This window comes from Gossypium raimondii, chromosome 9 (genome assembly GCF_025698545.1).
Source record: "Gossypium raimondii isolate GPD5lz chromosome 9, ASM2569854v1, whole genome shotgun sequence".
NCBI classification, from domain to species: domain Eukaryota; kingdom Viridiplantae; phylum Streptophyta; class Magnoliopsida; order Malvales; family Malvaceae; genus Gossypium; species Gossypium raimondii.
This window is the reverse complement of record NC_068573.1, coordinates 2,716,892-2,788,980: the sequence shown is the minus strand read 5'-3', so window position 1 is coordinate 2,788,980 and position 72,089 is coordinate 2,716,892. Positions and strand designations below refer to the sequence as shown.

The following is a 72,089-nucleotide window of genomic DNA, read 5'->3' as shown; positions in this document are numbered from 1 at the left end:
GGACACTTAATTAAAATTTCCAAACTTGGTTTGGCTGCTCTACCAAGTCATTTCCGAATTTGGGCTTCTTTCCCCTTTAATGGACGGTTTGGGCTCCAATGTAGAAGGCATACTTGTTCTTTTAGCATTCCACTTCCAAGCTAGGCTATAAGAATTTTGTTGAGTCCAATGCCTTAGCCTATTGTCCCATGCTGATTGATTTTAGCTCATGTGCATTTGTCATCCATACTGGCTTCGAACATGAAACAATTTAGTGCACCAAGCTGCAACAATTATAGCACAAATTATGAAAATTTCAAAATGTAGCAACATAGAGTAGAATTATATGAATTTAGCACCAAATTACTCAAAAATTATAATCTTGATTTGATTGTGCCAAAACTCTCAATATGTAAAAAAAGCACATAATTAGTTATAAAAAATACTCAGGATTTGCATAAATTCTAAGTAAAATGGTGCTCTAAAAATCTATATAATTTAGAGTTATCACTTAGAAAGACTGTGAACCACTTTATTTGCGGTCCGTTGAATCCATTAAAAGGACAAATGATGAAACTGGAATTTTAACATTAAACAATCTTGTAAAATCGAACCAAACTTGGAAGAATAAGATGCATGCAAATCCAGTGCATTTACTACTTCCAAGCAATCAAACTTGTGAATTATATAATCTTTCTGCAATGATTTGAGCCAAGACAAAGCTTCCCAAATATATATAGATTTTGTGACGTAGGACTTGGCTAAACACTGGAACTAACACATTATCTTGTAACGCGAAGTGCTGCCAAACCAATAGGCCCGGTCTCATGAAGAATGACAACGTTGGTGCTACACTTTAACCAGCCAATTGTTGGTCTTAACCACCGATACCTAGTAGTAACATGATGTGGCACACAAGAAGCTGTACAATCAGTGATCTTTTGAGCACTCCAATTCGCCAAATATCTATCAACAAAAGTAGTTACTTGTGTAGTTGTAAACTACTCATTTTTCCAGCAAAACAAGTTTCGAAAAAACAAAATGCTTGACATTACCATAAGTGCATAATATTCCTATGTCTAAACAGTAAATAAATAGTAGTATAGGGAGTAGGATCGATCCCACAGTGTAACACCTCAAACCCGACCTAGTCGTTATGGCTAGATCTCGAGATGCTACTACAAAATCCTTCAAAAACCCAGAATTCGTTGGTTTTGAAAAGATGTTGTTTACTCTTATTATGTACGAATCCAGTTTATTAGAGAACATATCTTTTTAACTGATCTAATGAAAACATTGATTTCACATATATAAATATTAAAATTGTTTGAGTTTACAGCAGAAAAACTTAGTTGAGTTCAGTTTCGAAAACATGATTGTTCGTTGTAAAATCCACATTTTAGCAAATCAACTTCGACCCACCAAAAACATTTAAATAGTTAAAATAAAAAAACAAATAAAATCCAAATGTTAAAACAATTCCAAAATTGTCTGAACAGTCCATAGAAACCAAACTGTAAAGTAATAAAAAATTAACGTAATTAACGAAAAAGTTCAACCGAGCTCTCGTCGCACTGACCCATCCTAAGTCTAAGGGTTACTTGAAAGTAAACAGACAAACCGAGAGTGAGCAACATAGTAGAATATCAACAAATATCAATTAGACGTATACATCAGAGACAGAATTCGTATAAGATCATAACATATGCAAATTTATGATCCTACCCCCAACTGCTACACACCATCTCCAACCATCCTAACACACCATATAGGGTATTTAAATACCCATCCAGCCCTACACACTGCTTAGCATCGGTATGACACTTTTCAGAATATTCGCAGCTTAGCTGCTTGATCATTAGGCGATTTTTCACCAGTTACAGAAATATGTATGGCTGTGCCACCAAATATGGAAAAGGTATATCTATCCTCACTTTCTCCATATACACAAATCCCACGCCAATGCACATACAAAAATTAACGAATAACAGAATATACATGTCATACATGCTCCTATAACAGATACGGACCAGTCTTACCTTTAATATAGTTTATGCTATGCATACATCATATATCAGTATTTTTATGCTAACACAACATCAGAAATCATATTTTAAAGCTTAATTAATGCCATATGGACCCTATAAAAGGCCTACGTTTGATCTAAACGATGCTTACAACCTTAGGGTAAAATCCAGAATTTTGGGCCAACACGGCCTACCTGGCTAGCCCGTGTGGCCCACACGATTTCACACATGCCCGTGTGGCTCACACGGTTTAGCACACGACTATGTGCTGTCGACATTTTTTTTAACTTTCACCTTTCCCTGTTTTCTCAGGTTTTCGTTACACACCTTGACTGATTTCGATGCGAATCCACAAATTTAGTATTACAACACCTAAAAGCATCGAACATTAAGCAAATCAACCCTCAATAGCATTACAATTAATTGACCAAAATCTTCCATTTCCTTAAAATACTAAACCAACCCACATCCAATTAACTCAACAACTGCAACGGTCCCAGTTTGGCATAAAACCTTTACCTAAGGACGAATAGTGCCTCCACAATCCTAAGTCGCCAACGGATGAATTGTTTCTTGAGTTTTCCCTAAACCAAACCAAACATTATCCACGATTAACTCCACCAACACACTCTAACAAAACGAGAAACAATGACAAAAATTCCCAAATGAAAAGAAAAGAATACCAATACTTACGTACAAATCAATTCGCAGTCAACACCTATTACTAACCTTTATTGGCCAAACAAGGAGAATTGAAACAACAAAGATTAAGAAAAAGAAACATCATCTTGGGGTCTCACCCACATGAACAAAGAAAGAAGGAAGAAAAAGAATAACTGAAGTAAGAAAAGGAAGGAGAGAAGGAAACAAGCGAGAGAAAAAACTTCGGTATACAACAACCGTCCAACTTTCCAGGAATTGATTTTCAAAGAAAGTCCATCCCATGCACGTGCTAGACAGTAAATTGCAAAAATATTGCTCTTTTTGTCACGCAAGAATTCAACGGTAAGCAACCCATTACCACTGAACCAGTAGGCTCATTCTGATACAGATTGACCGAAAATAACATTTAAGCCCAACGAACAGAGATAGGCCTAGGAACAAAAATAATTGAATTTTGCCAAAAAGTGTGACTTGAACCCAAGACCTCAAACACACAATTAAGACACTTAACCACTGAAATAGATACTTTCTATTGAAAAAAATTAACAAATCAGATATTCAGAATTTGTGGCATTACACACAGAGAGTGAGATATCTGAAATTGCTGTTCGATTCAACTAGGTTGTACGTCTACGTAGCTATGTGTTGGAAAATCAGGTTTGGAAAACGTAGCAGAAAATAAGTTTAGGGAAAGACTGAAGTTTTAAATTTTTTTCCAAAACAAGGACTTGGTTACGGTATCTAAAGTAATAAACACTTAATCAAAATTGTACCTTTTTTATTTGTCTTCTCCATTATTTTCAAGCTCACGTCTTCCGAGTGTGGGGTTGCTTCAAATCAGAAATTCTTTTTACAAAAATTACCAATAGGGTATTTTTATAATTTTTCTAAACTTTTGGGCCAAGTTGTAAATAAGAAAAATATCTATAGAAATTTTCTAAAATAATTTCTTAAGGAATTTTTCTCTACAACTTTCTCTTGAATTTAAGTGTGTGAAATAATGACTCAAGACTCTCTTTATATAGAGAGAGTTTAGAGAGTTCAACTATGATTAAACTTAATCACTTTAATATGAAATTTAATTTAATAGTATTAAATATTATTAAATTAATAGAATATTTATCTACAAGATAATTAGTAAATTAAATTTAATATTAAAATAAGTATTAAATTAAATTTAATATTAAATCTATTAAAATAATATTATTTATGGAATAGTTAATCTAAAATCAAATTATCTGGTAGAGTCTCAATAGAAGTGTAATTCTTCCACTGCTCAACCACCGAAGACCCATCGTTGTCGACCATTTGCCGGCCACTAGAATGTCGTCATTGCAGCCGTCGACACCAGAGCTGGTTCGATTTCTACCGATTCAGTTTGAGCCAGTGTCGAGCCGACCAATTCGATCTAGGCTTCAATTGGACCATCGACCCGGTTTGACATACCAAACTCGATTCGACCATTTTTTGGGTATTGGTATCGGTTTTGGGCTCCTAGGCCCAATTTATGATCTCAGGTCCAATTTTCAAGTTCAACTACCCATTGAGCCAATTGTCTAACTTGAAAATTAATTTCTAAAAGTATCATATTAATTTTAATTAATTTGATTAATTTAATTTTACTTGATCAAAATTAATGTTCCTAAAAATCACTTATATTTTCCAAATTACTTTTTTTAACAAAATTCTTTATTCAAATTCTCTAGTTGAACAATTCTTACGACCGCCCAGTTTAATTCCACATAGAACAAATCGACTCAATTAAAGTATTTCCAAAGATGTACAATATTCTTCTTATTCAAATGCATTCCAATAGAACTTTTGTTGAGCTAGCGGAGAGACCAATCAGACATTTACAATTACGCTCTAGTAATTGCAATTATGTCCAGAAGCATCGTTCCGATAATTCACAATTACTTAATCATGGAGTCAGTACAGAAGAAGTATCATGATTGAAAACTTCTTATCGTATAATCTTTATGAAAGCAGTTCATCCAACTGCTTTATCCAATGACCTTGTCATGTGTGTGTTACTCTTTTATGATATCCTTAATTCCTTTGAGTTAAATTCGTTCACTGAATACAACCATATTTTATCTTATCATTACCATTGTGTCTTCTTAATGATTAATATGATCACTTTCAACAAATGACATTGATAAATTTCTCGTTCGAGAAAAAGAAACTTGTGGTCATGTTCCATATTTATCAATCCACACAGTGCCAATGAAAAGATATCGTTAACTCTATAATTGAGCTATGAATTCCATTATTGCTAGTAAAGCCATGCCATACACAAGTAATGTACCCAGCATACTGGTTATCGGCTTGATCATCTTTAGAGCATAAGCCTCCACTTATATCGAAGCCATGAGTTACATATACATGGTCAGTGACTAACTCAGGGTTTAGGTAAATCATACCATGAATATCATTAGTGAATTACTTCACAAATAGATTCATAATTAATTCATCTTGGGTCCAGTCCAATGTATCCTTTTTTCAATGAATAGATCTATGTCTCTACCCGTGGATTCAACTGCTCTGATAGCCAAGACTAGCTATCTCCCCGATTAGAAATGTAGACGGCATAATAATCCTTCTAAGTAATTGAATCAAATGCTCACTTTGATTCTTTTATGAGACTACTGACTCGTTTAGATTATCTACTGAAGTAAGCTATCTTTCTCGCAATGTAAACGTTCTTACAATGCCACTTATCATTAGTTTGAACTTAGACAATCAATGAGCTAATATTTGTTTGTCACAATTTCGCTATGCATGCAAAATATGAAAGGGAGAAATATAAAAGACATAATCGGGAAATGTGAAATTAACTTTATTTATTTATTCATCGTTCAAATAAATAGGAAACAGCTACATGTTTACTACAATATGGACACATTTTCCAACACTATGTGCTCACGACATGTGACCTTATGCATAAAAATAAAAAGTATGAATTTAAATTTGATAAAAGTAAAAATAATTGAAATCTAAATAACAATAAAAGTAAACAAAAACAAAATTTAATTAAATAAAACAATATAATGAAATTTTAGCTCCAGGTTCGATTTTGCTCCGATTTCAAATCGATCCTTAAAAATAAGTCTTCTCTTTCAATCGATAAAGCAGCTATAGTATTGAAGATACCTCAGACCACCAACCCTTACCGAACGAGCAACAACGAAACACGTATCCACGATTTAGCTCTCCTATAGCCTTGCAAACTAGAAGGGCCCAACTCAAACCAACAGCCTCAACCGTGCGGGTCGTTTAGCTTGATTGCTATTTCCCTTGAAGGATCTAACCAACTACTTAATTGGGCACCCTGATGTGTTCTTCAATAGACTGAATATGACAGCCAATCGTACTGATTCTTCCAATTGTATACCTATCAACACCTAATCAACTAGCTTTTTTTTAGTTTGTGCCAATATAACTTTGTGAGATGACGGAGTTTATCTCTGATGGGGTCGAATCCACCAATATAAACCTACGCCTTAGTCTACAAATTATGCAGTATAGGGAGTAGGGTCGATCCCTCAGAGACTGATTTACTGTAAATTGTTGCTCGCTTGACCAGATTTATGTCGGGGCAACTGTCGTGCCCAAGACGTTAGGGGATAAAAATTGAAAACACGAAATTAATGAAAAATAACGTCAAAAGTAAAAGTTGAAAACAGAATAATAAAAACCGTGAAATAAATATTAAGAAAAATTAATTAGAATGAGCTCAGCTTTAGGCACGAATTTTCCTCGTCTTTGAACCGATCCTCGAAATTGGATGAACTCCTCTTTTCCAATAAGCTAGTTATAGCTACCAAGGACGCCTCAGACACCAACTTTTCCTTGTGTAAATTAGTTATGGAACGTCCAATAACTAATTCTTACCGACCGAACAACCACAAAATGTTCGTGATTTAGAACTCCGGCAGCTTTGCGTTCTAGAAGAGCCTAGCTCGAACCAATGCCCTCAACCGCGTGGGACATTTAAATCCGGTTACTACTTCCCTTGACGGAACCAAACAGCAATCTCCACTTGGCATGCCAACGTGTTCACAGAAAACTGAATAGAAACGTTCCTTTCGGAATTCCAACTGTACGTCTAACCACACTAAATCAAACGATGTCTTTTTTGACTTAGTGTTTATCTGACTTTATGAGTTGACAAAATCATACTCTTAATCCAGAGAAGTAATAAGTACTGGAGTTTTAGGAGTTAAATGGCTCGGGTTCGTAACTCACGGGTTTTGACGAGGCTAATTTCGGCCTAAAGCTAAAAATGGGTTTAGTTGGCTAAGGTTTGGGGCATGTTGGTATTTGATAAATTAAATAAGGTAGAAAGGGTGAAAAGATGGGTGATGTGATTGAGTATGGGAGGCGGAAAAAAAATATTAAAGTGGGGTGGTTGAAAAAGGGAATTTGAAAAAGGAGTTGTAAATGGTAAGTAGTGACAAGCTGGAAGTTTTAGGAATTGAAAGTTAAAGAAACTAAAGACAATAAATAAATTTGTGAAAAGTTAAAAATAAAGGTGAAATGGATGGTAGACTACTGGAACTAATAAATTGAAGGAAAACAAACTATAGAAACAACAAAGGCTACGTGAGAAAGGAGAGAATTGACAGATAAAAGCTTAATATCTTTGATTGATGAATAAATGAACAATACAAGCTCTATTTATACTAGTGGATTTACTAAATTAGGATCCAACTAGTCATAGGAAATTAAGGAAAAATATCCCATAATAAAATAAATCCCAAAATAATCTCCCACTAAGTCAAAAATTTCAGCTAATTAATCTTGGAAAAATTCTGCTTTGGCCCTCCTTTTTCGTTTCTTTCTTCAATCCAGCTCAATTGTTTCCTTTTTCTTCTATTTAGCCCCAAATTACATTCCTGCACAAAATTCAATAAATATGGCAAAATTAGTGGTGCATTCTCATAAATTAACCAATTTAGTTACATAAAATATGTAACTTTAGCATTTAATCAAATCCCCCCTACTTAGCTTATGCTAGTCCTCGAGCATTTTGTATGTTTCTGTAAAAGGAAAAATTTCCTCCAAAATAGGACTTGACCCTCATAGATTGCACAATTCAACAATTTAATCCTAGCACATTAATATCTCAAATAACCTAGCCTAATAAGTAAGTAAATATATTTCAGAATTTATGAGAGCTTGATAGGCTTACCTTTCATTTTATTATTTTTGTACTTAGGCCATTTTCGAATTTTTTGACGCGAGACATGATGACAACCCAAGCACCATGTTCCGGTTACTCAATTCGGACGTCTCTAAGCGGGTTATTTCGCCCTACTCATGATAACTTCTTAGCGGAGTGAGTGCAAAGAAATTGGGCAGCCACACGGACCTTTTTACGCGAGATGTAATGACAACCCATGCACCACGTTCCGGTTACTCAGCCCGATGCACAACCCAAAATTTTCACTCTTAACATTCGTATCAGAGGAGTATTATTATTATTTTTTTGCAGTCAAAAATTTGACATATGATAAAAGGTAAGCAGTCAAGCAAACTCATAATTCCCAAAAATTTCTTACCCACTAAGTCTAGGTTATTAAAATGTTTCATGTGTAAAAATTAAATAGCTAAACAGGTCAAACCATAAGTGTACCATCAAAAGAAAAAAATTACCTTTTACCGAAAACATGCAAAAATAGCGATGAAAGATAAGCAAATTAGAACCAATTTATGTTTCCCTCCACCCTACTTATTTTACATTGTCCCAATGTAATTTAAAGAATAAAAGTAAAGATAAGTAGGAGAAAGAGAGAAAAAGAAACTCCCCATGTATTTCAACGTCGTGGAGGGTGGTCTCGTAGGTAGAGTGGGCTTTGGCTGAAATAAAAAGAATTTTGTGGGTTGACATGTGGAATTTAATTTTGTCTTGGAATGTTTCCTGCAAAAATAAAAATGAAAATAAAATAAAATAGTAAAAATAAATAATAATAATAATAATAATAATAATAATAGGAAAATTAAAATGTTTTTCTTTTCAAATTTATTAGCTAAGCTATAAACTCAAGAAATAAATTATTAAAAACCAAGATTAAAAGATTTGGTAAAACAGTCGTGATAAATGCATCAAGTAAGTTCCCAGGAAAGAGAGGTGAGTCACAATGGACATTCTTAAGTACCAAGTCTTTCCTTAGACAAAACTAATCCTTGACATGCATTTTCATTTTCCATTTTACCAAAACTTTTATTTGTATAAAGGAAAAGAAAATTTGGGTTGCCTCCCAACAGCGCTTTGTTTAACGTCGTTAGCTCGACGACCTGTTATTCAATTTCCGGGCTCTTCGAGAATAATCTCCTCAACTGTGTGCATTTGAAAATTCTCGTAGAAGGGTTTTAGTCGTTGACCATTCACCTTAAAGCACTTCCGAGTTTCTTCGCTTTGTATTTCCACTGCACCATTCGGATATAAATTAGTGATAGTAAATGGACCTATCCATTTGGATCGAAGCTTACCAGCGAAAATTTTTAAGGTGGAGTCGTATAGGAGAATTTTTTGTCCTATTGAAAATTGCTTCCTAGTGATCATCTTATCATGGAACGCCTTCGTCTTTTCTTTATAAACTCGAGCATTTTCATATGCATCATTTCTAATTTCCTCGAGTTCCTGAATGTCCAACTTTCGAGCTCTTCCTGCGGTCTCCATCTCCATTTTACACTGCTTGACTGCCCAAAATGCTTTGTGCTCTAATTCGACCGGGAGATGGCACGGTTTACCAAAAACAAGTCGATAAGGTGACATGCCTATTGGTCCCTTGTAAGCTGTCCTATAAGCCCAAAGTGCGTCATTTAGTCCCAAGCTCCAATCCTTTCTGTTAGGTTTAACAGTCTTCTCCAATATGGACTTGATTTCTCGATTTGACACTTCAGCTTGTCCATTTGTTTGTGGATGGTAGGCAGTGGCAATTTGTTGAGTCACTCCATATTTTTCCATAAGTGCATTTACAAGTTTATTGCAGAAATGAGTTCCTCTGTCGCTGATTAATACTCGTGGGGTGCCATACCTAGAAAAGATAGAACTTTTAAGAAAGTCAACCACAGTCTTAGCATTATCATTGCGAGTAGCCTTTGCTTCTATCCACTTAGAAACGTAATCAACAGCTAAGAGTATATAGAAATTACCGAAAGAAGAAATAAAAGGACCCATAAAATCGATGCCCACACATTAAAAATTTCACAAATATGGATGGGAGTAAGGGGCATCTCATTTCGACAGCTAAGATTACCGACTTTTTGGCATCTTTCACAGGTTTTACAGAATAAGAATGCGTCACGAAATATACTTGGCCAAAATAGTTCACACTCGAGAATTTTATGTGCAGTGCATTTAGGTCCAAAGTGTCCCCCACATGTATAAGAATGACAAAAAAGTTAAGATAGACTGTACCTCTATTTTTGCTACACACCGTCGAATTACCTGGTAGAACCAATGCTTCCAAAGGTAAGGGTCGTCCCAAACGAAGTACCGTGCATCTTTTTTGATCTTATCTTTTTTAGACCATGGTAATTCCGAAGGAACAGTACCTGTAACGAGATAATTTACTATGTCTGCGTACCAAGGATGAACCGCATTTGCTGAAAATAGGTTTTCATCTGGGAAGTTGTCTTTCAATGGTGTGTCGTCTACTGGAATCGGTAATCGACTCAGATGGTCAGCTACTAAGTTTTCGCATCCCTTCTTATCTCGAATTTCAAAATCGAACTCTTGTAGGAGTAGAATCCATCTAATCAGTTGAGGTTTTGCCTCCTTCTTCCCTATCAGATATTTCAAAGCTGCATGATCAGAAAAGATAATTACTTTAGTTCCCAATAGGTAAGATCTAAATTTATCTAAAGCAAACACAACGCTAATAATTCTTTTTCAGTGGTGGTGTAGTTGCTTTGGGCAGTATCTAAGGTTTTCGAAGCGTAGTAGATCACATGAGGCTCTTTTCCTATTCTTTGTCCAAGAACAGCTCCCACACTTCGATCACTTGCATCACACATGATTTCGAACGGGAAGTTCTAATTTGGTGGTTGGACTATAGGGGCGGAGACCGATTTCTGCTTCAGTACGTCAAATGCGTCTTACTAGTCTGGTCAAATTTAAATTCTTTATCCTTCTGTAACAGACTGTAAAGCGGTTACGCGATCTTCGAGTAGTCTTTTATGAATCGTCTGTAAAATCCTGCATGCCCAAGAAACGAACGAATTTCCCTCACAGATGTGGGGTAAGGTAATGAGTTAATAATATTCATTTTTTTTTATCGACCTCAATACCTTCTGAGGAAACTATATCACCTAAAATTAGTCCTTTGTCAACCATGAAGTGGCATTTTTCATAATTTAAAACAAGATTAAATTCTAGGCATCTTTGTAATCTCTTAGCAAGATTATCGAGACATTCGTTAAAAGAGTCACCGTACACCGTGAAATCATCTATGAAGACTTCAATGATTTTCTCGACATAATCGGAGAATATGCTCACCATACATCTCTGAAAAGTGGCCGAAGCATTACAGAGTCCAAACGGCATTCGTCTATACGCAAACGTTCTAAAGGGGCACGTGAAAGTCGTTTTGTCTTAATCTTCATGCGCCACCGAAATTTGGAAAAATCCTGAATATCCATCGAGACAACAATAATGAGTCTTACCAGCTAATCGCTCGAGCATTTGATCGATGAAAGGAAGTGAAAATGGCCTTTTCGGGTAGCTGCGTTCAACTTCCTGTAATCGATGCAAACCCTCCATCCATTCTGGACTCGGGTAGGAACTAGCTCTCCTGATGAATTTTGCACCACTGTCACGCCAGTTTTCTTGGGCACGACATGAACCGAGCTAACCCAATCACTGTCAGAGATCAGGTATATCATTCCAACATCCAACATTTTCTGAATTTCCTTCTTTACTACCTCCGTCATGGGTGGATTAAGGCGCCTCTGAGCATCTCTCTTTGGTTTCGTGTTATCTTCGATGGAAATTCTATGCATACATGTGGATGGACTTAGCCCTTTTATGTCGGCTATTGTCCAACCAATAGCTTCCTTATAATCCTTCAGAACTCGAACTAGACTTTCCTCCTCGTCTTTGGTTAGTCTGTTTGTCACTATTACCGGTAAGGTGTCTTTCTCTCCCAAAAAGACATACTTGAGGTGGTCCGGTAACGCTTTAAGCTCCAAGGTTGGTGGCTGCAAAATTGAAGGCAACATTTTAATTTGGGAAGGTAATAGTTCAAATTGGTTACCTCGATTCATCAATGATATTTGCGTCTCCAAGTGTTTGACAATTTCTCGCAACGGATCTTCTACAACTGCTAACTCCTCGAGACGACTCAATACATCCATGTCAATGCTTCTGTAAAGGACAATTTCCAACTCATCAAAGTCATGATATTCAGAATAATTTTGAGTTAAACAATCTATACTATCGATACTGGAAATATTTGCCAATGAGTTAGGATGACTCATGGCTTCGTAGACATTGAATTTCACGATTTTGCCATCAAACTCCGTTGTCAATGTTCCACTCTGAACATCAATTTTTGCGCTCGCGGTACTTAGGAACGGTCTTCCAAGCAAAATGTCAGACGAATTAGTGGAGTTATCATCCTCCTTATTAATAATGTAGAAATCTGCAGGGAAAACTAATTCGTTAACTTTAACAAGGACGTCTTCAAGCAACCCTTCGGGATAGATGACTGACCTGTCTGCCAACTGGATTATTACTCCTGTCTTTTTTAAAGGACCCGCGTTAATCAACTTATAAATAGGATAAGGCATGACGTTAATGGAAGCCCCTAAATCACACATGGCTTTGTTAATGCCTACATTACCTATCTCACAGGAAATAGCAAACATACCTTGGTCTTTGTATTTCGGCGGAACTTTCTTTTATAGTACTGCGGAGACATTTTCTCCTAAATTTACTCTTTCGTTACCTATTAACCTCCTTTTTCAAGTGCACAATACTTTGAGAAATTTCGCATAACGAGGGATTTGCTTGATAGCGTCGGGCAAAGGGATATTTACCTCCACCTTCCTGAACGTTTCGAGGATTTCTTTTTCCTCATTCTCTTTCTTATCCTTTGCGAGTTTCCCTGGAAAAGGAGGTGGCATCACAATTGGTTTCTGAATTTGTGATTCTTGTTTGGTTTTTGGATCAAAGATCTGCTTTTCCCATTCTTTGTCTTGCCCATGACTTTTTTCGGGAACTGGTTCTAGAATTTTTTCGCTACGAAAGGTTATTGCATTTGCATTCTGCCGAGGATTCGGCTCCGTCTGGGAAGGTAATTTACCTTGAGATTCCAACCGATTAACCACCATTGAGAGTTTACTAACTTGATTAGTTAACTCCTGTATTGATGCGTCTGTCCTCTGTTGGTACTTCGCAACATCGACGGCAAGTCTTTCCATAACAGCTTCTAGAGATGTGCTCGGCTTGGGTGGCGGTTGCGGAGGTCTTGGTTGGTACGATGGATTATATCAGGGGTTAGCTCCGTAATTCAAGTTGGGATGATCCTTCCACCCGGGATTGTAAGTGTTGGACAAAGGATCATAGCGTCTTTGTGGAGGTCCCGAAAAACTTTCGACAGCTTCGACATGTGCCGTTGAATTTTCGTTAAGGATTGGGCACAAATCCGTCGGATGTTCAGATGTAGTACAAATTCCACGCAGCTGGGTCAGATTCTTCTTTTCTGTAAGCATAGTTTGAACAATATTAGTGAGCTTATCCAATTTATCTTCTAAGGATGAAATGTTTACCCCATTAACCCGTCTTGTGGGTTCTGAATTTGGCCGATACTGTTGAGAATTTGCTTCCATGGTGGATATCAGTTCTCTTGCCCTTTGAGGAGTCATATTGACAAGCGCCCCTCCACTAGCAACGTCAATCATTTTCATTTCCATAGGGAGCAAACCCTCGTAGAAATACTGAAGAAGTGATTGCTCGGTCAAACCGTGTTGAGGGCAACTTGCACACAGTTTTTTGTACCGCTCCCAATAGTCATAGAGCGATTCATTTTCCATTTGGCGAATTCCCACTATGTCTCTCCTAAGTTCAGCTGCTCGCGATGCTGGGAAAAATCTGTCAAGAAAAACACGAAATAAGTCATCCCACGCTGTAATAGAACCTAGGGGTAAGTAAAATAACCATTCTTTTGCTGTATCAACTAAAGAAAAAGGAAAGGCCCGAAGTTTAATTTCATCTTCGGTTACTCCTTGAGGTTTCATGCTTGAGCAAACCATGTGGAATTCTCTCAAGTGAGTGTGTGGATTTTCGTTCTTCAAGCCTCGAAAAGTGGGTAAAAGGTGGATCAAGCCTGACTTCAGCTCGAATGGGGTTTCTCCGATTGGATAGTTGATGCATAACGGTGTGTGCTCATTGGGAGCAGCGGCTAGTTGACGAATGGTTCAGTTCGCCATCCTTTTCTGTTCGCCTAGGTTGTCTTCTACTTCTTTTGTTTCAAAAAGTGGTTCGGTCTCAGGATCAACCACTTCGACTTGTTTCCCACGTTGAATTGCCTTTGCATGAATTGCTTGTTTCAATTTTTCAATGTCGGTTTCTAAGAGCCCTTGTCCTAGCTCAACTTCTGCTTTACTTGCATGTTTAAGAGCTTCTGTCTCTTTTGGCAGTGCTCGTGCTGATTTTTCGATCTCTGGGTCGTATTTGAGATCTCCAGATGAAGATCTGGTGATGAAGATGATTTAAACAATTATAAGTGTTGCCAGTCCCCGGCAACGGTGCCAAAACTGATGGGGTCGAATCCACCAATATAAACCTACGCCTTAGTTTGCAAATTATGCAGTATAGGGAGTAGGGTCGATCCCTCAGAGATTGGTTTACTGTAAATTGTTGCTCGCTTAACCAGATTTATGTCGGGGCAGCTGTCGTGCCCAAGAGGTTCCAGGGGATAAAAAATTAAAAACCTGAAATTAACAGAAAAATAACGTCAAAAGTAAAAGTTGAAAACATAATAATAAAAACCGTGAAATAAATACTAAGAAAAATTAATTAGAATGAGCTCAGCTTTAGGCACGAATTTTCCTCGTCTTTGAACCGATCCTCGAAATTAGATCAACTCCTCTTTTCCAATAAGCTAGTTATAGCTACCAAGGACGCCCCAGACACCAACTCTTCCTTGTGTAAATTAGTTATGGAACGTCCAATAACTAATTCTTACCGACTGAACAACCACAAAACGTTCGTGATTTAGAACTCCGGCAGCTTTGCGTTCTAGAAGAGCCTAGCTCGAACCAATGCCCTCAACCGTGTGGGACATTTAAATCCGGTTACTACTTCCCTTGACGGAACCAAACAGCAATCTCCACTTGGCACGCCAATGTGTTCACAGAAAACCGATTAGAAACGTTCCTTTCGAATTCCAATCAGACGTCTAACCACACTAAATCAAACGACGTCTTTTTTGACTTAGTGTTGATCTGACTTTATGAGTTGACAAAATCATACTCTTAATCCAGAGAAGTATTAAGTACTGGAGTTTTAGGAGTTAAATGGCTCAGGTTCGTAACTCACGGGTTTTGACGAGGCTAATTTCGGCCTAAAGCTGAAAATGGGTTTAGTTGGCTAAGGTTTGGGGCATGTTGGTATTTGATAAATTAAATAAGGTAGAAAGGGTGAAAAATGGGTGATGTGATTGAGTATGGGGGTGGAAAAATATATATTAAAGTGGGTGGTTGAAAAGGAAATTTGAAAAAGGAGTTGTAAATGGTAAGTAGTAACAAGGTGGAAGTTTTAGGAATTGAAAGTTAAAGAAACTAAAGACAATAAATAAATTTGTGAAAAGTTGAAAATAAAGGTGAAATGGATGGTAGACTACTGGAACTAATAAATTGAAGGAAAACAAACTAAAGAAACAACAAAGGCTACGTAAGAAAGAAGAGAATTGACAGATAAAAGCTTAATATTTTTGATTGATGAATAAATGAACAATGCAAGCTCTATTTATACTAGTGGATTTACTAAATTAGGAGCCAACTAGTCATAGGAAATTAAGGAAAAATATCCAATAATAAAATAAATCCCAAAATAATCTCGCACTAAGTCAAAAATTTCAGCTAATTAATCTTGGAAAAATTCTGCTTTGGCCCTCCTTTTTCGTTTCTTTCTTCAATCCATTAATTGTTTGTTTTTTTTCTTCTATTTAGCCCCAAATTACATTCCTGCACAAAATTCAATAAATATGGCAAAATTAGTGGTGCATTCTCATAAATTAACCAATTTAGTTACATAAAATATGTAACTTTAGCATTTAATCAATCTCCTAAATCAGAGAAATAACAAATACTTGATTGAAGGTTTTTAAGTACGATTTCGAGTCTCATGGTTTTGAAAAATGGAAAAAAAATCGACCTAAATCTAGATAAAAATAATTAATAAATTAAAAAAACAAAGAAATAAAAAGGAAAATATAAGAGAATTTTGTATTAAAAAAAACAAAAAACAACGGTGATAGATTGGGCACCGTGTGCCTCTCCTCTTTTCCCCTAAACTATAATTATATATTGGGGTGTTTGGTAAACAGAGTTTTGGGGCCTTTTTTAACTGATTTGGGCACAAATGGAGGATTGGGTAGTCAAACCCTCTAATTGTAGTGTTTGGTGAATAGAGGTTTGCAAGAGCTTGTTGAGCTAAAACCTCCAAAACAAAAAAACGTTGGGATCGAAAACTTTTTTCAACAACTAAAAAATTACTCCTTTTTCCACATGCTCTCAAACCTAATAGGGATGCTAAGATATCAGTAGCTTCTATTCTCCCATTTTCACTTCCACCTCCAAAGTCTAAAGTAAATCTCAAAAAAAAAAATCCACTATGAATCTTAAAAAATTAACATTACCATGAGAAATTTTCAATCGAGCCCATTCATCCTTGAATATTTATGTCCTCTTAATTTATTTTCATTTTACTTGTGTAAAATGATTTTTTATGCAACTTTATATTAATTGAAATATGCTACTTGACAAATTTATTCAGAGTGTGACATAATGATCACTAATTTACATACTAAGAACATGAGAATATTATCACTTAGAATATAGTCTATGAAACACCACAAATCTAGCCTAAACGTTACGGTCAAATTGTGAGGGTTACATCGCACGAGAAGACAATAATGCTTAACTTTGGTGATGGTTTGATCCTTGGAATACTCAGTGTGTTCCATTGTAACACATATAAATATTACAACTGACTTGTCACGCTTGCAATAAAGCCGCTTTTAAATTCTTAAACCGTTTGTTGATTCATAGCCCCGGTGCACGCACGCCTTTAAAATTTTAAATTTAGTGTTAGTATATTTTTTTATTTTCAATCTATTTTATTTAATAATTATAAAAAATATGCAGTCATGGAAATTAATAAAATTACAGGATATGATATTATTATTTATAATAAATCTCTTGATGATGAAGCAAATATTAAGGTCTAACAATAACATGGGATTGATGTTGATTCAATTTAATGCATTAATAGGTGATCAACTCTAAAATTTTGTGCCTCTAGTGGACTATTAAAACCATGTTTGAATGCAATTTGATAAGCTAGAAGATGTTGAGGCATGTTATAAGGCATATTCTATACGAACAGGTTTTAGTATTTGAAAACGTCATAGTTAGTTGTCTCACAATGATAAACCTTTAATTGTAGTAGATTAAACTTGTTCAAAAGAAGGTTTCGACAATGCAAAATGTGTGGATCATCCAGAAAACAAGAATTGGTTGCAAAGTAATGATGGCTTTGAAGAAAGATGAAGGCAAATGGATAGTAAGTTTTTAGATACACACAATCACAAACTTCTTACACCTAGAAGTACAAGTTTTCTTCGTGGACATCGAAAAATAATAATGGCCTAAAACAATCTTATCAATACATTGATCGAAGCCAATGTACCAATTCAAAAAATTGTATCTATTTTAAGTCAAGAATTTAGTGGTCATTACAATATTGGATGTAATTTAGATGATATAAAAAATTATCTAGGAAATCAAAGAAAGAAGCTTATTGAAAAGGGAGTGTGTAGAGGTTATACAAATACTTTAAAGAATATGAAACCTTAGTTTCATTTTTGCAATTCAAGTTGATTGTGGTCATATAGGAAATAGTTTTTGGGTGGATGCAAGATCGAGAATGACATACCAGTACTTTGGAGATGTCATTTTTTATGCTACATATCTAACAAATCAGTATGGTATGCTTTCGTACCATTCACTGGTGTCAACCATCATTAGCAATCAATAATGTTTGGATGTACTTTCTTAGTAAATAAAACTACAAAATCTTATTTATGGTTGCTAACCACTTAGCTTGAAGTGATGTTTGGTTGTACACCAACTACTATTATCACTGATGATGAAAAACCTATAGGTAAGGCAATTGCTCAAGTATTGCCTAAGACTACTCATAAGTTATGCATGTGGTATATTTTACAAAAGTTTCTAGAACATTTGAAACATATATATAAGAAATATCCTTTGTCTCATGATGAACTTGACCATTGTATTCATGATACAGTTACAATTGCAAAGTTTGACCTAGAATGGAAAGAGATTATTTGTAAGTATGTCTTGATGGAAAGTAACTGGTTGTAGGATTTATATCTTCATCGTGAGAAATGGGTAGTTGCATATTTGAGCACAACATTTTGTATCGAAATGTCAACAACATAATGGAGTAAGACTATGAACATTTATTTTTAAAGATTTTGTTCGTTCTAGCACATTAGTGAGTAATTTCATCCATCAGTATGAACAACCTTTGAATGCAAGGTATGTTAAAGAGAAAGAAAAATATTGGAAAATAAGGAACTCTGAAGCAATTCCAAGTCATGCTACAATGTTGAGGCTATAGTTGCAAATACTTACACTAGATGAAAATGGGGGTAAAAAAATAGTCAAACCAGATGAAAATGGGGGTAAAAAAATAGTGTGATAACTTTTGGGAAGGAAAATTCAGCATATGAAGTAGCTTTCACAAAATCTAACAACAAATTCATATGCTCATGCCATATGTTTGAATTTGTTGGGATTTTATGCAATCATATTTTGGCAGTGTTTGTAAAAAAGTCTTTGGTTGAGGCACTTGATCCACAATATATCTTAGAGAGATAGACAATAAATTTGAAGAAACAAGTTGTTGATGGAAATTTTGGAGATGTGATACAAGTTGATAAACAAGCTTCTGCAATTTTTATAAGAAATAGTTCGATGGCACAATCTTTAGAAATCGTTGAACATGACTCAAAATAATGTAAAAAAAATGAACATCTTTCTATGACTTTGAAAAAAAGTTTACGAAGAGATTTTATCTATGTTTGATGATAAAGATGACATAATTTCAAAGAATAGGGATTTAGATTGCACAAATCAATTGCAAGATAATCATTTTTTTCAAATATTACTCCTATTTTAAAAGATCCTTTGTATGTACCAACTAAAGAAAGACCAAAATCCTTGAAAAAACAAAAATCCAAAAGAAATTCATTTTGAAAGGAAAAAAGTGTAGTGTTTGCAAGCGACTTGAGCATACAAAACTACATATTCTATTAGCAAACGATTAAGGTATGTATGAATTTATTTTTAGTTGATATTTCAAATTTTAATAGTTTAATGAATTACATTAACTCTTTTAGGTCTTTTTTTGTTTAGAATGGAAGATATAAATTTGGCAACAATGATAGATTCTATGCCATTTACTTAAGGAGAAAATGTTTTAGAGGTAAATTGATTAAGAAATTATGTATTGATTAAACAATATTTTAAGGAATTGACTTTTATATAACAAATATTACAAAAATCTCACCCGAAAATTTTTCTCATTCCATATCTTTAATATATATCAAAAATCTAATATTCAATCATTTACAATATAAACACTCTTGAGAATACTTGATTTGTCTTAAAGAAAGCCTTTAAACTAGTAATACACTATTTTATCTCTTTTCTCATGCTATTGTGTTATATTGTAGGATCTAACAAGGAGCAACATTTGAATGCACACAACCAACACTACATTTATACTTAACTTTTAGCAAAACATTTTTGTTGACATTATTTTGTTTTTAATCAAATAAACCTTCATTTGAGATTTGTACTTTTTTATTGAATTTGAGAAAATCAATGTTATCCAATCTACCTTGAATTCAAACAATAAAATGCAACCAAATGCCCACTAAATAAATAAAACAAACTTGCTTTATGAAACTTTTATACTACAATAATAATATAATTCTATTACATTACCATGACTTGTCTAAATTAGAAGCAAAAGTACTAAGTAAATACCCATAACTGGTAAAAACCAATCATATGTAACAAAAGCCATGACCATGCAAAATGGAAGTAAATTACATTGCTAGTTCCAAATGCATATGAACTTTCAAGTCACCAATGGATCTTCTAATTCGCCTCTTTTTAGGCTTCTCATTAACCATGATGAATCATAATCAGATAATACTAAATTGTTGTGGAAACTAAAACCCAACTATTCTACTATTAATGAGGTAATGGTCGGAACATAAAGTCATCCAATATTTTGTTTGTTTGACAATCAATACTTGGAAAAACAAAGTATACGACAAATTGATACTGTGTAGTACTGTCTTAAACCATCAATATCAACAAGCATAGTCAACAAAATTTTAATGCATAAGTAACTACTTAATTCATTCTAACCCAAGATGACATGTTCTCTTCTAGATAACCAAGATCTTGAAAACTGTCATATTTGAAGGCAGCAAGATTATAGATGTTTCACTAGCATCAGCCCTAGTGTAACGCCCTAAAATTTCAATCTTGGGTATTGTGAATGTGTAACAAAAAATATATGTTTGCTTTAGTGATTATGTGTTCTGGGTGTGTTTGGGAGATCCCAAGTTCAATCCAAGACTTTGGCAAATTTTGGTATTTTTATGAATAGCTCTATCTTTGGTCAGTAAGCTTTTAAGCAAAAGTTGACAAATAATTAACAGAATGGACCTGTTGGTCTGGTGGATAAGTGGAGTGTTGGTGTAAAGGAGGTCTTGTGTTTGAATGTTGGCGTGGGCATTATTTTTGCTCGTACGTCTAGGAGAGTTTGAGATTGTAATGGCCCAAATTTGAGGTTATCGGAACAGTGGTTTCGGGACCACAAATCCGATGAGAAAAATTTTATTTTTCTTATATTTTTATGGTCTACAATTTCACAAAATGATTCGTGAAAATTTCGTTCGAAAATTTCGACGTTTGGGCACTCAATTTAGTCAAAAGGACTAAATTGTAAAAAGTGCAAAAGTTGAGTTCTACATGTTAGAGGTATCCAATTGTTATGAAACTTTAAATTGGAGGTCCTTATATGGTAATTATACCATTGGTAACTTGGTAGACAAAAATGGACATGAGATAAGTGAAATAGAAAATTTTTAAGTTAGGGGCAATTTGGTAATCTAGTAATTAAAATGAATTAAAAGGGAAAAAGATGGCAAAAAAATCATCATCTTCTTCATTAGGACGAAATCAGCAAGGGGGGAAGCCATAGTTAGGGTTTTCAAGCTTCCAAGCTCCATAGTAAGTGAACCCAAGTCCCGTTTTTAATGTTTTTACGTTTTTGGAGTCCCGGTAGCTTAATTTAGCTTATTCTAGCAATAATTTAACCTAGGGTTTATATTTGGAAAAATACCCATAGGTGAAAAGTGTTTATTTTGATGTTTTATGATAGAATATGAAGCTAGAAATTATGTTAAACAACTTTTGCTAAGCGATTTTAAGTGAAAACGAGTAAAATGACATAATCGGTAAAAATACCTAATGTTCATAAGTACATGTTAGAGTGGGAATTTGATGTTGCCATAGAAGGGAAAAATGTTCAGAATGTTATAAAACATAAGAATAAGAGATGAAGTTTAATTTCCGAGCCTTGGGTCAAAAATGTAATTATGTAAAAGTTTAGGGGCAAAATTGTAATTTTGAAAAAGTTAGAGTCAAGGGCTGTTTTGTTGAATGTGAGTATTAAATAAGTTAAATTTGCTATTTTAGATCAAGAAGAACGAAACTCGAGGTTAGACAAAGGGAAGAATAAAGTTGAAGACTAAGTTGTTGAATTGGACTATATTTGATACCGAGGTAAGTTTACGGTAAATAAATGCAATATTTCCATATTTATTATCAATGCTGTTATTTTCCAGCAACTATGAATTTATTTTATGAATTTATTTGATGATGATCTAAGCATGAAATGATAGAGAATTAAAATTAAAAAGTCCCGTTGATACATAAGGATGGTACTGGATACGAATGTCATGACATTTGGGTAAAGAGGTCCCATGTAAGACCATGTCTGGGACATGGCATTGGCACCGAGATGAGAGGTCCCATGTAAGACCATGTCTGGGACATGGCATTGGCACCGAGATGAGAGGTCCCATGTAAGACCATGTCAGGACATGGCGTTATACTGAGATGAGAGGTCCCCCGTAAGACCATGTCTGGGACATGGCATGGGCACCGACATGAGAACATCCCATGTAAGACCATGTCTGGGACATGGCTTTGGCATGTTATTATCAGAAGAGACCCGAGTATCCTTATTATTCCAATGTAGCTCAACGGGCTTGTAAACGAATCATGTTCATGAAAGTTCAGTTTAAAGCATAAATGGCAAGCTCAGGTAAGTTGTAAGACTTACGAACTTATTATACTATCAATTGATGTTCAACGATGCAGCAAGAGTTGAGTAAGTTATGTACACAAGTATTCTAAGTAAACAAGCAAGAGAACTAGTATGAGATTAACTAAAGAGTAAACTAGAGATATAGACATTTGAGTTTAATTATTTAAGTTAAATATTGTTATTTATTTGCTAGTAAACTTACTAAGCTTTATGCTTACTTCTTTTATTTCTCTTTCTCTTATAGTATTGCAAAGCTACTTCAAGGATCCTAAAGAAGTCGGAGATCGTCCACACTATCAACCACAACTGCTCGGTATTTTATATCGAAACACGTTTGAGTTATGGCATGTATAGGGATTTAGTTATTTTGTATGTTTGTGATTATGATTTTGCTAAAGAATGGTGTGTAAGTATTTGATGATGTATGGTTATTAAAATGGTTAAGTATGAAGGTATTTGTTGTTATAAGAGTCTAGGTGATAAATTATGTATGGAAATCATGAAAGGATGAAATTTTGCAAAGAAACAAAATTCAGGCAGCAACAGTGACGTGACTTTGAAAAATCACCCAAGATAGTATAAAATTAATTAGAGGGTAAATGATATATGGAATTAAAGCTTGTTGAGTCTATTTTCATGGAAAAATAACGGTGTAGCGAAAGGAATTTTATATTTTAAGATATGTGAATTTTCGTGAGACAGGGTCAGAACAGTTTTTGGCGTCCCCTGTTTTGAGTTTAGAAAATAATTAAAAATTGTACAAAAATGGTTATGAGTTATAGTTTATATGTATAGATTTCTCATTGAGTCTATTTTCTGTAGAAATAAGTAAGAACTTCATATGAAAATCCTACAGTGAGAAAACTTATTTTTAGTGACTAGAGGTCAGGGCAGTCAGGTGGTGAAACAGGGGAGACTTTAACTAATAAACTGTACTAATTGGCTGAACCAAAAATTCTAAAAATTTTATGGTGAGTAGATATATGAGTCTAGTTTCAGGGAAAATTTACAGAATTAAATTTCGAGTTCTGTAGCTCGAGTTATAATTAATTTAGTAACTGCTGCGCAATTGGACAGCTTTGCTGTAAATAGTGAAAATAATTTGCAAAAGTAATTTTTTATGCTCCGAATTAGTAAGATAAGTTAAGTAATGCCTCGTGCTCGACTCCGGAAACGGTCTCGGGTAAGGGGTGTTACAGAGATGGACTAAAAATCTGAGTTGTGGATTTAGTGGAGAGTTTGATGGAGAGAAATAAGGGATTGGGGTGGTTATCAATATTTTGTTCATCTTTTTTTTTTCTTTTCCCCAAAATCCCTCCACCCTTTTGCCATTTGTCTCTTCATTTTTGCCGAATTTTTGCTTTCTTTCACCCTTCATCTTCTTGATTTTTCTTTTCCCATACTGCCTCGTGTCGCTCCACGTTTGTCTGCGATCGTTCGGTAAGTTTTAGATAAGTGATTTGTCTCCGTTTGTTAACTTTCTTTTGAAGTGTTTTGTTTATGCCAGTTAAGGGAGGATTCAAGGGCTCGTAATCATCAATCAGAGTTTTAGTTTGTGTGGGAATTACTGTTTATTGATTGAAGGTAAGGTTTAGTTGCTTATGGGTTAAAACCTCGATACGAGTTCGATTTGGGATCATGTTATGTGAGATTAAGTTAGTGTTATTTTTTCAATTATAGGTGTATACCTGAAACGCAGAAAATGGGATTCGGCGAAAAGCCGAAAGTGCTTGCTGCACTAAAACAGTTTTGGACAATAGCAGTATGCTAAGTTTGAAAAATCACCATAAATTGTGGAAATTGAATTAGAGGATGAAAAAATATGAAATTAAATCTTATTGAGTCTAGTTTCTCATAGAAGAAATGGTGTAAGCAATAGAATTGTAAATCGTGAGATATAATAAATTTTTCGAGACGGGGTCAGAATGAATTCAGGTTCCCCTGTTTTAACTTTGGAAAATCATCAAAAATTGGAGAAAAATAATTAGGGGTTAAAACTTACATATTTAAATTATTAATGACTATATTTTGAATAGAAACAAATGGAAACATCATCCAAATTTTGTACTAAGAGATAATTAATTTTTAGCAAAGAAAGGTCGAAGCCGTTAGATAGCAGAATCGGGGTAAGTTTGAAGATTATACTGTACTTTATTGGCTGAACAAAAAATTCTGAAAATTTTATGGTAAAAAGGTATTTGAGTCTAGTTTCAAATACATCAAGAGGATCTTAATTTGGAATTCTATAGCTCAAGACATAAATAATTTAGTAACAGTGATTCAAGTAGACAGCTTTAAAGGAACATATAAGTAACTAGTGAAAACATATATGAATATTTAGCTAGCACGGGTTACATTAAAAATGGACCACGCGGCCAAGGCCAATTTGGGCCGAGTGGGCCCACACGGGCAGACCACATGGGCGTGTGAGCCCATTTTCACTGAATTGATTGCTAAGGTTGCACGGGTCGCTCAAGTTGACTGTGAACCTACTGTAGGGTCGGTAAGCATCACTTAGACCTCCAATTGTACGAACTGACTATTTGATTTATATATGTGTTGATCATGATGATAGTATGCTTGTATACTGAACTGGTTATATGTACTGATGTCCTGAGATAGCATGTCATGACTTGTATGTTGCATTGCATGGGGTTGGGTTTATTATATTTGGAGGAAGTGTATTTGAAAGGCTCTTAAGCCTAACATATTGGTAGCTCAGTTGCAAATTATTGTTTTGTGCCGCATTCAGTACTACCTGGAGTGTAGGGATGGGTGGGTTGATTTGATCCCCACATGGAGTGTAGGGTTGGACGGAGATGGCGTGTAGAGGCTAGTTAGGTAACACTTTGTTACTGAATACTGCATGACTGCTACTGTATTGAGATGGGCTAAGGCCCAAACTGTTACTGATACTGAAAAAGGGCTTAGGCCCAGGACTTCTTTAACTATGCACTGTGATTTCCTATTGTTTGTTTTCTGTGGGCTTACACACTGAGTTTTTGTAAACTCACCCCTTTTCTTTAAATGTACACAGGTAATCCCCAGATCTACACGGATCGGTGCGGCGGAGGACTCGACGGTGACCTCAGTTTTGGACTTTCATGGTTTTTAACCCATATTTACGATAATTGGTTTTATTTCTATTCTATTTTTACTGGCTAAGTTTTTGGGCTGTAATTGGACTTTTGGACTTTGGTTTTCGGTTTTAATTATCTTTACCTTATGGATTACAACTGGTAGTAGTAGAAAACCTCAGTTTTCAAAAGAAACAAATGTTTTTCCTAAACGCAGATTGTTTAATCTGTTTTAAAATCTTCCGCAAACGAATAATGTTTTGAAACTATCGATTAAATGAGCAACACAATTTTGGAACTAATAAGATATTAAGATAATGAATTCAATGGAAATGGTTTTAATGCAACGACACAGTTTTCAAACACCCTATAATGTGACATCGTTAGATCTGACCATAACGTCTGGGTCAGGTTTGGGGTGTTACACCTAGAGCCACTATTCCTATTGCAATATTTCTCACAAGGTAGAGGCTTTCCTTTAGGACTAACTAGCAGTATGTAGTGACTACATTGTAGAACATCGCCCTTATTGTTTTTAACCTCTACATCCTTTCTCTGATAACATTTTATTTCCAACAAAGGAGAACCCATCGCCCTACCTCTATTGATTGATAGGACTTGAAAATGCTCATGCAATTCATACTTTTAGCTCTTAAGTTTTCATGCTACATGTATATTTGAGTTTAAATGATTAAGAAATAGATGAAAAAACAATATGATCACCTGCGAATCATGAGATTAATGAACTAAAATAGTCACTTTGATGCTTAAAATCTTGATTGACATGAGAAGTTAGAGTTTCTAGAAGAAACCAAGTTGTTGAAGCCTTATAAGTATGAGAATTAAGCTAGTGATGATGATTGCAGAAAGGACTTCATGCCATCGTTATCATCAAAATAGAGCCTTATCTCCCCTCCAAACTCTATGTAACTTTCACTCTTTTCCTTGTCATCAAGCATTTTAGAGTTTACGACATGAAATCCGTGTTTTCCTCAACTTGAAGGAGAATCATTTTCCTCGATTTGTTTTAATTCCAATTTTATCATATTGCCATTGGAATTCCAATTGTTGTGTACAATGTCACCTTAAAAGGCAGAGCAACATCCTCCCTATATGTCTTGATCTTGATAAAATCTGACAAAAGTAAAATCAACAAAAAATAAAATGGTAAATTAGTAGGGATCGACCAAACTAATCCTTATTGTTTCAAAATTTAAGAAAGGTTTTCATTTTGCATAAATCAATTAAATGTGCTAGGAGAAAACTCTTATTATTTTCTTAATTTTTGAAATGATAAAGGTTAGCCTAGAGAAATAAAGAAAAAAAATCAAAGAGATAGCAACATATTGTCAAACATTGGGGACCAAACTCGACCAAAGAAACTAAAATAATTGACCAGATCATGCAGGAACCCAAAACAAAATGAGCATCGATAATAAAAAAAGAGGGGTAAAGTACACTAATAGTCATTCAACTTGGATTAAAATAAAAAAATAGTCACTAAACTTTACAAAAGTAACAAAACAATCACTAACATTATCAAAAAGTGACAAATCAGTCATCCACTAACATTTTCTGTTATAGGTGTAACGGGATAGATGACGTGGCCTATTAACTAGCTGACATGGCTAGTTAACTAGCCACGTCGGACATGTTTTCTTTTTGGAGGGGGAAGAGACAGGCAGATAAAAAGAAGAAAAAGGGAAGATTGAAATTTAGGGAAAGGGTTTTAGAAGAGCTTTTCAAGTTGCTTAAAACATCATCTATGGAAGCGACGGTCATATTTCATCTTCCACTTCTGTTTCCATTGAAGCACCAAAGGGTTGTATCAAGTTCTTGCTCTCTCATTATTCTTATTCTTCTTCCCCTGCAGCTATTGCCTATTGAAATTGAGATGAGGAAAGAGACGAGTTTAGCTCCTTACGACGGTGGAGGAGGAGAAAGTGTCGTTTGAGGTAGTTGGTCATTGTTGTTTTGAGAAGTGGCACGAGTAAGAAAAAGTAAAGATTTTATTTATTTAGGAAAAGGGAAAAACAATAGAGAATTGGAATGGACTGGAGCGTGGGGAATGAAAAAGATGGCAGGAAAACGGACGATGGGGATGATTTGGATATGGTTTAGAGCGAAAATTAAGGGACATGTCAAGATTAAGTAAGAAATAAATGATGGTGGCGGCAGCAGTGAAGGAGCAATGGATGGCTAAACTCTCCGTTGTTTGGATGTCAAGAAAATCAACAGAGAAACTGAAAGAGAAAACTCAAATCAATAGTGAGTATCTCTATTTTCTTCTTCTTCTTCTTCTTCTTCTTCTTCCAGTAGCTAGGGTTCTTAATTTGGGTTTCCACCATGGCTAGTTAACATCCAATTTGGCTAGTTAACATGCCACATCAGCGTCTCCATTACGTCTATAACGAAAAATGGTTGTTGGTGACTAGTTTGTTATTTTTCTAAAGTTTAGTGACTGATTTGTAACTTTTCAAAGTTTAGTGACTATTTTTTTTTATTTTAATCAAAATTGAGTGATTGTTGGTGTACTTGACTCTAAAAAAACATACAATAACCAAAATGAAAAAAAATCTCCACAAAGAAACAGAGATCACAGGATCTCACATAAGCACCAAAATAAAGTAGAAAGGAGTTACCTGGGTTAAGGAGATGAACATTAGCAAGCAAAGAGAAAACCAAAGCCAAACACAACCCTTTTTGCTCTTTAAGAAGAATTTTAAGGAATTTCAATGGAAAAGGGAAAAGTATCTATAGGGTTGGATGATAGAATAAAAAACTCATTCAAGAGAACTGAGTAATTATTTATTTATGGGTAAACTACCAAAATAGTCACTTTTGTTTGATTCAGATTATATTTTAGTCACTTATGTTTGAAATGTTATGTTTTAGTCACTTACGTTATCGTTTTGTTACGAAATGGTCATTCTACCATTAAGATATGTTATCTCCCAAACAATAGTCTGATGTGACAATTAAAATGAGTTTTAAATGCCAATATGGATGTTCAGCCAAGTAAATTAATTCATTTTTTAATTAATTTAATTAGATTAATTGAATTTTCTAAATTAATTAAAGGAAAATGTTAATTTGGTTTCCAAAATATTCAAAACCAATGCATCAGATTAATCCTTGAATTGGAAAAAGAAGAACCTTTAGTCTTATTTTTTATTTAGTTTTCATTTCCATTTTGACTGAAACACCATCCATTTTCATAGTCATCTTTGTTGAAACGAAACAGTAGAAATCAGATTGAGTGCTCCATCAAATGATTGGATTTTTTTTATTCAAAATGGAAGAACAAAGGATCGATTCAATATTTTGGACACCACCTTAACAGTCCAACAATGCCTTTGCACGAGTGCCATAGGTGGATCAAACCAATAGAAAAAATAGCAACAACTCCTTCTCCTATTCCCATAATTTGGACACTCGAAAGTATAGAGGTTGGTGCATCCATTTCTTCTTCTTCTTCTTCTTCTTCTTCTTCTTCTTCTCTGTCGTTCTACTAGTCTCTGATGGTAACAAAAAAAAAAACACAATTGTTTTTTTTGTTTAAACTGGAGAAAATTTCTATTTTCATAAAAAAATTTAATTTTTATTTACTTTTTTTGACTTCCACGTTGGCATTTAAAACTCATTTTAACTACCACGTCGGACTGCCATTTCGGAGTAACAGATCTTAACGGCAGAGTGACCATTTCATAACAAGACGATAATGTAAGTGACTAAAATATAAAATTTCAAACATGAGTGACTAAAATATAACCCGAGTCAAACAAAAGTGAGTATTTTAGTAGTTTACTTTTTATTTTAAAATAATTAAATTGAATTGAAATAAAAAAATGTGCAAGGGTGGGTGAATATTAATATTTTTAAATCTTCAAAATTGATTATTTCTCATTTGCATGAGCTTTAAGAAAAGCATAAGTTTTAATGAAAAAATAAAACTCAAGATTTATAAAAGTTAAATATTAAAATGTTAAAGATTGAAGATAAAACAAACAATTAAGAGTTTATCGACACTCAACCGACAAAGAAAAGCATATGCTTTAATGGAAAGAAAAGTTAAATATTTGAGTGTTAAAATTGAAGATAAAACAAGATGTGGATTTTGATATATAATGTTTTAAGGGTTTGTTTATTTATTTTAAAATCTAATCATTTTAATTTTGCTTCCTTAATTTTAATTACAATTTATTCAAATGTTTAACATTTTGTAACTTATAACAAAAGAAGATTCTTGGAGTAAGATTTGACTTGCCTTTTAAAATGGATGCAATAGAATAGTTGGTGTTTTGTCCACACAAGCAGGGAAAGAAAGAGGCATTCCGTTCTATAGGGTTTCTGAAAATTAAGTTGCAGAAAAACACCTGCTGGTTTAGTCCATTAAAGGTAAGTACAAAATCCAAGCTCTCTTTATTTGAAGAGAAATCTATGAAATTTCTCATAGTCATTCATCATTACCTGATTTCGAGTACTTAATTTGTTCCATTCATCTATTGAAAGTCTAGTTGGTAATCATCAAGTGATATTGGTTTGTGTTTTAGTCTTTTAAACAAGACAAGTGCAGACTGTCAAAATTACTTCTTATGGCTACTTGAGTTAATTTTGGTCATAGCTTCTCGAATGTTGATTAATTTCTCGGATGGGAGGAAGGTAAGTAGAACAAACTTGACTTGCCCTGGCCCAATTCTCCAAATCCATGACTGCTATTTATCTGGGATACAGTATCAAACATACAATTATTTTCTACTCTGCTATCTTCGTTTGTGAATGAAAAGAGGAAAATGTTTTATGTTTTAAAGAATGCAAATGAATCCTGAAAACTAACAGTAAATGGCTCTACTGATCATCAGTTGCAATATTAGCACACACCCAATATGTTATAGTGGTTAAATTAATAGTCTCGCTAATGGATTTTATTACTTAGCTTATGATCTCACTCATGGATTATAGTGGTAGCAGCAGCTACAACAAGCCTTTTTAAAAATAGGCCAAGATTTCGAATTCAGCGATTATATATATAAAAAAGTGTCAAAATATAGTCCTTATCAAATGCTTGTTATGTGAGAAGCTGTGTGAAACAACGTTACAAGAATTGCTCGAATTTTAGCAAAAAATTGTCTGCTAAAGTTTTGTATATTTCACTCAATCAAATTTGGACAATGTACAGGGGTATTTATAACAAGAAAAACTCCTAAATATGAAAAGAAATAACAAATATTAAATCTTCTAAAAGGATTAAAAAAACATAATATAAAAACATAACTTACACATAAGTTCTTCGCAACTTCATGGCTTAGCTTTAGACAACTCACATCTTTTCCATACCCCAGTTCACATTTTAGTTTGCCAAAGTAATGAGCTCGCCACTCACTATGAGTTTGCCAATCTTGGCGGGTTTGCCAATTTCTAAAAGTTCGCCAAACACTCGTCCTTGGCCTTCATGTTGCGAACACCAATTTCTTTTCCCAACTTCTCAATCTCAAGCCTTGACTTTCCAAGTGGTTTGGTCAGAATATCTACAAGTTGATTTTCTGTATTGCAGTGAACCAAGTTACTTCTTTGCTTTGTTCGACTTCTCTAACAAAATAGTACTTGATCTTGAAATGTTTCGTCTTTCCATGGAAGACTGAGTTTTTCGCAATTGCTATGGTGGACTGGTTGTTGCATAAAATTTGGGTTGCTTCAACCTGTACAAGATTCAAGTCAAGCAATAGTTTTCTCAACCAAATTGCTTGGTTGACTGCTACTGCAGCTACATACTCTATTTCAGCTATTGATTGAGCAACTATCGATTGCTTCTTTGAACTCCAAGAGAGTGCCCCGGATCCAAATGAGAAGAGATATCCAGAGGTACTTTGCATATCATCCACGGATCCAGCCCAGTCATTGTCAATGTACCCAACAAGCTTCAAGGGGTTCGCCTTTACGAACTATACACCAAAATCAATTGTTCTTTTGACATATCGTAGTACCTTTTTCGCAGCTTTCAAATGAGAGGTATCACATCAGTGCATAAATCTTGACAAGTCCACTGCGTACATAATATCAAGTCGTGTTGCTGTTGACTTATGAAAATTCCTTCCTTACCTTATCGTCTTTTCATCCCAAGGAAGTATCTCATTTCTCCAAGGTCTGACATTTCGTACATGTTCTCCATTTGTTGTTTAAACTCCTTTACTAAGGCTTCGATGCTCCCAATTACAAATAGGTTATCAACGTATAATGAAACAATTAGCGAAGTGACTTCGCCAATCTTCTTCGCATACAATGTAGGCTTACCAAGGCTTTTTTCAAGTCCCAAGCTCATGAAGTGCTCATCTATCCTCACATACCAAGCTCGTGGATCATGTTTCAGTCCATATAAGGCCTTTTTAAACCTATATATATTTTTTCTTTTCCTCTAACTGCGAACCCAGGAGGTTGTTCCACATAGATTTCTTCCTGCAAGTAGTCATTCGAAAACGCTGATTTAACATCTAGCTGATGAATTCTCCAACGCATCTGTGCTGCCAAGGCCAATAATAATTTGATCGTATCGAGCCTTACTATTGGTGTAAAGGTCTCCTAGTACTCAATTCCATGTTATTGACTAAAACCTTTTACAACCAACCTCACCTTTAGCTTGTTAAGTGAACCATCATCATTTAGTTTGGTTTTGAACACCCATTTGACACCAATGGCCTTTCTGTGTGATATTTTATCAACGAGCTCCCAAGTTTCGTTCTTGTGAATCATATTCAACTCCTCTTGCATGACTTCTTTCCAGCCTTCTATGGTTTCAGCTTCTTCAAAGCTCACAGGTTCAAGTTGAGCTACATTAACTCATTGTAGATCTCATCAATGGATCACATGCCCCTTACTAGAGCGTCGTCAAAGTCTGCTTCAGTTAGCTCATTGCCAAACTGCGCCCTCAACTTGCCATCATCATGATTTTGTGAACCCAATTTGCATATCCTTTGCTCAGCTTCAGTAGCATTCCAGTTCCATGTTCTACCTTCATCGAACACAATATCCTTACTCACCAAAACTTTATTGGAGGAAGGATCATAAATTCTATAACCCTTCCTATTGCTACTATACCTAAGGAAAATGCCTAGTTGCAATCTCCTCTCTAACTTGCTTCATTTCTTTTGTGGCATTCGAGCAAAACAAACACAGCCAAAAACTTTTAGGTGGGAAACAATGGGTTTATTTCCAAACCATGCTTCAAATGGAGTCTATTCTTCTACAGCCTTGGTTGGTAGTTTGTTCAGAAAATAGACTAATGTGTTCATTACCTCAGCCCAAAAATTCTTTGGTAACTTGCTCTCGAACAACAGACACCTCGCCTTGTCTATTATTATTCTATTCTTCCTCTCCCATACTCCATTCTATTTTGGAGTGTAAATGTTGGTGAGTTGGTGATGGATCCTAGTTGCTTCACAATAGTTTTTGAATTTATCTGAGGTGTACTCGGTCCTATTATCAAACTTGACCTTCTTCAGCTTGCAATTAGACTAGTTTTCAACTTGTACTTTAAACATCCAAAACATTTTGGCTACATCAGAATTTTGTTTCAAAAAATAAACCCAGCAATACCTATTACAATCATCAATGAACAAGAAAAACATCTACACCCATTTAATGAGGGTGTTTTCATGGGTCCGCACACATCAGAGTGAACCAACTTTAACATTTCATGAGCTTGCCAAGTCTTGTTCGCTGGGAATGGTAACCTCTCCTATTTCCCAAGTTGGTATACCTCACAGATGTCTCTATACTCCTTCATGTTGATTGTTTCTTCGACCAAACCTGCCTTGCACATTCAACTAAGGGACTTATAGTTTGCATGTCCCAGCCTTTTATGCCAAAGGTTCGCATCATCTATGAAATTGGAATAGGCTTTAGGGTTCGCCAGATTCCAGTCTAACACAAAACTTCCATTCATCAAGATTTTTATAACTTCCGTTCCTAATGAGTCAAATATAATACAACCATAATTCTTAAAAACTATATTGTAAATTTTTTTCAAGTAGTTGACCAATGCTAAGGAGATTCTAATCTATCGCAAGTACTAAAAGAACATCTGAAATTACTTCCTCATTTTAAGATTGTAACTTCTATCAATCTTCCTGAATATGCTATCATCTGAGGTCATATGGTTGGTGAATCTACTATCAATCAACCAACCTTTCGCGACTCTATTTTTTGATGTTGAACATGTGAATTACCTAAGCCTGCACGTTTTGTTGAGAGGTTCGCCCTTCGTTTTTGCATACCTTCTCTATGTGACCCAACTACTTGCATGACCAACATTTTATATATGGTCTAAACCAACAATATTTTTTAGGGTGGGTGTTTTTCTTATAGTGCGAACATGATGAATATTTCTTCTTTCCACCATCTTGTTTCGCCCTCTCGTTCTTCTCTGTTATTCCTTTCTTACCCTTATGTTTCTAGGGGGTTCGCACCATCAATATTCAGGGCTCACAATACTTCTTCTACTTGCTCCTCTCGCCTTGATGCTCTTCTTTGCTCTTGAGCATACAGGACATTTATCAATTCTAAAAGAGAGGTCATTGAGATGTCCATTGAGTCTTCAAGTGAGGTAATCTTAGATTCATACCTCTTAGAAAGTGTTGTTATGACTTTCTCAATGAGCCTGCTATCTGCAAACTCTTCCCCAAGTAACCTGATGTTATTAACTACCATCATAATCCTGTCTGCGTACTGCTTCACTGTTTTAGCCTCTTTCATCTTCAAATTCTCAAAATCTCTTATGAGATTAATGAGTTGTTATTTTTTGGTCTTATCCGAACCTTGAAACTCCTCCTTTAGCTTATCCAAAGCTTCTTTTGGGGTCTCACAAGCCATAATGCATGTGAATATGACATCTAGGACGTCATTCTATATATAGAACATCGCCTTATATCTTTTAGCTCACTCATCACCATGGTGCTTGATTTGAGCAACTATAGCATTGTCCATCAATGCTGCAAGCTCGACATCAATATTCACAAACTTCCACAAGTCATAAGCTTGCAGGTAGGTCTTCATCTTAACAACCCATATTTGATAGTTTTCACCATTGAAAATGAATGGTGAAGGTTGTAAAAAGCTTACAGAAGCCATGTATAACACAGAAAAATAACAACGTCCCTCAAGAAGGTAGCTCTGATACCAAATGTTAAAATTTCGAGAATAAAAAAGAAAGAATTGAATAGAAGAAACGTGAATTTTAGCAAAAAATTGTCTACTAAAGTTTTATATATTTCACTCAATCAAATTTGAACAATGCAACAAACGTATTTATAACAAAAAAACTCCTAAATATGAAAAGAAATAACAATTGTTTTATACTAATAAATATAAAAAATAATATGCTCATAAATACTAAATATTCTAAAAAAAACTGGAAAACATAACTTGCACGTAAGTTCTTTACAACTTCATGGTTTAGCTTTAGTCAGCTCACATCTTTTTCGTGACCCCAATTCGCATTTTAGTTCACCAAAGTAATAAGCTCGCCACTTAATGTTCATTTGAAGTAGCTCGCCGCTCATTGTGAGTTCGCCAATCTTAGAGGATTTGCCAATTTTGGCGGGTTTACCAGTTTCTAAGAGTTCACCAAACATGAAGGGTTCACCATGTGCTGTGAGTTCACCATTCTTGGAGAGTTCGCCAAGTGTGTTCACTACATGAATGATCATCTTGCAACAAGAATAAGGGAATAGTTATATTAGTAAGTGGACTTGTGAAAGAACAACAATCAATACAATGTTATAGATTACTTAGTATGATTTTTCTATATTTGTAGGTCTTTATCTTGAAAGAATATCTACACTCTTTAATCTCATACAAATATTGATTTAAGTCCTATCACACACCAATATAACAACCTCACTTTTACACCTAAGATCTAGATCTCTCTCTACTAAGTTTTCTCACTGAAAACTTAGTTTGTAAACCAAAAGACTCACTTGTTTAATTAAAAAAATGCTCTCACAATAATGGATTCCTCAAGAACAAATCAAGTCTTAAACTCTCGGAACAAAACCTATGCAAGTATCATGAAAATGTGATATTTGACTTGCTAACATACTAGATAAATTAAAATCAAATCCCTACCAAAATAGCAATAAAAACAATGTTGAGAATATCCTAATAAAGTGTGAGATAATTTAAGGTTTAATTTATTTGATCTAATCTCCTTAAAATAAAGGATCCAATTGCTTGTATTTGATTTGATACAATATTTAGGATATGTTTCTTCTTATGGATCAATCTTCAAAGATGACCCAACACATTGACAAGACAGCAGATAATAGAAAAAGATCAAGGCCTAACTATTTTGTTTTGAAATATTGCAAACTTTGAATAAAGTAAAATGTGCAGGTTGCACAATGCCAAGTGCAGTTGTAACTACTAGTAGCATTGTTCAAATAATTGCCTCAACACTTTGTGTAACGCCCTCCACTCGACCTAGTCGATCGGATTCGAGTATTGGGTGTTACGCCTGAGGACAAACATACTTAGACTCTTCTATTTGCCTATCTACTAGACGAGCAATGGCTTAATAAATTTTTCTACTTCTGTTTACTGATATACTTCGTGTATATTATCATTATTAAATATTTTTACATTGCATGTTTGCCTTTACATTCTAAATAAAATATGAATACCATCGATATCATTTCAATTTACTTCGTACATATTCAAATTTCTATAGCTTATACGTAGATGCTAGCTACGCCATATAACCCTTCATATAAACGTACACATTATCATATCTTCATGACTTGTTCATATAATCCTCTTTTGGCTTTCTTTTGGCATGGACTATAACCCCGCCATGATCTTTCCCTTTTCTGTATGCATATCAGCACGAACCACTACTTTCTAGCGTAATCTTGGCATCGTCTCTCGGCACACTCTTTACTACCAACTCTTGCATTCAGAAACAACTACCATAAGTTCACAATAACTTAGGGAGATAAACTATAAGTACCTGATCTATTTCATCGTAATAAATCTAATGCTTAACCCTTCTCTTTTCTTCTTAGCAGATACTTACCAGATTCATTCCCTACATTTCTAGGTCACGCTTACCATATTATCCTTTACTTTTTTCCTCTTAGAAACCATACCTTATTCAAAATTTGCTTGTCTTACCCATGGTCACACCCTCGTAGCATACTAAATACATTGTGTATTCTTTGGCCTATGTCTCTTTTAGCAAGATACTTTACTCTTCTCGTTTTCGCCACATTTTTTTTTTATTCTAGCCCCTTTCACCTTACTGACCATTTTCACTTTTCATTTATACAAAGTCCACTTTATCCTTAACATTCAGAACCTTTCTGACATAGTTCATTAGATACCATATCTTTACATTTCCTTCAGAGAGTCATTTACTCAAACTTCGTCTTGTTGGTATCTCATTGACAGAGTTCACCACTTCAATGTTGCCATTAAATATTTGTTCCGAGGCCACTTCACAGACTATGCCATTAAGGCATATTTCTAGCTTCAACTATCTTCCTTTGTCTTGGGAAGCTTTAGATGCTTGCTTGATCAATAGATAGCTACGAAGGTGTCCAATTAACTTAGATAGCCACAAGGGCGTCCATATAACTTTTGGAAGCCACAAAGGCACTTTCTCACATTAAATAACCATTAAGGTGTCTAAACACATAAACAAGATAGCCATAGAGGAGTCCATACAGATAGATAGCCACAAAGGCGTCCACATATAACAGCCTTTTCCACGAAGGCACATGTAATAGATACAGGCACAAGGGCTTCCGTATATAACATATTCAGCCATAAAGGCTCACATATAACAGATTCTACCACTAGGACTCACATATAATAGAGAATAGCCACATAGGTTTCCACTTATCAAAGAACATCCACAAAGGCTTTCACATTTCGGTAAATGATGCTTTCGTTGATAGGGATTTCCCTAAACTCAACGTCCCACAAAGGCTTTCACATTTTGGTAAATGATGTTTTTGACGATAGGGATTTGCCTACACTCAACATATTAAGGTTTGCCCCTCATCGCTTGGTACTCGTCCAACCGTCCTTTATCATTTTTCCCTCATGACGTCATAGTCTCAAACTAGGTCCTACATTATATGGTTCTCATATCCCCATATGATTTCATAGTCCCAAACTAGGTCTTACACTATATGGTCCTCTTGCCATGGCTAGAATTCGTGTTTACTATCCCAATAGACTCACATGCAAGCAGACTCTTTATGCAGACTCATACTTAACAGACTACTATGCACAAGTGCATTCATTTTTTCATACATGCAACTCATGTAACTTATCCATGCAAAGGCTTCATCATGCTTTCAGACGTGTTTATGTATGTACATACTCCTCAACAGAACATTCTTATCTTCTTGAATATTCTATGACAGCTCATTCCTATCTTCTTATTTTTTGTCATATCTAAGTCTTAAAATGCTCGAAAAACCTAAAAATAGCGTTTTCCCATAGTACAATGTGCAAATTCACGAAATCAACATGGCCTACCACATGGCTGTGTGGCAGCCCGTGTGTCTCACACGACCATGTTGCCAGGCCGTGTGGAAGGGGTTATTCCGTGTGGCTCTTGTACCTTATTTTAATTTTTCGGTTTTCACTCCTTGTTCTCCCAAATGCTCTCCTAAGTATAAAAATGTGAATTTAAAAGATTAGGAGTATAAAAGTCACCATTAACATTGAATAATCACCTAAAATCGCATTAAGAATGGGATTAAAACATATTACTTTTAGCACTTATCATCGACATAAGCTTCTTGTCGTAAGGTATCCTTCCTTATTTCCTATAATAGGCTTCTCCCATCCTGCATACGCCAAGCAAAGGCTTTTAGGGCGAATCCTTCCTTATCAGACATTCTTCTTAGTCGCTATGTGTTGATCTAATGTTCACCAACCTTAAGACATCATAGGCGCACTTAAATAGCTCTTATCTTTTGACTCTCTTTAACACTATTCACTTCTAGACTCGTCTTATCCGTCTTATTCCTTTGAGCAGTATTTGGCTAAAGGATTCAGCCGAGCGGGATGTTACACTTTGGCTAGAGTTATTTGACATTAAAATGCATGTTATGACTTGTAGGAGAATATGGATTTTCTCACTGCTTACTTTTCAATATCTTCTATCTCTTTCATTTCTCATGGTGCTTTGAGCATAAAACTAAGCTAGCTAATCGCTAGCTTCTTCTTCTTCTTCTTCTTCTTCTTCTTCTTCTTCATTAGTAGATCAGTGTTGCTTAATTTGTGTCAAGTTCCTTATCTCAACAAAATTTTACCCCTTGAAAAGGTATTATCAATAACTTTTTCCTTTTAACATAGCTATTATCCTACTACTTGTGTCTGAAATATAAACATATTTTTTGTTATTCAAAAAATTAGTACATTTTTATTTTAATTTTGTAAAGATTCATATAGTTTGTTTTAGCATCTATAAAAGAATTCTTTCTTTTATGGCATCTTGCATTCAAAAATTAAATTTTTATTCAGTATTATTTGTGTCTAAATTTGTAGTGTTTGCAGCTGATTTGGTCTTTCAATTCAAGGAGAATGGTCGCAAAAACTTTTGCAGATAAATTAATGCATGTTTGGACTGGATGGGAGATCCGAGTACTGGTTTTAGTCAGCCTTTTATTACAAGTAATTCTTGTTGTATTTGGTTCTCGAAGAAAGCTTACCACAAGAATATGGATCAGGATCATTGTTTGGGCAGCATACATGTCAGCAGATTGGGTTGCAACTGTTGCATTGGGCAATCTTGCCACACTGGGTGGATATTGTGGACAAAAATGTTTGAAACCAAATGATTTACTTCAATCTTTTTGGGCACCATTCCTTCTGTTGCACCTCGGCGGTCCAGATACTATAACAGCTTATGCCTTAGAAGACAATGAATTATGGCTAAGGCATCTACTTGGCCTTATTGTTGAGGTTGGAGTTGCATTCTATGTGTTCTCGAGGTCAGGGGGTGACACTACCCTCACATTTATAGCCATTCCAGTGTTCATTGCTGGCATTATAAAGTATGGGGAGAGGACTTGGGTGCTTAGGTCATCTAGTGCTAAACATTTTAGAAGTTCACTGCTCTCAGCTCCGGATGCCGGGCCTGATTATGTTGAATTTGTGGAAAATAGAGATGGCAATGATAGGGACCCTGTGGCACTAACGGTTTTACCACATGAAGATGTGAAGTCAAATGATTATCTTCATCAAGCTGGATATTTGTTCAAGAGATTCAAATATTTATTTGCGGACCTTATCCTTGGCTATTATGAGCGAACAGATTGCCACTCTATAATTAGCAACAAGTCACCAGAAGAAGCCTTCCAGTTGGTAGAAGTTGAGCTTTCATTTCTGTATGATTTGCTCTACACTAAAGCAAATTTTGTGTACTCCTGGTTTGGGATCTTGCTTCGCGTTATCAGTTTCTTGGCATCTGTTTCTGCATTGGTTACCTTCTCGATTCTTATATTTTTTAAGCAAAATGGATATTCAACAGCCGACATCACCATAACTTACATACTACTATTTGGAGCTGTTGTTTTGGAGGTTTATGCACTCGTCATCCTTACTTACTCTGATTGGACAATGTTGTTCCTCACTAGATTTGGAATGGGCCCTTCTAAACAACCAACAAATGTTAAGAGGTGGCCAAGAATCATATCCCAGTACAATATCATGGATGTTTGCCTAAGAGAGGCTATCACCCCTCGTTGGATTGGATTTCAAAAGTCTCTTGGCATATATGAAATATCCGAGAAGATGATGAATGTAACTTGGCAAGGTGTGGTTCCTGAACTGAAAGATCTGATCTTCCAACAACTAAAAGAGAAAAGTAAGAGAATCGAGGATAACCTATATGACATCAACTTATGCAAGACATTATTAACACACAGAGGTGATCATGTGCTTAAAGAAATCAAATGTGATAAGCATCTTGAGTGGAGCACAGTTGGGGTAGAATTCGACCATAGCCTTCTTCTTTGGCACATTGCTACTGAACTCTGTTACTATGATGATCTTACGAGATTCAACCACCCTAGTATCACAAAATCTAGCAAAATCAGTAAATGTTTATCAGATTACATGCTTTATCTTCTTGTCATGTGTCCAAATATGCTGCCAAAAGGCATTGGTGAGATAAGATACAGAGACACCTGTGAGGAGGCTGTTCGTTTTTTTAAACGAAAGAAAGAGGTAATTAAGAATCATATAGGTAAAGCTTGTTATGAGTTACTTCGAGTTAAAACTGAAATCTCATTGGAAGAAGTAAAAGGAGATAGATGCAAATCGGTTCTCTTCTATGGCAATAGGCTTGGAAAGCAACTGCAGGCACTTAAACCAGAAGATCAGAGTAATTGGGGATGTGATGAGAAGTGGGAGATGATTAACAAAGTGTGGGTGGAATTGCTGGCCTATGCTGCAGTCCATTGTGGGTGGAAAGAACATGCCCAACAACTCAGGAGAGGTGGCGAACTGCTCACTCATGTCTGCCTTCTTATGGCACATCTTGGCTTAAGTGATCAATACCAGATTCAAAAGCAGTTCATTCACCAGCCTAACCGACAATTCTTTGAGGCATTATTTCTCAAGGCATACAAGAAACCACGGTCCGAGTGCTTTCTGTGCTCCTTACGTTGTCTTCTTTGCATTAGTGATCGCAGTTGCTGCTGCAACAAAGACTCGTCTTAATAACAGCCTTGCCAACATGGCAACATCAAATCATTTCTTCAATATGCGAACATGGTTACTTTAGTGAAAATGAATAGTCCATGTTATGTTGCTTTGGTTCTTTATTATTATTTCCTAAGTACTGTGGATCATATCAAGTTTCCATTTTTGGGTATGCTTGTTTTGATTTGTAGTTTAAATTGTTATTAATTAAATTTTTAAATTGAAATTTTAAATAAGGGTTATTTTGATTTTTATTAAAAACAGTTCTTGGACTTTTAAGATTTAATTCGAGTTTTTAAATTCAAATCGCAGTGAGAGTTGGGAACCCTTATTTTCCCTCTACTCTACTGATAGAGTGCCAATTTGAAGAGAAAGTGAAATTTTCAACTAATCCAACTTGGCAATACAGTTTGTACCAATGAGAAACATATTGAAACAACATAGAGTTTCATAATAACACAACACTAAACGAACCCTTGCAAAAAGGAAAACATTCTACCAGATACGAGTTCTAAAAAGATTTTTTGAGAACACAAAAGATGCATATAGAATTTTTTTTTTTAATATAAAAAGTGAAGTTTTTTACCAGCTCCACCGCCCGACGTCAATGAACTCGACGCTGGAGCTCGTCGAATATTGAACTAGAAAGTAAATGAAAGTAGAGAGGAGGAAGAAAAGAAGAAAACGATTTAAAAAAAAAAAAAAGCAGGGACCATTTTTCAAAAGAAGAAAGGGAAGATTGAATTTTGGGAAAAGGGTTCTAGAAGAGCTTTTCAAGCTGTTAAAAACATCATCCATGAATGGTTATCTTTCATCTTCTGCTTCCATATCCATTGAAGCACCAAAGGTTTGTCTCAAGTTCTTGCTCTATCACTTCTCTTATTCTTCTTCCCCTGCTGCTACTGCCTATTGAAATTTAGATGAGGAAAGGGAGGAGTTTAGCTCCTTGTGGTGGCAGAGGAGGAGAAGGTGTCGTTTAAGGTGGTGAGTCATTGTCGTTTTGAAAAGTGGCATGACTAAGGAAAAGTAAAGAGTTTCTTCGTTTGGGAAGAGGGGAAAACAAGAGAGAATTGAGAGGGGATCGGAGGGCAGAGAATGAAGAAAATGGACGGCGGAGATAGTTTGGATATGGGATTAGAATAGAAATGGAGGGAAACGTCAGGATTAAGTGAGAAAGGAGTGGTGGCAGTGGCAATGGCAATGGCGGCGGCAACGAGAAAGGAGCAGTGGAGCTAAACTCTCCATTGTTTGGATGCTGAGAAAATCAACAAAGAAAATGAAAGAGAAAACTCAAATCAACTATGGGTATCTCCAATTCTTCTCTTCTGCTTCTGCTGCTTCTTCTTCCAGCAACTAGAGTTCTTAATCTGAGTTTCTACATTTGTAACAGAAAATGATTGATTTGTTATTTTTTTAAAATTTAATAATAATTATTTTATTATTTTAATTAAAATTGAGTAACTATTGATGTACTTGCTGTGAAAAAAACATACAATAATCAAAATGAAAAAACCCTCCAAAAAGAAACAAGATCACAAAATTTCACACAAACACCAAAACAAAGTAGAAAGAAATTACGTGGGTTAGGGAGATGAACATAAGCAAACAAAGAGAAAGCCAAAGCCAAAAATAACCCTTTTTGCTCTTTAAGAAGAATTTTAAGGAATTTAAATGGAGAAGGGAAAAGTATCAATAGGGTTGGACGATAGAATAAAACACTCATTCAGGAGAACTGAGTAATTATTTATTTTTGGTAAACTATCAAAATAATTATTTTTGTTTGACTTAAGTTATATTTTAGTCACTTATGTTTGAGATGTTACGTTTTAGTCACTTACGTTATCATTTTGTTGCGAAATTATCACTTTTCCGTTAAGATCGTTACCTCCCAAACGATAGTCCGACGTGGTAGTTAAAATAAGTTTTAAATGCCAACAAGGATGTCTAGTCAAGTGAATTAATTGATTTTTTAAATAAATAAATTGAATTAATTGAATTTTCTAAATTAATCAAAGGAACATGTTAATTTGGTTTCCCAAAATAATCAAAACTAATGCATCAGATTAATCTTTGAACTGGAAAAAAAAAACATTGGTCTTCTTTTTATATTTAGTTTTCGTTTCCATTTTGATTGAAAAAACCATCCATTTTTATAGTCATCTTTATTGAATCGAAATAGTAAAAATCAAATTTAGTGTTCCATCAAATGATTGGAATTTTTTATTCAAAATGAACGAACAAATGATCGATTCAATAATTTGGACACCACCTTAAGAGTCCAACAACGCCTTTGCACGAGGTACCATAGGTGGATCAAATTAGTAGAAAAAAACGGCAACAACGCCTTCTCTCATTCCCATAATTTGGACACCCGAAGAATTTTCTACCTGAATTTTCATTCGACCATAAAGCTCTCAACATAGCTGGGCAACCACAATAGCAAGCAAGTATAGCGGTTGGTGAATCTCTGTCATTATGTTATTCTCTTCTTTTTTATGATGGTAACAAAAAAAAAAAACTCAATTATTGCTTCTGTTTAAACTAGAGAAAAATTCTACTTTCATAAAAAGAAATTTTACTTTTATTTACTTGGTTAGACATTCACATTGGCATTTAAAACCTCTTTTAACTACCACGTCGGACTATCGTTTGGGAGGTAACAGATCTTAACGGCAAAGTGATAATTTCATAGCAGATCTTAGTGGCTTAAGTGACCAATACCAGAGTCAAAGACAGTTGATGGTGGATATTCTTCCCTAGGCATACAAGAAACCACGCTCCGAGTGCTTTCCGTGCCCCTTATGTTGTCTTCTTTGTATTAGTAATTGTTGAGATCTGCAACAAAGACTTGTCTTCATATCTGTGTCAAATCATTTCTTCAAAGGATAATACGTATACGCATATGAGTGAAAAGGAATAGTCCATGTGACTTTGGTTAAGAGTTGCTTTGGTTCTTTATTAGTATTTTCTAAATACTGTGGGTACGACTGTGTAGACAAACTTTAGGAAATCAAACCACATACACATAAATAAGATGCCATTCAATGGAGGAGCTTGAGTTCGTAAAATTAAAATTTAAAGAAACTTGAAGCAAGAAAATTATTTTAGGGACTGAAATTAAATTATAATTTTTACGATAGTAAAAATATAATTTCATCATTTTAATAGTCTATATCTTTATAACTTTTAAAATATTAAATTAATTTTTTATCATTTTTAAGGAGTAATTTTATTTTTATTAATTTAAAATTTTAAAAATTTTAAAAAGTCTAAATAAAAATTTTTCTATTTTAAGGGTGTTAGACTCCTGCAAGTAAAGAAAATCTCAATACGTTGAAAATTGGTGGTCCGCATCCTTGTTCATCTTTTGGCTGCTTTTGTATGAACACCAATCTTGATTATCAAAAACCTGTCGCAATTCAAAAACTATAGATATGTTATGAATGCTATTAAGTGGATGTTCGATCTTTCATCTTCTTTAACCTTTCACCTTTTATATTCTTGTAATCCCTTTTCTATTTATGTATTAGAAAATGAGGGGTCTAATCTCTCTATATATATAGTAGTATACTACTTGTAAGGATGATGGAAATAGAAGAGAAATGCAATAGAAATCTTCCTTTATTCTCATATGTTATCCTAAGGTATGTGATTTTCTATGCGTGCTTAAAAGATTTTGAGATTTCAATATTCTTAATGAAAAAAATTAAAATTATGTTTTTTTTTGTATTTAAGTATGAATTTATGTTTTACATATTCCATGGTATGCTTTTTTTATGATTTAAGACTTTGAATGAGATTGTAGTATCAACAATCTGAATATTTTTACTTAAAATATGTATATCTTTCATAACATATGTCATTGATATGATTAAAAAATAGTAACCATTTTTTTTTAAATGTATTTTATTTAGTGACCTTTACCAAATGTACTATGTTGCCTATTAGATTATTTCTAATAGAGTCACACATGATTTGTGAGTATAAACGAATTTGACTTTTATATAGACAAAGCAAAAATCATTATTTTGTCCAACATCATCTACATGAAGGATTAAAAGTGAAATATCTAATTGCGAAAGATCCTTTTGACTCTTGAATTGCATAATAATTTGAAAGAATGATTTGACTATTAGAAACGATAATTCTCTCTAAAACTTGTTATGATTGAAATATTTTATGTGCTCCTGCAAAGACAATATTATGAAAAAGACTTTAAAAGTATTTTAAAAGATTTCATGCCTTCTCTTGAAAAAGGTTTCATTCCACAAGTGAATATAATAATACATAACAATTATAAAAATTAAAATATAGAGATATATTAATAATTGTTATCATGGTGGTTACAATAGTGGTACTTCTAACCAAGAGAAAAGAATAATAAGAAAAAAAATGGTGGATAAAATATTCAAAGGTTATTGAAAATTTATGCTACCAATGTGATATGAAAATGCATCGATCACGTACATGTTGTATGTTTAAGCATCTAGTAAAACTTTATCAAAGTATCTATTAAAAATACAATATTGAAATAAATTTTGTTATCCCAAAATGATGAAATGGAGGATAATTTTTGGCAAAAGATGAAAATTTGTACTATAATGCTAAAGTGACCATGCATATAAGGATGATTAATATTTTCTTAGTTTGTGTCAAAATGTTGTTGGGATCTAATCATTGAAATTTAATTGTTTGGTTTAAGAATCATTAAAATCAATGTCTACTTGATATTTACTTGGGGATGATCTCTTTCTTTTCATTACAAAGGATGCTTATAACCACTACTTCTTATCCATGGTAACCTAAGTCGGTCTAATCAACTTCTTTTGAAATTTGATTTGATTTCTATTAAGAAGTTTAATTTATATAATTTTATATCCATAATTCTATGAATTTTAAATCTCTCCACGTATTTAGTTATTGAGATTTTTATGTGGAGATAAATGTTTTTTATTTTTATTGGTTCTCTTTTAATAGAATTGATTGGTTTAATCTTAATTTTAATTAAGATATATGATTATTGTGGAATGGGAGTAAAAGTACTTGTCATGAATTTTAGGATATTCACTCTGTCTCGATAGTTTCATAATTGAGGTGGAGATTAGAAAACGTTTATGTTTAAATCTTTATAGCTACAAAGTTACTTTAATCGACCTTATAATATTTTGCATTTTATTGTGATATGGTATATATAAAATATATATTATCTAACCATAATGATTTATTAGTAACATGAATTTATTATTTATTATATTTAATATATGTTTTACTTATACCTATTCATTTTATTTTTATATGAAGAAATAAAGTTTTTGAACATCGAAATTTTATCATTCATGTTGAAAAGAAGTACAAAAGTGTATATTATTTGAAATAAATTAAGCATTCATTAAGGTTATATAATAAAATGATTACATTCATGTATTTGTATTATATATATTCCTCGAAGGAATAATTACACTTATATGAATTACATATGAGATAGTGAAAAGAATTCATAGTGTTGGTATGACCGGTTAGACCATCCCGAGTCAATGATGATGCAAAATAATTTGATGAAAATTTACATGATTTTATTGAAGAATTAGAAATTATATTTTAATGATTATCATCAATACTAGTTATTTGGACAACATATTGAACTAACACTAGCTAAAGTTAGAGGTTGACTGCATTTTTAGATGATAACCAAATAATAAATGAGTTCATGTATCACATGTGTCTAACCTGAAGTTTGCAATATTATTTCTTGAAATAATTTGATTGTGCACAATCTTTATAATATGCAATTTGTGCTAACAACGCTGGTGTATTATATCTCAAGCTTGATTCTTCTAGTTTTAACTAGGACAATATTAAGTTGTCTATGCCTATATATGTTATACTTAATGGTCAGCAAAACTATGCATCTATTTAATTGTTTAACTATTAATATAAGAATAGCTTTACAATAAGCATGTAATTTTATTTGCATCATGCCAACATGTAATAAATATTTGTTACATGAGAATTGACTTTCATTTATAAGCCAATAGATTTGATCTAAGAATATTTGGATGTGCAATATCTCTTTTATGTTCCACCATAATGCACTAAGATGAATCATCAAGTATGAAGTTGAGAAAATTAGAATTTTCATTAGATGTTAAAAGTTGAAATGAGATATATTTATAATTTTGAAAAGTATTGTCATGTTGCAAATTTTCTTAGTATTAAGGGAGACAAGTTGGTTAAATAATTATGTCATCACTTGTTGTGATTCTCACTAATATAATATGCAAAAGTTTGAAGGATAAAATTATTTACCAGACATGTTTAGTGATGACATTTAGAGATTGTATAAACTAGCTGATACATAAACTAGCTAAAATGCTCCAAATAATTATGTCCCAAAAGAACAATGTGATAAAAATAAGTCTTGAGCATGTTAGAAGAATGGTAAACCAATTGATTCCATAAAACGAAAAATTCTTGAAAGAAAGGAGAAAGAAATGAAGGTGGTCACATGCTAAAGGAGGTGGATACTCATGAAGAGACCCAATGCATAACTTTTGATAAAACCTAGAAGAGGTTCAGGTACCTGAAATTATGAATATAATGGGATATCTCGATTAGTTATGTCATAACTAAATATGATGAAGTTGACAAAATAAAATTGTCTTCGACAATGATAATATACATAGAACAGTTCAATGTTATGGAAAAGTGAAGGTCTTGGATGAAAATATATTTGAAAGCATTGATATGGGAATAGTTCATCAAAATAAAGAGACACTTCTATTATAACTTATGAAATGTATATCTGACTTGAAGTCCAAACACCCGGAAGGTGTAAAGCCAAGGGGAGTACATGTTAGCATAATAGCGAAAAAAAAATATAAGTCATAATATATAGAATTGACTTGTAACAAAAACGTTCACAAGACACTTGGTTTTGGTTATGAAAAATGATTAATTTGTGGTGGATGCAGACACCAAATAAAGTTATTTATTTACGTCTAGTGAATTTGTATTCAACCGATATAAATTATTTGATAATATTGATGCCTGAAGCATAAAACTTGAGTTTCATGAGAAAATCATTAAATGTGAATATGATTTTGTTCGAAGTTTTCATTAGTTAATGTATTTATACATATAGGTTATTATCATCATTGTTGATATTAACGTATCAAATATCATTGGAGTTCTGAAGAATTCTCAAGAGCAATAATTATTCGATAAATAAAATTTATAATGAAAGCATATCTAAAAATTAAATTTTGTCTTGACCTAAAGATTGAGTGTTTAATAAGAACAAATGGTCATACAATAATGTTATAAAACAATTGTCCTAAAGTACAATTTCTTTATGTGTCTAAGGCACTCATTGTATTGGTAATAGTGAATGATACAATACATCATACTTTATAAAGTTGTTAGCGACATCTAAAGCATGATAATGCAATTGAATTTTATTGTTATATTAATACGCATCAACAAAATTTGTTGTATATGTTAATGGTTTATTATTGATAAATAAAATGATGTTCAAATAAGGGGAGCAGAATATAGATTGTTGTAACACCCCTCACCCGATGCGAAAAATATTCGAGAATTCAATTAGGCACTCCTTACCGCTACATTTGAGAAGTTAATTTTCAGCATTGGATTGTGTCATTTCAAATATCTTAAGTGATGCTTACATGAGCGGGAGTAAATTAGCACTACATTTTTCTTTTAAAGTTGTGGCATACAATGTATCAAAGGATTATGTACTCTTTTTTCTTTCACTAGGTTTTTGTCCCAAAGAGTTTTTTTCTAGTAAGGTTTTTAATGAGGCATATCTTTTATGCAATAAACATCCAAGAGCGAGTGTTATGAATGTTATTAAGTGGATGTTCAACCTTTCATCTTCTTCAACCTTTCACCTTTCTATTAAGTGTTATGAATGTTATTAAGTGGTTTTTTTCTAGTAAGGTTTTCATCTTCCTATTTATGTATTAGAAAATGAGAAGTTTGATATCCCTATATATATAGAAGTGTACTACTTGTAAGAATGATGGAAATAGAAGAGAAATGCAATAAAAATTGTAACACCCCTAACCCATATCTGTCATCGAATTAGGGTTAAGAGGCATTACTAATCAAAACAGAACTTAGAACAGACATTCAAGATAGTTCAATAATTTTAACGATTACATATAAATTGCTAGGTCTAATATTAAACATGTAAAATTTTAAACTTCTCTTTAAAATTACAATCCAAATAAAGCATAAGAATATAAGTAATTTTCAGTATGACTATTAATTTCATATACAATATATCAAAGTACGACTTTCCAAAACATTTATCTAGCTTTGACATGCCATAATTAAAATTTAAATGTTTAATACCGAGACAGAGATAGAGTGATGATCTTGTTGACGATCCCCGAGCTTGAAGCTTGATCTTTAAGTATATAAAAGAAAAACATAAACAAACAAAGTAAGCTTTTATAGCTTAGTAAGTCTATTGCATAATGAAATATATATATAGAAATAATATAACTTTTTAATTTAATTTCTTGAGATTGCAATTAACACATATAATTAATATTTATACATTTACCGTACTCGACCATTTTATTTATAGTCAAATATATGTACTGTCGAAATGCGTTCAATTGAATATATATATTTATACCAAACAACATTACAACCAAATGAATATAACCGAGCATGTATGTATGTTATACACATATCATATCCAATCGTATCAGATACTCATAATAAACTTATAACCAAATACAAATCTAATACATGTGACCAAATGCATTCATCGTCATCAAATAATTATAAATAGAGGTGTATACATTTCAAATGCATGTGTAGATACTTATCAAATACATATACCGAATATTTATACGTATACATTTATCGACTGCATAAATCGAAAGCATGTATGTATATTTTTACAAATGCATAGACCAAATATGTACATATTCATTAAACACACTTAGCCGAAGGTATATATGCTCATCAATTAAAGATAACCAAAATCATATAACTGTACACTTAATCACATTCTTTAAACAGATTCACTGGCACTTAGCCTGCTAGACTTAAAGCCCGATTCAGTACACCGGCACTTAGCCTGCTAGACATATAGTCTGAAATGTTTCACCGGCATTAAGCCTGCTAGACGTAAAGTCTGATATTGTTTCACCGGCATTAAGCCTGCTAGACGTAAAGTCTGAAATTATTTCACCGGCATTAAGCCTGCTAGACGTAAAGTCTGATATTGTTTCACCGGCATTAAGCCTGCTAGACGTAAAGTCTGAAATTATTTCACCTGCATTAAGCCTGCTAGACGTAAAGTCTGATATTGTTTCACCGGCATTAAACCTGATAGGCACTGAGCCTAAAATCTCAATTCACAGAAGTTATATCTCATAATTGTATATATTATCCACATAAAAATTCAACTCAATAATTTATAAACTATATCTTTAATCCACATAGGTATATAAAATTCAGACATCAAATTCAGCTCAATAACTTAATTATACATCCGAACATATATATATATATATATATATATATAATTTAATACATTAAAGCCTATTACCTAATATCATGCATTCAACACCTTATGATATTCCAAACTAATAATTTCATATCTTCAATTCCATTTAAGAATTTTTACATGAATATACATACATAATCGAACCTCCCTTATACATATATAAATTTCATACTTAAACTCATTACTGAATATATATATATATATATATATATATATATGCATATTTGCATAATTGAACCTCATATAAACTTGTATAAATGGCATACACAATTCAATACAAGGACATATACATGTATATTTGCATATTATAGATCCAATACAAAGTTTTATACCAATATAAACCTGTGTTTATTTCCAATCTTAAGTACACACACACACACATATATATATATATACCTTTTATTAAACCAATACTTTATACTTGTATATACATGTATAAATTCAAAACTTGTACATATAAAAATATAAAACTTTTATACTCCAACTAAATTTGATAACATTTATAATTGTATATCCTTATATACCTTCATACTTTAACTAAATTCAAATGACCATATAAGTATATACCTATGATTCAACATGTAACAATAATGCATATAATTCACTCATACTTTTAATTATTTCAACCAACATATTTTAAATTATAATTCATCAAAATACATCACATATACATACCTATATACTGATTTTTATGACATTAAATAGCTAATAGACTGACCTCGGACAGTGTAAAATCGAAACCGGACGATTAGTTGATGACTTTAACTTTTCCTCGATCTAACTTCGATTTCTTTGGTTCTTGATCTAAATATATTCAAAATTAGTTAAATTAAATATTATTACATTCAATTTAGTCCAAAAACACATAAATGGGAAAATTACCATTTTACCCCTAATATTTACATCTTTTGCAATTTAGTCCCTATTACATAAAACACAAAATACACAAAATTTGCCCATACTATACAAGGTCCGAATGTCCCTAGTGCTCATACAAGTCCACAAATTTCATTTATTTCACATTTTAGTCCCTCAAAATTTTAATTTCACAATTTAGCCCTAATTACTCAATTTCACCAAAAATTTAAAGACAAAACACGTTAATCTTTCACATATCTTTCATATTTCATCATCAACTATCACAAAGCTCAAGCATTCATCAATGGCATATCACAAAATCAACAGCAAATTCTAAAACTAAAGCATGGGTCTTGTAGTACACAAAGCAACGATCTCAAAAACGTAAAAATTTTCAAAAACCGAACAAAAACGAACATTTAATTAAGCAAGGATATGGCCGAACTTTAGAAAGCCATAGTTGAGCTTCTTTTTACTTAACATTCGGCTTGGAGAAGATGATAAAATCATCTTTTCTTAAGTTATTTTAACTAATATATATTTTAATTACTTAATGACTACTTTAACCTTAGTTTAATTAATTATAAAACATATAACTTAAGGGTAATTTAGACCATTGCAGCCCACTAACTATTAAATGGCCTAATTTCCATTTATAACCCTTATTTTTAAAAGACAACAACAATTGGGTGCTTTTAAATTTAACCTTTAAATTTTTATTTTACGCGATTAAGCCCTTTTTATCAAATTGTGCACTCAAACGATCAAATTTTTATACAAAATTTTTACACATAGTAATTCACATACTGCAAATATCAAAAATAATTTTAAAATATTTTTTTGACTTGAATTTGTGGTCCCGAAACCACTTTGTCTGATTAGGGTCAAGATCGGTTGTTACAAAAATCTTCCATTATTCTCATCTATTATTCTTGTGTTTTTTGCACTATTATTTTATATAAGATACTTAATTTTATTCAGGGATCATATTTTGGATTTAGGCTTTGGAAGTGGGTTTAAGTTTTTGTTTTTGGTATGCTTATTTTGGTTTATAGTTTAAATTGTTATTAATTAATTTTTGAATTGAAATTTTAAATAAGGGTTAAATCAAGTTGTTTTGTTTTAAAATTTAGGTTTTAAGTTGCAAGAATTTGTTTTTATTTTATGTTCAATTAAAATTTATTTTAAATTAATTTTATTTTAATTTAATTCTTGAAATTTTAGCATTAAATTTATTTTAAGTCTAAATTCTTTCTGTTTGAAAGCCCAAATGATTTAAAACTCGATCAAATATGCTTTTCATAAATCCATTTTTATTCAAAATTCCATTTTGTGCCTCCAAAACATTTTAAAGCCCAAATTAATTTTAAATTCAAATTTCAAAACCTAAATAATTTTTTCAGTCTCAAATTGTTTTTAATTTGAGCCTCAACTTTAAATTGCAACCTATTTTTTTGAATTTGTTTTTAAAGATCATTTTTATTAAAATTGGTTCAAGCCCAATTTGTTTTATTTTGAACCCAACTTGCAACCCAATTTTCTTTTAAGATTAAATTCGAATTTTTAAGAATTAGTTTTTTAATACTAAAAGTGAAGTTTTTTAACTGATACTATGCTCCATCGTTGGACGTCAAAGAACTTGATGGCAGAACTCGTCCAATATTGAACCAGAAAGTAAATGAAGACAGAGAGAAAAAAGAAAAGAAAAAAAATAAACAAGTAAATAAGAGAAAAATAAACAACAGCAAGATAGTGGATACCACCAAAAACCTTGACTTATTTCAATTGGCATACCATGGAGCCAACCATGAATTATTTCAATTGGCATTATAATATAAAGAAGAAGATGGTTATGATGATGATGAGAGAATAGAGGAAATTTTTGGGGGTAATATATAAGAGGGGAGATACAAAAAATGTTGCAAATGATATTTCTTATTTTATTTTGTTAGGTATATATTCAAGTATTTTCATATAACCAGAGATTATATGCTTGTGTCACGAGTCAATATTTTAGTTTTGACCACAAGTTGTCTTAGACTCGATTCTTAAGACTTTGAGTCTAAGTGAAACTTTTGTTTCTTGCTTCCAGAGGCCTTTCCAATAAGCTCAGATAAGAAAACAAGGGAGCAAAGAAAACATAAGAGGACTGGGAAAATGTGGAAGTATATTACTAGAAAAGCTAGCATGTGTACAAATGAGGGAGGGGAGTCTTCTCTTATATAGACAAACCCCTTTTGATCTGATGTCTACAATTGATTACAACGAATGATCTAGATCGTTCTTTAAAACATTCCCATCTAACTCTATTAAATGCAATACAAAGGTGGATGTTACTAGAGCTTTCAAAACCTTCTACTCAATTCTACAAGGGTTTAGTCCTTTTTTTGGACTTTCAGAGTCTTCTAGAGCCTTTGGATTCTTCTCACGCGTTCTAGAGCCTTCTAGGACATTTTGACAAACCTTTCACTTGTTTTTCTCTAATACACGTTAATTCAGACTTGATCTTATACTTTGGGTGGCATTGCTCACGGGCGAACGAAGACACTTAAGGATTCAAAATTATAGGCCTTAGGGGTTTGAGGAAATCAACATCGAGTTATGAATTTTTCATAGGCGACGAGGCATAGTTTGGAGAAGTGTGAACAAACTTATACCACACTCTCTGTAACACCCTTAACCCGTATCTGTCGCCAAAATAGGGTTATGAAATATTACCAGAGTTTACAGTATAAAAAAATAGAATTTCAAACATTTCATAACATGTCAATATTCATATCAAAAACCAATCAAAATCATTCATATTGTCCCATATATGAGCCCTCGAGGCCCAAAATATGCATTAGAAACAAGTTAGGACTAAATCAAAAACTCAGAGAATTTTTTGAAAAATATTGAAAAATTTCAAAGCTACAGGGGTCATACGGCCGTGTGGCCAAGCCGTGTGACTCACACGGTCAAGAGACATTGTAACACCCCAAACCCAGCCCAGACGTTATGGCTGGATCTAGCGATGTCACATGATAGGGTGTTTGAAAACCATGTCCTCACGTAAAACCATTTCTATTTAATTTCTAATCTTAATATCTTATTAGTTTCAAAATTGTGTTGCGCATTTAATCAATAGTTTCAAAACGTTATTCGTTTGCGGAAGCTTTTAAAACAGATTAAACAACCGTGCGTTTAGGAAAAACATTTGTTTCTTTTGAAAACCGAGGTTTCCTACTACTAGCAGTTGTAATCCATAAGGTAAAGATAATTAAAACCCAAAACCAAAGTCCGAAAGTCCAATTACAACCCAAAAACTTAGCCAGTAAAAATAGAATAAAAAAATCAATTATCGTAAATATGGCTTAAAAACCATGAAAGTCCAAAACTGTGGTCACTGCGGAGTCTTCCGCCGCACCAATTCATCTAGATCTGGGGATTACCTGTGCACATTTAAACAAAATGGGTGAGTTTATGAAAACTCAGTGTGTAATCCCACAAAAAAAAACAATAGCAAATCACAGTGCACAGTTAAAGTAGTCTTGGGCCTAAGCCCTTTTTCAGTATCAGTAACAGTTTGGGCCTTAGCCCATCTTAATACAGTATCAAATATGCAGTAGGGCCTTAGCCTATCATAGTATCAGTAGCAGTCATGCAGTATTCAGTAACAAAGTCCTACCCAACCAGCCTCTACACACCATCTCCGTCCAACCCTACACTCCATAAGGGGATCAAATCAACCCACCCATCCCTACACTCCAGGTAGTACCGAATGCGGCACAAAACAGTAATTTGCAACTGAGCTGCCAGTATGTTAGGCTTAAGAGCCTTTCAGTACACTTCCTCCAAATATAATTAACCCAACCCCATGCAATGCAACATACAAGTCATGACATGCTATCTCAGGACATCTGTACATATAACCAGTTCAGTATACAAGCATACTATCATCATGCTTAACACATCTATAAATCAAACAGTCAGTTTGTACAATTAGGGGTCTAAGTGATGCTTACTGACCCTACAGTAGGTTCATAGTCGACTTGGGCGACCCGTGCAACCTTAACAATCAATTCAATGAAAATGGGCTCACATGCCCATGTGGTCTGCCCGTGTGGGCCCAAACGCCCGTGTGGCCCACTCAGCCCAAATTGGCCTTGGTCGCATGGTCCATTTTTAATGTAACCCGCGCAAGCTAAATATTCATATATGTTTTCACTATTTACTTATATGTTCCTTCAAAGCTATCTTCTTGAGTCACTGTTGCTAAATTATTTATATCTTGAGCTACAGAATTCCAAATTAAGATCCTCTTGATGTATTTGAAACTAGACTCAAATACCTTTCTACCATAAAATTTTCAGAATTTTTTGTATAGTCAATAAGTACAGTAAAATCTTCAATCTTACCCCTATTTTGTTCTCTGACAGCTTCGACCTTTCTTTGCTAAAAATTAATTATCTCTTAGTAAAAAATTTGGATGATGTTATTATTTGTTTCTATTGAAAATAGACTCATTAATAATTTAAACATGTAAATTTTAACCCCTAATTATTTTAATCCAATTTTTGATGATTTTCCAAAGTCAGAATAAAGGAACCCGAATTCATTCTGACCTTGTCTCACAAAACTTATTATATATCATGATTTACAATTCCATTACTTACACCGTCTCTTCTATGAGAAACTAGACTCAATAATATTTAATTCTATATTTTGTTCATCCTCTAATTCGATTTCCAAAATTTATGGTGATTTTTCAAATTTAGCCTACTGTTGCTGTTCAAATAGCAAGCAATTTCAATTTTTCACCAAATCTCATTTTCTGCATTTCGGGTACACACCTAGTTTACAGTCCTCGAGCACTCCAAAGCCTATAATTGAACAAATAACACTAATTTAATCTCACATAACGTGATCCCAAATCAAACTCGTATCTATGTTTTAACCCATAAGCGACTAAACTTTACTTTCAACCGATGAACAGTAATTCCCACACAAACTAAAACTCCAATTGGTGATTACGAGCCCTTGAATCCTCCTCTATTTGGCATAAACAAAACACTTCAGAAGAAGGTTAACAAACAGAGACAAATCACTTATCTAAAACTTACCGAACAATCGCAAACAAACGTAGATAGGTCATAAAAATACCAAAATTTGTCCTGGCTTGAACTTGGAACCTCCCAAACACACCCAAAACACATAACTACTAAAGCAGATAGATATTTTGTGTCACACATTCACAATACCCAAAATTAAAATTTTGGGGCGTTACAGACACATCTGTGTCTCAGGTCGTATGGGCATTTAAAATAGGGACACACGGCAGTGTCCCAGCTCGTGTCCGCGCCTGTGTAACTCACTGACTTGGGCCACACGGCCAAGCCATATGCCCGTGTGCTAGGCCATGTAACAGCCTGACTTGTACCCTTTGAAACCTATAGTGGACACACGACTATGTCACCTAAACACAAGGCTGAGACACACGCCCATGTCTCTGCCCGTATGGACGAAAATAGGTCATTTTACAAGCCATATTTCTCACCCGATTTGACATGAACCTACACTCAACATTGCGCATATAAGCAAGCCATAATAAGGTACCAAAACCATGCATTTTCTAGCCTTATACAAATGGTATGATCACATACAACCAATATGCGCTTAGGCACATCAAATGACAATTTATAAACATGACTAACCATGTGTTCAATATAATCGATTGATCAACTAACATATATGTATATTTGCACCAAAACTTACCATATAGATTAATTATCAAAACATATCATTTGGTACCAATTATACCACCTAGCCGCTAGCATCAAATGGTCATATAATTCACATATAACTTGTACACTAAAAACACCAATGAACCATTCAAACAAGTACCAATTCACAACAATTATACCAAGCTTCAAAGCTTATATGAATTGCATATTCAAACCACCATTTTACCTTCCATCATCCTACCATATCAAGCCACATATCAACATGATAAGGCTACCTATATACATACCAAAATATAGCAAAACACAAGCCAAATCATATGGCCACAAGTACAACAGAACATATAGGCCAACATTAGCCAAAATAACCTATACATGTCATTATAACAAAAATTAAACAACCGAATGTACCAAAAGAGCCGATGGATAGTGTGATATAGCTCCGACAAGATTCCAAGCAAAACAAGCTTCCGAATCACTATAAAACACAGAAATTACACAGAGTAAGCATTTAAGCTTAGTAAGTTCGCATAATATAGAATTTAACTTACTATTTATTCACATATAAGGTAAGTAAACAAAGCATATCCCAACATATATTGGCCAAATGCCTAAGCACATATACATCAACCAAGTTAGTCATGTAAACACATATATAAACCAAGTCATGGATGAGCTCAACAATTCAAATTCCATATACATGTATCATCCATTTCATATACCTATATACCATTTACTATCATTTTCCATGTAATTTATATGTATACTTGTAATAGTTCATATCGAACTCATGTCTTATCGTATCAGAACATTGCCCGTTGAACCATTTAGAATATCGTTGGATACGAGAGATAGCTCACACATAATGTGCTAAACTGTAATCCGTCGATTCATGTACATGTATGGCCATACGAGCTATAAATCAGTATGCTCTCACGAGTTGTAAATCGGTAAGCTCATCGAGCTAAGAATCGGTAAGCTCTTACGAGCTGAATATCGGTAAGCTTATACGAGCTGAGAATCGATAATCCCTAATGACATGTCATTTGTATCCTACGAATTTCTAAGGTTCAAACGGGACTCAGTAATCGTCGTACGTTGTCGGATATATGATCGGTATTTATACATGGAAATTATACAAATCACATACATATAATTCAATTAAAACATGTAAATACTCAATTTAATTACACGAACTTACCTCGACGAGTATACGTAGATACAGAGGCGATTAATACTAGACTTTCTATTTGTCCCGATCTAACTTCGTATTAGGTCTAACTGGATCTATACGGATAAATTTAACTCAATTTAATATATTTCTCATTCAAATTAATCTAAAACATATTTGACTAAAATTACCATTTTGCCCATGTACTTTTAATTTCATTGCAATTTAGTCCCTATGCTCGATAAATGAATTTCATGAAATTTAACCCTTACCCAAAACCTAGCTGATTTTTATACATATTAGTAGCAGCCCATATATTTCATAAATTTACAATTTCACCACACAATATTTTCTAATTTTCAATTTAATCCCTATTTAACAATTTGACTAAAAATTCCTTTAGAAAAGTTGTTTATCTAACAACAACCATCTATTTTCTATCATCAAACTTCAAAACTCAAACATGTTCATCAATTTTAAATCCCTAATAGTTTAACAGTTTCACAAATTAGTCACCCGGCTAGCTAGATTAAGCTACAACGATCCTGAAAACATAAAAATCATTAAAAACGAATTAAAAATTCATACCTAATCAAAGAAACAAAGGTGGTCGAATGAAGCTTCATCCATGGCTTCTTTTTGTTTGAGCATTCGGTTAAAGAAAGGAAAATAAAGATGAAAGCTTTAATGTTTTGTTTATTTATTCATTTATTCATTTAATTACTAATTTCGAAAATTAACATTTATAATACTTTCAAATTATACAATTGCCAAGCCAACATCTTCCACTAACTCACTAATGTTCTAATTACCATATAAGGCCCTCCACTTTAATGTTATATAGTTATTTAATACATTTAGCTATTAGAACTCAACTTTTGCACTTTACACGATTTAGTCCTTTTTATCAAATTGTGCATGTAAACGGTAAAATTTCTTAACGAAATTTTTATACGGTATTTTTATCATACTATAGGCAATAAAATAATAATAAAATAAATTTTTTGACTTCATATTTGTGGTCTCGAAACTACTATTTCGATTTCACTGAAAAACGGGTTGTTACACTCTCCAATATGAAAGTCGAATATGTGGTTGTTTTTAAGGAAACAAAAGAAGAAGTTCAGCTTCAAAAGTTCTTAACAAATCTTGAAGTCATTCTTAGTATGGAAAAAACTATCACGCTATATTGCGATAACAGTGTGACAATAACTAATACCGAAGAAACAATAATCATAAGGAGAGAAAAAACATTGACTGCAAATATCATATTATACGAGAGGTGGTTGATAGTAAAATAGCAGACGTTGTAAAAAATTCATCTGAGGATAATCTAGAAAATTCATTTACCAAGAATTTGGCAACTAGGAGTTATGATAAACATGTTGAGGGTATGGAAATGCAAAATATGACTCATTCACTTCACGAGATCAAGTAGGAGATTGTTAGGATTTGTGTCGTTGGTGTAGTAATTTCTGTTGGGAAATATGCTCATATTGTAGTAAACATGTAACTGTTTTTAATTTATTTGAACGATGAATAAATAAATAAAGTTAATTTTACATTTCACTATTATGACTTTTGTACTTTTTGTCTTTTATATTTTGCATGCACAGCGAAATTGTGACAAGCAAATATTAGTTCATTAATTGTCAAAAGTTAAAACTGAAGATAAGTGGCATTGTAAAGAACGTTTACATTGCGAGAAAGGCCACTTACTTCAGTAGATAATCTAAATGAGCCCTTAATCCCATAAAATAATCAAAGTGAGCATTTAATTCAAATACTAAGAATGATTATTATGTCGTCTACAATTCCAATTGGGGAGATGGTTAATCTTGACTATCAGAGCAGTTGACTTCACGAGTAGAGGCATAGATGTATTCATTGGTAGAATGATAAATTGGACTGGACCCAAGATGAATTAATTTTGAACCCGTTTGTGAATTAATTCACTTGTGACGTTCATGGTGTGATTTACCTAAATCCTGAGTTAGTCACTGACCATGTGTATGCAATTCATGTGTTTTGATATAAGTGGAGGCTTATACTCTTAAGATGATCGAGCTTATAGCCAGTATGTTGGGTACATGACTTGTGTATGGCATGGCTTTACTAGCAACAGTAGAATTCATAGCTTAATTAAAGAGTTAATAATATCATCCCATTAGCATTGTGTGGATTGATAAATATGGAACCCTAAATTTATTCTCTGGTAATGATAGCTCAATCATAAATTTATTTTCCGATGCGTTTTCCAAACCCATTTTTCCAACATGTTCTTGCTAGTTAATCATGGGACCACAAGGCGACATGATTGATGAGTCTGAAATGAAAAATATTTGCTTAATAAAAATATAGTAATTAGTAAATCTTTATTTTTGTCAGTTCAAATATGTCTCCTACTCCTCTTATTGGTATTCTTACTAAGAATAAATTAAATAGGGATACTTTCACGAATGGAAACTGAACTTGCTGATAGTTCTCAGCTATGAGAAACACAAATTCGTTTTTAACGAAACATGCCCTCTGAAACTCAGCCCAAAGCAAGAAATCGCTAGAGAGATTCTGACTCGATTGCTCAATGTTATATGTTAGCGAGCATAAGTAGTGTGTTGCAAAAGCAACACGAGAATTTTTGTATTGCCAAAGAGATCATGACAAATTTGAAAGATTTGCTTGGAGGCCAAGTCGCCCCCACTACATAGTTTGTGATATATCCAATGATAGCATTTATAGTACATCCAATTAGGGAATACATTTAACTGCGGAAAAATACATGACTTTCAATGTTGGAATCTACGATGACCTCAAGTCTAAGAATCATATGCATCTTTATTACCATGAAAATTTTTGTCTTCCACATAATAATCCAAAAGCATTCTTATAATGGGTTGATCCAATACATTGTTCTCTAACATATACTCGTGTTTAGCACAGCATTTTATTCCATGTCATCAATAAACGCATACTAATTTTGATGTGTTATTGTTGCCCCAACCTAAAATAGTAATCGACCGAGACAAATAAAGACTAGTCAAGTTATTTAGGGGCATTATTATTCAGTTCTATTTTCTACGGAAATAAAAGATTGAACTGAATAATGAAAACGTCTTGATTATTGCAATCATCCGATGATTGTTCTTGTGCGTATTGAAGGCATACATATGCAAGTTCATCAAGATAAAATACCAAGCCTCCTAGTTCTTATTTTCAATAATGGCAAAAGCTATTGGCATATGTTCCGGTTATTTTCTTGTTAACAACCAACATCAACGTTTATGTATATTTGTCTTACTAACGATCAGATTTGACTTGTACTTGAAGCAGATGAGTACAGAATGAGCAAACAACTATGTTCAAAATGGTTTCCATGGTGAATGAAAAACTTTATTAAATGACAGTACAGATTACATAATGACCAAATGAATTGCAGAAGGCAATTGGCTTTTCTTTATTCTAGATGATCATGTGGCCTTATTGACATAAACATGGCAGCGTATTGCAGCAACCGGCGGTCGCTGCTGTTGCCGTTTTCGGCAGCAGAAATCATTGGACCTCGAGTCCTCGTTCTGTAACGCCGCCAGCCAAGTTGTATATTCACGGCTGCCCATGTTCGCCAATTCGATGAATAGTATCTTGCTGTTCTTTTAAGTCTCTCATTGGCAAATTTATACCTGAAGTGATCTGTAATGTATTTGAGATGGTTTGAGTCGAGACTGAATGCTTCAATCGGCTCTACACAAACAAATGTTGCGGACGAGGCTGGAAGACGGTCGATAAATGGTCGGCGAAGACACCATGACAACAATTCGTCACCTAGGAAGCCTCCTGACTCGATTAAACTTGTGGCAACCACGCCTTTGCTAAGGCTTTGGATACGTTTTATACGTCCACGAACGACAAACACCATTCTTTGTACTGGATCACCTTCTCTAATTATCTGTTTTATGGGAACAATTACAAGATGAACAAAATTTTGAATAGCTCTTTTAACAAGGTAGGTAAAGCTCAAACCTTTTCATCTTTAGAGAATACGAGCGGCTTAACTCGATCACAGATGTTATCCAGAATAAGATCATTCAAGTTATGGAATAAAGGAACCTGAAATGAAAGAGATGCAAGCAATCAGGCCAAGCTTGAATAAATATATTTGAGTTTGATGCAATCAGGCTCATGGACATGTTGAAATTATGATGCCATGTTATAGGTTAAATTATGTTTGGACCTTCTTGATGAGGTCAAGGCAAAGGAAGCGTTTAATGTCTCTCCGGAGGCCTTCGGGTAAGTCTTTGATCAGTTCCATTTCGTCTTCTCCGCCCAAGGTCGCCCATTTTTGGCGTTCGTAATGGCGGACTCGTTGTCTCAAACGAGATGGTAGTTGCCGGCGTTTCATCCACCATTCCATGTCTCGACATCTCAGCTGCATTTTCCTCTTCTTCGCCATGACAGCATGCAAGAATACCTTGATGATGATAATAATGCAGGATCAAATTGTCAGTTAAGTTGGCTATGGAAACTTGAACAATTTTCAATAGGGTGACAACAAAACCCAAATACAGACCTGAATGTTTCCAATCAATAAAGTAAAGAGCATCAATCCAGCAAGCACAATGCAAATACTGAACATCACTTCTAACCAGTGACTTGTTGGTTCAAGATCATTCCCAAAGGTGCTGCAAATGGAAGTCAGATAGTACCAATAAGAATGGTTATTAATATAAGGTACTTGTGTTTAACACTATGTTTGTTATCTGAATATACGGATATCACCTCTAAAGATCCTCTTTAAATCATTATTTGGGGTCTGAATTTGGTAACTTTTCCTATATTGGAGCGTAAATTTTTTTCAATTTAGGTCCTGAATTTGGTAATTGTTCCCACCTTGAGGTCTGAACTAAGCAACTGTTTCTACATTTGGGTTTGAACTTCTTTTTTTTGTCCAAGTTAATCTCTAAACTTGGCAATTGTCCCACATTGGGGGCCTGAACTCTAGGGTTTCCAAAAACTAACTTGGACAAAAAAAGTTCAAGTTCCAACGTGGGAACAATTGCCAAGTTTGGGCCTAACTTGGACATAAAAAAAATGTCAAGCCACAATTGCCAAGTTTAGAGTCTAACTTGGGAAAAAAAAATTTAACCCTAATGTTGAAAAAGTTACCAAGTTCAAGTTCCAAAAAGTGATTTAACTCCTTTAAAATAAATCTAACCACATCCGAATTTAACAGATGCCTACAGTCAATATGAAAACAGAGGAAAGGAGTAAAAAGGATATTAAGAGTGAAATGTGATTTACCTGAGAGACATTAAGCCCCAAAAGATGGGATAAAGGATCTTAACAGCAACAGAATTGCTAGAAACAACAGGGAGAGCCCACTGATATATCCCATAATTGAATGGTCCATGAACCTCTAAACATAAAGGTTTTCCAATAACGTTGGTTGAGTTACCACCACAAGTATTTCCCACTGCCTCAGCTGGAAATAAGAATTGGTAGCACACTTCCTCCGAGCACGACAATGAAAGCTTGCACTGCTCGTTTCTCGCGCATTGTTGCCGCAGACATGAGGCTACCCGTTGTATTGCAAGGACATACCAGCACCCTCCAGCAACCTGGGACCACTCCGCCAAAACCAACAAATTGCAATATCAACAAAAGGAAAATGAAGAACACATGAGTAAAGCCTTGAAGGCATTACCGCGATTTGGACATTTTTCCCCTATGTGCACTTACATTAAAGATGAAGCCTTGAAGGGTGTGAACGTATATTCAAAGAAGACAATACCTTAAATGCAAGTGCACGCGAGCCAAATCCCGGTGCAATAGAGCAGCACTAGAGAGACGCCCTAGAACCTGATTGTTATAAAGTTTGTGAGAAAATGCAAAGACTTACGTGAGAGGCTATGAAGTAGGCAATGAGATTAAGGCCAAAACCCCACCAAATGGTGCCAAAGATGTAACCGGTGACCTTTTGCATCCTTCTCATTAAGCAAATGATGTGGTAAACCTTTGGCAAGAATTGGAACAAGAAGATTAATAACAGTATTGTCATAATAATCTTGATCTGCTCTTCCCTTATTAATTTTGGTACAACTAACCAAAATACTGCCTGCAAAAAACCAAAAATCTCTCTGGTTATGCAGAAATAAAAATCATTTTACTCAACTTCTATTAGCTTTGGAATTATTCACAATAATTGTGTTAGAATTAGATTTTAAATTGAAAACTACTAGTCATAACATAAGTCCATTTGTAACTATAAAACAAAAGACATGGAAACAGGTAACATGTTCCGAGGACAAAAATATCCAACAAGGAAGAAACCTCTGGTGTCTGTCTATGAAGCAACTAAAGTAATTGTCAACACTCTCATTCAGTCATCGTACAATAGGGGGAAATGGCTTTCTAGCCTTTAGCTTTAAGATCACCATGAAAACTACATGGTAACAAGAAAAAGTAAGATTCAAAAGAGACCAAAACACAATGTTTATTTGGGGACCCACTTTATATTCTTAATATTTTGGGTTTATATATTAGTAGTTTCTTAACTATGATTTTTCTTTTGTCATCAAATTATAAAAAATTATAAAATGGTCACTTAACTATTAGTAATTTTTTCACCCAACTGTGAAAAGTTATAAAATAATCACTCAACTATTCAATTTTGTCATTTTCTCTCACTTAACTATCTTAAATTTTTAATATTTTTATTTTTATATTAATCAGCTAGTAAAAAAATCAAAATTAAATAATTAGTGACCATTTTATAACTTTCTTTTTATGTGAATGAAAAGAAAACAATGATTGGGTGTATGGATAAAAATTACTGCCAATCTTGTAGGAACCATCAATAACAAACTAAAAAAGAAGTAGCATATAAAAATTGGAAAGTTGTAAAATCTAGGATTGGGTATGATGATTTGTATGTAATAATTTTGCCTAAAGCTGGCAACAGTCTATTTCTTGCAGCACCATCAATGTTATGACAGTTTAGGTTTTGTTTTATCCTTTCTATTTCAGCCTGCAATTTTATTATTATTTTTGAATTAAATTAAAATTTTATTATTTTAAAAGTAAAATTTTATAAATTATAAAAATTTAAATAAAAAAGCTAATATATATAACATTTAAAATTTCACATCTCGTAATTAAAGTAGTTATTATATATAAAAATAAGTTCACATGCGTGAACAACGTGATGACATATAGAAGGTTAATAGTTAAATTTAAATTTTGAAATATGAAAAAATTACATTAACCAAAATTTTAGTGAAAAACAAAATCAAATGATAATGATAATTTTGGATGAAATTGTTAAAAAATCCAAAAGAAGCGGTGAGGTCAGAAATTTGGGTTATCCTGCACTGCTCTGATTTTTAAGTTAATTCATATGTAAATAAGAGGTACGTAAAGGGAACCTGAGGAACCGGCAGAATCACAAAGACATCAAACCAGAAACCTTTGAGGGAACGAACGTAATGAGAAGCGATGGCACGTGCGTCCCACACGAGTTTACCACAACCGACGACCAGCGACTCCCTTGACACGTACGCCAGTCTGAACTGAAGCCAAAGATGGAACAAATGCACGGCGTCCACACACGTGCGGAGGACGGTTACGATGGCAGCGAGGCCCCCATCCATGTACAGACACGGCGACCCACCTCTTCCTATAGATAAAGCATAGAAAAACAAAGGATCAATGGCTAAAGCCATTGCACGAGCCAATAAGAAAGCCCGGTTCCAGTTTTGCACTCGCTTGGTCCTAGGATCAAGCACCCGACCGAACGGACCAGAAGGTCGCCGAGTATTAGGCGCGGCAGGCTGTTGAGTCTTCTTCTGTTTGGAGGCCGTACGAGCTTGAATTGGAACGAGGGAAGAACCGGCGGAGGCTTCCCATTCCGGTGGGTGAGCTTGGTCACAGCTGGTGGAGTGAAAAACTGGAACACCGACTTGAGTACAAGCGTAACATTCTACGGTGTAGGAAATTGGGTTTTCTTCATTGCCTTCGCCGCTAACACTACCATTATCAGATCTCTCTGGCATTGAGTTTGGAAGTTGAAAAAGTCCAAACCACCTGTGACAAGAACAACACAATTATAACGAAACCATTTTAGATTTTGATTTCAAAGAGAGATGAAAACTTGGAAAGAGTGAAACCTTGATAGGGAGAAGTTGGACTGAGGAGGCATGGTGAGAAAAGTGGAACCATGGGAGAGAAAGGAATTGGGCGAATGGAAGGAAAAGGAAGGAAGGAGGAATAGAAAAAGAGGGGTTGTTTGGGAAGGATGGGAGTTTTTGGAGGGATTAATAATGAGAGGGCTTTTGGGTGTCAGGTAGCACATGAAGAAAGAAGCCAAAACCAGGCACGGAACATGAAGGGTATGTGTGATCAGAATGCGAGTCTGTGGTGGGCTTGGTTCCACCCCCTTACGCCTCAACCATTGGGTCCACACCCATGCCCCATGACTCTAAAATAAACGTGCTTCGATCAACCATAACCACACCCTTGCCACTTGTCAATGTCCAATTTAAACCTCATTTTTACCCCAATAATCTCACTTGTTACTGCCGTAAAGATATTATGGTTACTCGAAGTTAAATCGATAAAATTGTATTTTACTCATTTACTCAAAAAATGGATAAATTAGTTTTTATACGTTAGATTAAATAGCAAAATCGGTACGTTAAATTTCATTCATTTATACTATTAAAAATTGACATGGTTGATAAAATAATTAAAATTACACATGCCATTTTAATGTACAAGGGCTAGTCTTTAACAGTGGAAATAGATAAAACTTTTAACAGAAATATTTGTTTGCTCTTAAATCTAACGTAGAAGAACTAATTTACCTATTTTTTTCAGTAAAGAGAGCAAAATGCAACCAAACTCTTAGTACAAGAACTTCCATAGTACTTTTACCAAGTTAAATTGCATTTAGACTTCTCTACTTAAAAAATACGTAAATTAATTCAAAGAGCAAACTAATCATTCTATTAAAATTTTCATCCATTTTTCCTATTAAAAATTAGTCTCAGTACTATTAACTCGTGACCAACATCTACCTCCTTAATGGGCCTACAGAATGCAGAGAATTAGTTATTGGGCTCGCTTTAATAGATATCTGAAGAAATTCGCTTCAGTAAATACCTTAAGAAATCAAAAAAATTGGTCTTAATACTTTGGCACACTCCATGTAACTATCTAGTTATTTTGTCAGTAATATCAGTTTTTAATAATGGAAATGGATGAAATTTTTAATTGAAATGATCAGTTTGATATTTAAAGTAGCAAAAACGGGTTAATTTGCCTATTTATTTTAGTAGTAAAAAGACAATATATAATCTAACTCCTAACACAGAAATCATACTTATCGCAATCAATTGTCCCCTTCCTCTTGCTTATTTATATATACTAGAGATATTTTTTGGTTGTATGATGATAATGTAATTACAACTTTGTAACAAAATTAAAATAAAATAATGGACGATAATTTGTTGTATGAAGTTCAATAGTCTTAGATGGGTGGAAAAATGGTCCCAACCTAAGGACAATAGTCCATATGGCACATGGTGGGTCTATTGTTTGAGAATGAGGAATGATAATAGACGGTACGTGGTCGGAGATTGCCTTATTGTATTATTTTTGTATAATTGTATTGATTGTTATGGATGTATATCTATTATACAATCACTCTACACTCTTCTATTTGACGCGTAATCATAAATTCTTATTGTATCTATTATTTTTAATAAAATATTTAGATATATTCATAGTCATTCTCAAACCCTTAAATAGAAGGATAATACGCTTCAGCGCACTCGAACCCACATCCTCTTGCACTGGCAATAATGTTAATGCCAATCAAGCTAAGACTCAATCGACTATAAATATAGATTCTTATTATAAAATATCTCCATTCACTCATATATAATTTATTAGTATACCTTTAATATAAATATGTATAATATAGTATATATAATATATATATACTACTAACAAGTTTAAATTTTTGAGACAATATTATTGGGAGAGACAATCACAAATCCTGAATATAAACTGTAGAACCGATATGAAATATATATATAAAAAAACAACATATATATACACACTTTTACAAGAAATATAATTATTTTGTTTCTCCTTTTAAGTTTGAGGTTTTATATTTATTTTAATAATTGTAATTTATATATAGATGGTAAAAATTTCCATTTTGTCATCTCAAGATTGGAGAGGATATAGTTGTAAATAGAGAACTGAAGCTGGCCCTTTTAGTTTCTTAGTGCAGAACTTATCAACAAATGTTGTCTTAAAAGAAATAACTAATTTTAATTGAAAAGGGACAAATATTTTATTATCCTTTCAACTATTGAACCCCAAAATTGTTGGATCATGAATGGAAAAATAATTGTGTTATGAATTCCTTTTTGTTCATTTTATAAAATTGGTATAATAATAACTTTAATCCTCAAAATTTATAAATTATGTCAATTTAGTCTTGACTCTAAAAAGCTTAACCCTCAATATTTTCACATTGTGTAATTTGGTCCTTCTTTTTACGCTTTTACTTTTCTTTATGACATCGGGATTAATTTTAAAATAATGATCAAAGATGGAAATTATTATAATGGGTTTTTGGGTGTTTTCTTTTTCTTTTCTTTTTTTTTTGTATTTTTTCAATTAAGTTTAGCAAAAAAATTTGTTTTTAGCTTTTTAGTAATAAATTATTACTTATAATTTGATCAGTGAACTATTCAAAAGTTTTCATTTCATTGAACTATTCAAAAGTTTTCATTTAAGTTACCGGGCTGGTAAGTTGTTTTCTTAAGAAAGAAAAAAAACTTCGCCAATGAGCTTCAAGCGACGATTCAACAGTCGATAGGGTGGATAAGTACTCATTGACGATTAGAAGAACATACCTTAGACTCAAGTCGATTTGGTGGTTAATTTCGGAGATTAGAGAAAAAAAATTGTTTGAATTTTAGTTTGCAGATTTGTGACATCCAAAGCTGTTTCATGAAAAAATTGAATTATAGAAGAGAAAGAGAGCTTTCAATTGGTGCAGGTAGTACGAACAAAGAAAGTCATATAACATAGATTTTAATGGCCTAGTGACTTAAACGAAAACTTTTGAATAATTTTGTGACCAAAACGAAAACTTACTCATTGTTTAGTGACTAATAATTATCTAAACATATCACATATGTGTTTTTAATATTTACTTTTTAAATTTATGTCTATATTTTCCTTCAATAATAAAATAATTTTGATTCTCTTTTAAATATTAAACCTATTATATAAATACTGATTTTTTTTATGTATTTTTCAACTTTCTAAATGGTTTATAAACTAAATTCAAGTTCTTGGAAACTTTTATACCCTTATGACATTTTTTAATTTTTAATAAAATTGATATTACCTCCTCTCTGTATAAAAAATTTATTATTTCATTAATTTTTAATTTCCATGTCCAAACTCACATTTATTAAAAATTGATTCTCTTTTAAATTTTAAGAATTTATGTTTAATCTTTCCTTCAAACCAATTTAATGATGTTTACAAATTTATGTCTATTAAATTTTAAATTATATTATTAAACATTTAATAAATAAAAGCATAGGATATGAAGTAATTTAATAATTTTGAGGAGAGAATTGTATGACTATTTTTTTTTTAATGTAAACATGTTACAAAGCAATTAGAACTCCACGTATTAACTTGATAGTTAGAGTGTTTATCGTCTGCAAGTGTGGTTTGGGTTCAAATTGCGCTAGCCATATTGCTGTTAAGGCTTTGCTATCTTTTTGGAATTCACCAAAAAAAATTAAACAATTAATTTTTTGCCTTTTTTTTTACTCAATTGTGCATTTGAACCACCTTCACGCTACAATAAATCATGTGAGAAAAATAAGATATTTTTAAGATAAGTGAAAAAATTTCTATTCTTTACCAAAATAAATCATGGAAGTGACCAAATATTATTAACTGAATTAATTTATTGTTAATCTGTATACTAAAACACGTGTAAAAATAATACTAAATTCTTTATATTTGATCATAATTTTTTTAAAAAAAGTGGTATATATAAACACAACTATAATTTAAATGAAAATGAAAAAGTTTTGAATGTTTTTGGACCCATATGCTGCATTATTAGTAAGACCTGTTCAAGATCTTATTGTGGGCACATTATTTATTATTTTGGCTCTATTAATCAACACTAAAAGACAAATCCTTATTATTATTTTCTGTACAAATTCAAGTAATATTGTGATTGGTTGCTTTCCATCTCCAACCCTAAAGGAAACAAAATTAAAAATATAAATAAAATAAAAATAATTTGAGATTATAATCATTTCATACACTTCACAATAGGATAAGAATTAAATTCTTATGGTCTTATCAACATACGAAAACGTGGGTTCGAGTGCGTTGAAATGCACTATGGATAATTCTAGGCATTATTTCAAAAAAAAGAAGATATGATTAAAATCTATAATAAAATTATTAAAATTTTTGTAATTAAACATTATTTATGAATTGATCATCATTTTGTTTCTAGAAATCGAGATTAGATCGATTTACAAATCGGGTTATTTCTCTAAATTTACATATTTTGTTGAAACAAAATAGATGAAATTTTAGGACATTGTAGGTGACACTGACAGAACAACCATTAAAAGACCCCTACTTCACTAAGAAAGCATGTTGTCGGGTTCAATTATTTAAGAGATTATCAAGCTTTAATAATATATATATATATATATATATATATATATGTTTTAAACATATATTATTATTTATACTATGGTGTTCTTTTTCAAATAGCATTCCTACTTCTGCATTTTTAATATAGTTAATATCATGTCATTATTGTAAGGAAAATTTCAATTTTAGTCCCTTTGGAATATTAATAATTCAATATAATCTTTTAAACTTTTTGTTAAATAAAAATTCCATTTTCGACTTCTCAAAATTAAAATTAGATTAAAACCACTTTTATATCAATCTGTTTTCTAATGATTTAATGAAAATACCGTTAAAAATTAATAGGGATGATGTGGAATGTTAATAATGAGATATAATTTATTATTTATAATTACATGTGGAAAATTAAAAAACTCTTAATTTAAAGAAAATAAACATGATTATTTAAAAAAATTAACTCAGTAGAAAAACTTATCAGTAAACAAATGTATGAAAGATTGAAACCTTTTGAAAGAAAAGAAAATTTGGAACATTGGATTTATTCATTAAATCTGTTAGAAAAAGCGGATTGAAAAAAAGAACAAAGGTTGATGGCAAAAAAAGCTCAAAAATACAATTAGGGCCATTTTGACAAGATCATGCAAATGTTAGTGGCCAAATTTATCAGTAAGCCTAAAAAAATAGTTAAGTCATCGTTCAAAAAATTCACACAATTGAGTCCATGTCACTGATCGATTTAACTATTAACGAACATTAATGTGATTGAAAAAAACACGTGACATATCACAGGGATAAATGTATCAATGTGGCATCCGTTTGGTATGATTAAAGAAATCATCACTGATCAATTTAACTATTTTTTATGTCTTGACTTGAATGGAATAATGACATCCATTTGGTATGAGTTTAAATCGTATTATCCCATACTTTACCTCTAATATTATATA

The 72,089-nt window shown here is 33.4% G+C and overlaps 2 protein-coding genes and 1 long non-coding RNA gene across 3 annotated transcripts; 2 read left to right on the top strand and 1 right to left on the bottom strand.

Annotated features, from left to right (window-relative positions):
• The first annotated feature begins 21,176 nt into the window (after positions 1–21,176).
• LOC128032408 (uncharacterized) lies at positions 21,177–22,812 on the top strand. The gene is made up of 3 exons (XR_008188505.1): positions 21,177–21,242; positions 21,711–21,797; positions 22,589–22,812. It is a non-coding gene; the product is annotated as an uncharacterized LOC128032408 (long non-coding RNA).
• Positions 22,813–39,011: 16,199 nt separating this feature from the next.
• LOC105798145 (hypothetical protein) lies at positions 39,012–41,153 on the top strand. Its single transcript, XM_012628084.2, has one exon. It carries the CDS (start codon positions 39,012–39,014, stop codon positions 41,151–41,153), a length of 2,142 nt encoding a protein of 713 aa, XP_012483538.1.
• A 20,646-nt stretch (positions 41,154–61,799) lies between these two features.
• On the bottom strand, positions 61,800–66,758 carry LOC105798144 (cyclic nucleotide-gated ion channel 2). The gene is made up of 8 exons (XM_012628080.2): positions 66,591–66,758; positions 65,850–66,507; positions 64,325–64,540; positions 63,727–64,043; positions 62,996–63,107; positions 62,660–62,896; positions 62,449–62,535; positions 61,800–62,374 (listed from the first exon to the last, which is right to left on the bottom strand). Exons 1-8 carry the CDS (start codon positions 66,620–66,622, stop codon positions 61,886–61,888), a joined length of 2,148 nt encoding a protein of 715 aa, XP_012483534.1. The 5' UTR covers positions 66,623–66,758; the 3' UTR covers positions 61,800–61,885.
• Between the last annotated feature and the right edge of the window lie 5,331 nt (positions 66,759–72,089).

Excerpts from the sequence above, each read along its gene's own strand:
- LOC105798145 (XM_012628084.2), top strand. The coding sequence starts at position 39,012 with ATGGTCGCAAAAACTTTTGCAGATAAATTAATGCATGTTTGGACTGGA.
- LOC105798144 (XM_012628080.2), bottom strand. The coding sequence starts at position 66,622 with ATGCCTCCTCAGTCCAACTTCTCCCTATCAAG. Across the intron at positions 64,541-65,849 it reads TGATTCTGCCGGTTCCTCAG|GCAGTATTTTGGTTAGTTGT; the intron begins GTTCCCTTTACG and ends GGTTTTTTGCAG. Across the intron at positions 62,536-62,659 it reads GCCTTGACCTCATCAAGAAG|GTTCCTTTATTCCATAACTT; the intron begins GTCCAAACATAA and ends CTTTCATTTCAG.